Source organism: Chenopodium quinoa, unplaced genomic scaffold (genome assembly GCF_001683475.1).
Source record: "Chenopodium quinoa cultivar QQ74 unplaced genomic scaffold, ASM168347v1, whole genome shotgun sequence".
Lineage (NCBI taxonomy): Eukaryota > Viridiplantae > Streptophyta > Magnoliopsida > Caryophyllales > Amaranthaceae > Chenopodium > Chenopodium quinoa.
In genome coordinates, this window is record NW_018744693.1 from 4,480,102 (window position 1) to 4,552,190 (window position 72,089).

General features: G+C 35.4%; 1 protein-coding gene and 1 long non-coding RNA gene across 3 annotated transcripts; one reads left to right on the forward strand and one right to left on the reverse strand.

The window, feature by feature from the left end:
• Positions 1–9,232: 9,232 nt before the first annotated feature.
• Positions 9,233–27,910, forward strand: LOC110702633. 2 transcript variants are annotated; one of them, XM_021880372.1, is made up of 15 exons: positions 9,233–9,784; positions 11,157–11,251; positions 11,347–11,460; positions 11,612–11,716; positions 11,844–11,915; positions 13,799–13,911; positions 17,572–17,706; positions 22,668–22,736; positions 23,286–23,373; positions 23,475–23,546; positions 23,639–23,736; positions 26,683–26,800; positions 26,871–26,930; positions 27,021–27,131; positions 27,342–27,910. In XM_021880372.1, the coding sequence occupies exons 2-15, from the start codon at positions 11,249–11,251 to the stop codon at positions 27,447–27,449; spliced, it is 1,266 nt and encodes a 421-aa protein (XP_021736064.1). In that variant the 5' UTR covers positions 9,233–9,784; positions 11,157–11,248; the 3' UTR covers positions 27,450–27,910. The 2 variants fall into 2 exon arrangements, with proteins under 2 accessions (XP_021736064.1, XP_021736062.1); XM_021880370.1 differs by having other exon boundaries at positions 9,250–9,836.
• Positions 27,911–63,006: 35,096 nt separating this feature from the next.
• On the reverse strand, positions 63,007–68,468 carry LOC110702634. Its single transcript, XR_002507513.1, has 3 exons — positions 67,992–68,468; positions 66,214–66,308; positions 63,007–65,117 (listed from the first exon to the last, which is right to left on the reverse strand). It is a non-coding gene; the product is annotated as an uncharacterized LOC110702634 (long non-coding RNA).
• Positions 68,469–72,089: the final 3,621 nt, after the last annotated feature.

Sequence of the window (72,089 nt, forward strand, 5' to 3'; positions counted from 1 at the left end):
CCATGGTCCTTGGGTAAGCACATAGTTGTAATCGTCGACATTATTGAACCTAGCTATAAAATATTTGCAGCCAATGTCAGTGAGAATTAATTACCCTTCAACTGCCATTTTTGTTTCAATCTTTTCACAAGGCCCATGTAGCCAAGGCTGTCATCGAACATGCGTATAATTAGAGTATTCCTCCAAGGTTTCCTCATAGCACGCTTCTCCTCCTTTGTAAGAAAAATGACAGGGCATTTGTCATTGTCCTCAACCCCTCCGACATCTCATCATCATCCGAGACATCTTCTTCTTCTTCAAAATTGAATTGCTTGTCCATATCAGCTTGGGATGCCAACTGAGTATCTCTGATCAGGTCCCTCAAAGGCTGTAGTCCCTTGGATTGGTAGGTTAATCTAATGCAACTCTTGATTTAAGGCAGGAATTTGCCTTAATTGACCATTCGACAACCTCACATTTTCCATCACCATTGTAGAGTTATTCATGGTTGATTCTGGATTCTCCTCCCAGTTAAAGATTATATGAGTGATTTTCCTTTTAGGTTTCATATTCGATCTAGCAAGTTGATCAAGCATTCCAGAGGGATGGGGTTGAAGCTGGTTATTGCTCATTGAGAGAGAATTTCTCATGCTATTATAGAGTGTACCCGATATAACAAAAATATATTTCAAATACCTAAAGTTAAACCCCACAATCTTCTAAAGACACGATTTCACTCAATATTTCAAAGGTAATCTAGGAATTTGAAGCCAAACAGCAGGCACCTTAGCCAATTAACTTTAATTTATTACGTTTTTACACCTTCAATTCCACATTTTTAGTTATTGTTAGTTTTTAAGATTCTACTTTACTCTTGTTCAACATTTAAGCTTTAATTAATCGCAATTCAAAATTTCTGTAAATTCTTAGTATTTTATTTCTCACTATTTTTTGCTTTAGTTATTATTATTGATTTTAGTATGTTTATTTTAATTTATTTGTGTTGTTTGATTTATAGCATGAGTTAAGTATTCTACTTTACTCTTGCTAAGCATTTAAGCTTTAATAAATCATATTGCAATTCAAAATTTCCGTGTAATCTCACTATATTGTTTCTCACTTTTATTTGCTCTAGTTAATATATTGATAAATTGTTTATTTTAATTTATTTGTGTTGTTTGATTTATAGCATAAGCTGCACCTAATGCTTCGTCAGTCAAGATTCGAGAAGGTATCAGGTCATCGTCATCTTCTTGCAATGAAGAACAAGTTTCCACCAGATGACAAGTTGGTGGTGGTTATGGAAAAGGAGTAGAGCGAGGTCATCCATGGTGGAAGAGGGAGAAAGTTTAATTGTTTGAGATTCTCGGATTTTTCGAAAAATGCCCAAAAAATCGAATTGGGGCATTATTATGTGATGTAATAATTGTTGAAATTGATTGTCTCATATGATTGTATGTTGAATTGTGAGCATTTTGATAACATATGCATGTATTTTGGTTGAGAAATGAGCAATTTATGTTATACCCATGATCTTTAGTACGAGCACTTCAATGGAGGTTTCACCATTGTTATACATATTATCAAACAAATTATACATATCCTCAAACAAGCTATACATATCCTCTATTGACCATATGATATTCTTTTATTATTGGCTGGATAATATCCTCTATTGTCTATATGATATCATCCAACCATGATATCATATAGCCAATAGAGGATATCATCCAGCCAATAGAGGATATTATCCAGCTAATAAAGGATATCACCCAATTAGTAGAGGATATTATCCAGCCGATAGAGGATATCATCCAGCCAATAGAAATATCATGCAGCCAATAAAGTTGTAACACCCTAATAATTCTCTCTTAAAAACCTGTGAGAAACCTGTATATAACCTGAACAATTTCAAGAGAATTACTGGCGTGCTACCGCCACGTGTTCAAACGTTAAGGCTATCTCAGAAATTAGCAGCGGAAAACCAAAACAGTTATAAATAAACTTCAAAACAAAAGAATTAAATCAAAATAAGTGTTACAAGTTGGAACCATTAAGGCCCTTATTCAAAACCCAATAAAAGTAGTAAGTGATTAAATCCAGTGTTCGAATAAATTCAAACCCAAAAGAATTAATGTCAAATAAAATCGAATTAAAATAAATTCAAACTTGCAAAAGAAATAAAATGCAACAACCAACTCTGTACTCAAGATCCCACAACCCTGATGAATGCTGCATGTGTAAGAACCTGTAGTTATTCTGCTCCCCAATATTACAAGTGTAAAAATTGGATCGTCACAGGGTCATTGAAAGGCAAAGGCCATGACCAAATAAAGACACACACAAAAGCACGCATTCAGCAAAGCTGAGTACATACAAGTTGCAAAATAAATTAAGAAAATATCTAAAACGCTACTAATAATCAAGCACAAGCATCATTAAATACAGACTCAATATATGACTCGATTATCAAGACCTCACTAATTAATATTAATCGACTCATTTATTTATTTCATTGGATTTAGCAATAGACAAGGTTGTCCAACCCATGTCCCATTTGGAACATCAATAAAAGAAAAACCCCATGCCTCCTTTCGGAAACATCAATAAACATCCAACGACCACGGGCGCGACTCTGTGACCGTAGTTAGTATGAGATCTCACCTAACTCCTAGTTTTAGAAAAATAATATTTGAAATAGAAGACTCGTAGATCAGGCGGCCTCGATAAAAGTACACGGCTAATACCCCATGTACCCCAACCCCTGATTGTTATTACTCCAGATGTGCACCATTCCAGAGTTTTATTGCTCATCCATCTTACACTTTACGTGATTGACAGGTTTAAACTTGGTGATGACTCATATACATTACAATACAAACATCCCAAACACAATTCAATCAAACATGGCAAATTCTCAATTTAAATTCTTGATTTATTAGTGACAAACAACATTTATTAATTATTCCTTTACTACCTCGGTGTATAAACACCTTGAGTGCATAAGGCACCCCAAAACCTTAACCTCGTATTACAACACTTGAATTTCTCCTTTACTCATCCTGTTTGCATAATCATGAATGAGTAATAATTTAATCATTACACCAATCACATACCTTTGTCTTTAAGCACACCTTGCATAATTAGAGCACAAATAATGCTTGCATTATAAACTAGTGCACATCATTTGAAATTCACAATGTATAACCAAACAATTTAACCCAGTCAATCCTATACATGATACTAAGTTCTCGATCCGTTCTTAAACATGCACCTAAAAGCAAGGTTTCGTAACTTGTACGTACCTTGTGTAAACAATCTGGTTGGCCACTTTAAAACTAGAAGTCGCCTTCTACAAAGTCCTCTCCTAAACCAAACAATTAGAAATAAATCAATACCAAAGCAAATAAATTTACAGCAATACTAAACTACTTTAAAACCTCTTAAATCATCAAAATAAAGCCTTTAAATTGTCCCCAATAATGAAAGTTAATAATATAACATCCCAACTTTAAGTTTATATGTTAGAATTATGAAAATATAGTGTTTTATATCAAATTACAGCAACTTTAAAGTAAGTAAATAAATCTGAAAATTTGTTTTAAGTATATAAAATAACCCCATAAGCATAATTACTTGAAATAATCATTATATAGCAAGTTAGTGTGTTAAAAACCCAAGAATGTACCAATTCAATGCAATTAGAGGCTTTAAAATAAAAAGTATGAAATTTGAAAAAAAAAAAAATTAAAGTAGAATTTAAAGTTCAAAGCTTTTTCAATCACAAAATACTCACAATAATTATTTTATAGGTTTAGAAGCATAAAAACATGAGATTAACACAACTTGTTCATAAAAATTGAAACTTTAATAAATCTGCAAATTTATATATGATTAAAATAATTATACTTTAACATAATTTAAACATAGTATGATTAGATAACTTGATTAACACGTTATCAAGCCCTAAAACATGAAAAATCAATGCTTTAAACCCTAAATTCATACATATACAAAATCTGAAATTTTCTATAATAAATTAAACATGTCAAAACTCATAAATTCATAATCTTTTGCAACCCAAGTATAATATCAAACCATACTAACAATCATTTAGAATAAAAATTAAACAAAGATTACAACTTAAATCAATTTAATAAAATTAAAAAAAATAAAGAAAAGGGAAGAAGAAGGGTTGAACTGTAGGGGAGACGCGGCTGTGCAGGCGGTGGTGGCCGGAGGTGCGGCTGTGCAGGCGACCGGTGGTTTGGGTGGCTGGTGCGGCGGCAGAAGCTTCAAGGGTTTTTTTTTTTTTTTTTTTTTTTTTGCTGCTCGTGAATGCAGGGAGAAGAAGAAGAAGAGTGTTCTCTCTTTTTTTTTTGTTTACGTGTGAAGGAGGAGAAGTGTGAGGGTTTTTGAGGGTTTTATTTGGGCCTTGGGTTTCCTAATTAGATTAATAGTAAAATTTGAGGTTTTGGGCTATTAAGTTAAAATTGTTTGTAAATTAGTCAAAAACATATTAGTTTACTTAAATCTTTTCATAAAAATAATTTATTCAATGAAATTGACATAAAAAAATATTTGTAAGACTAATATATAAATAAATTATAATTAAATTAAAAATATGGGGGATTACAAAAGTATATCATATAGCCACTAGAGGATATCATTCAATCAATTGAGGATATCATCCAACCAATAGAGAATATTATATAGCCAATAAAGGATATCATCCAGCCAATAGAAATATCATTTAGCCAATAAAGGATATCATCCAGCTAATAGTGGATATCATCTAGCCAATAGAGGATATCATCCAGCTAATAGTGGATATCATCCCGATGATTGAGGATATAAAAAATCCGCATTTTGTCAGTCCGGACTAACGAATCATTTCATTAGTTCGGATTGACCCAATACCTTCTCTTGTGGTTATTGATTGTTTGATAATGCATGATGATTCCTATTGATTGTTTTATTGGTTTTCAATTAGATTTGGACATGTCTGACTAAATTAGGCCCTGTTTTTTAGAGCTGCTCTGCTATGCTGAAATCTGCTCTACTCTGCTCCGCTCTGCTTAAAAATAATACTTAATAATGAATTATTATAATAATAATTATTATTATTATTATTTAATAATAATAATAATAATAATAAATAATAATAATATTTAATAATAATAATGATAATAATTAATATTGAATTATTATTATAATAATAATTAATAATTAATATTTAATGATAATAATATTAAAAATTAATATTTAATAATAAAAATAATAAATAATTAATATTTAATAGTAATAATATTATTAAAAATTAATATTTAATAATAATAAATTAATTAATATTTAATATTTATAATATTAATATCAATAATTAATATTTAATAATTATAATATTTATGATAATAATTAATATTTAATAATAATAATAATGATAATAATATTTTCTAAAAAAATAACGATAATAATAGTAATAATAATAATTATTAATAATAATAATTTTTTTATAATAAAAATTAATATTTAAAGATAATAACTAATATTTAAAGATAATACTATCTAATTATTAATTTTTAATATATATATCTTTAATAAATATTATAATAATAAAAAGAATCATTAAATAATATTTAATAATTATTATAATAATAATTAATATTAAATAATACTTCGTAATATTTAATGATTATAATAGTAATGCGATAATATTAATAATAGTAGTAATGTTATTCGGGATACCCTTGTTCGGCATAATGTTTGTTGATGTTATTCGACATAATGTTGTTCGAGATACCCTTGTTGATATTTGCTATCGGTCAGGGATTTCAGCTAGAAAGGAGGTGAACATTGGGTTATCTGGAGGGAACGATGGGGCTCTCAGACCTGCAGATGTGTTACTTTATTCATGAGATCATGGTCGCGATGTTTGTGTTGACTTGACAAGGTCTTCTCTATTGTAGGCTTTCTGACTTTGTTCCTGGACGGGTCGTGATTGATGCGGCCAATTGGAAGCGGGTCAAGTACGAATCCATTTGTCGAGCAATTCGATAGATATGACTTCCCTCCCTTCTCTTTCTCCTCTCTTGGGGAGTTAGAAAAGGAGGTTGTTGCATTGGTGAAGCGGATCCAGAAGTTCTCGAAGAAGGATATTGGGGCACGTGCTGCAGCTCATATCTTTACTAGGATCGGCTTTTCTATAGCTAGAGGAGTGGGGGCCCAGATTGTATCTTGGCTTCCCACTAATTTTCTATAGGTTGTACAACCTTATCTGTTTCTGAGATATAATAAGTATTAATAATAATAATAATAATAATAATAATAATAATAATAATAACAACAACAACAACAACAACAACAACAACAACAACAACAACAACAATAATAATAATAATAATAATAATAATGAAATCTGCTTGGCTCGGCTCGACTCTACTTCAATCTGCTCTCCTCTACTGAAATTTGCTATGCTCTGCTGAAATATGCTCGGCTATACTCTGCTCTGCCCAAAAGCTCAAAAGAACAGGGCCTTAGCTTTGCAATATTAAGTTATGCATGCATTGATAAGTACAATATAATTTTATATTAAGGCTAGTCTCAATAGGTAGGCTCCGCTCGTTTAGCTTGAGCTCGTGCCTTGTCAACCCTTAAAAATTGAGCTCAGCTTGAGCTTGTTATTGGCTCAAGTTCAAAATTCGGCTCGTTATAAGCTCGATTTTGAAATTAGTCTCATTTGAGTGCATCTAGACGCATAGAGATTATGTGTTTCATAAACATATAATAGGGCTTTTTGGGAATTTTATTATTTTTTTTCTCTCCCTTAATGGTATAGTGGTACATTTAATGTACCGTTATGCATGTAGTGGTATTTTTTGCCATCAATTTTGCACTACTGTTTTTTCTCTTGTTCCCATTATTTACAAAAATACCATCCTATTTGTTTCATTTTCACATAGGCCCTATGCGCCAATATTTCTCCTTGTTATTTTGCTTATATGAACTTTATTTAAATGTAAAAAAACATATAATATTTATTTTAAGAAAATAATTCGAGTTGCTCGCGAGCTTTTCGAGTCGAGCTTAGCATGACTCGTGTATCGTCTCGTTTAGTCTTGAGCCGAGACCGAACAGTTCATGAGAAGGTTCGGCTCATTAACAACCCTTTTAGACCTGGATTTAATTAATATCAAAAGCATGTCAAATTTGTGCCATGATTAATATCAATTCAAGAGAACATATTAACCTTGTTAATTGCATTGTTGATTGTGAAGATTGATTAATAATCCCGAAATATTAATGTTTTTGGTGAACCTATACCCTATACCTTAAACTTTATAATATTGATTTAATCATTCTTCGTTATTAATATTGTTTCTATATAATCTTATATTAGCATTCGACCTCAATAGTCTAGGTTTGATTGATAAATACGAGTAGGAAGTAAAAGTATTTCCCTACTTGTATAATTCTATACCCTACTTCTCTTACTACTTGATTGAGGACATTAAGATATCTTTAATTAGGTGATGCGACTTTAGTTTGACCTTTTACTAATGAAATTTTTATTTTATTTTTAATTTTACAATAATGCATAATTCAAATCATTAATGGTTAAAGATACATCTTAAAGACCATAAAAATTAAAATAGACACATCACGATAAAGGGAGTATTGTGATTAAATATCCCAACAACTATTTTTACTCTACACCACCACTATCAACAACTAATTTAAAAGCTAATCTATACACGCTATTAATCAATCGCTTTAATATCTAACATTTATAATTTTTACATATTGATAATTAAAGATATAAACGATTGAAAAAATACATCGGCAAACGTGAAAAGAAAAATGTTGCAAGTAAATAAAAACAGAGGAAGTATAAATTAGTTATAAGAGTCATTAGGTGAGCTTCATGACCTTGGTCAATATGGAACATAGGGACATTAAAATCGAGGGTGTTGTTGGTAAAGAGTAAAGACTGGCAATAGCGAGTAGCTAAGGAGTAAAAAAAGGCAAATAAGATATTAAAATAGTACTACCTCCGTTAACGGTTATTTGCAACATTTGCCAAAAATAGGTGCTATATATTATGTGCAACAAACTGATTTTTTTCCTCTTTTGGTAAGTTTTTTTGTTTGAAATGACCAAACTGTCCTCACTTAACCAACTTACTCCTTTAATTATTTCACTAACTATACTCTATTATAACCCAAACTTAACTCATCTAATCTTCTAAAGAAAAAAAAATCAAATCTGTAAAAAAACCAAACCTCTCAACATTCATCTAGTTCATCACATTTCTCACTCCTCATTCATCATCATATTCATCAAAATCTCACTCCCTCTTCGTGGTTCATCAACAAAATTTCTCTTTCCTCCTTCATCATCAAAATCTCTCTCCTCCACCATCAAAATCTCACTCCTCCTTCATCATCCCCAATTCCCCATCTTCCATGGAGATCTAAAATTGGAGGTGGTTTTGTGCGGCACGAGTATCGTGGATATGGTGGTCAAGGTTTTGTGGGTTTCGTGGGTGGATCTAAGTGTCGGGGGGTCTAGGTGGTGTTCAAGGTTTCGTAGATGTTGTGGGTGGTCTAGGTGGTGTTGGGTTTTATGGTGGTAGTTGGGATTAATTCAATTCGTGGTGGTGGTGGTTGGGATTAATTCAATTCGGGGGGGGGGGGGAAGGGGGTGGTTTGATTGGGGATTTCGTGGTTTTAGTGGTTGTTTTCAGTGGGTTTGGTGGTTGTTTTCGATAGGTTATGGTGGTGGTTTTCAGTGGTGGTATTTAGTGGATTTTGGTGGTTTTCAATGGGTTTTGATGGTGGTTTTCTGGGTGTTGGTGGTATTCAGTGGTGGTGGTTTCAGTAGGTTTGTTGGTGGTGGTTTTCGGTGGGTTCTGGGTGTCGGTGGTGGTGGTTTTCGGCGGGTTCTGGGTTTCGATGGTGGTGGTTTTTGGTGGGTTCTGGGTTTCGATGGTGGTGGTTTTTGGTGGGTTCTGGGTTTCAGTGGTGGTGGTGAATTTGGGTTCTGAGTTTGGTGGTTTATTGATTTTAGTTAATTGTGGTTTTTTAAAAATTAGATTAATACTTAAGTACTACCCTTATATTTCAATAATCATGTTTTAAAACTTTCGCCTAGGAGTCCGCACATGTCCCTTTCGTTGCAAATAACTGTTAACGGAGGTAGTATAAACTGAGACGAATCTAACAAGATCTCACATGACTATATTTATTCTTAGCTATAAATCGTCAAAACTAGTCGAGATGGAGTACATAAATAGTGTAAAAGTCAAATTGTTGCAAGTATAAGAAAACGGAGGAATTAAATTATAGCAACCGTTGTATCACACCTTAGGATAGTTAAAATGTTCTATTCAATCAAATATTCAATTTTCATGTGACTTCATCTTCCTCCAATGATCAATCCCACCAAAGAAACAGTATCATATCATAACTGACATGAAAATAACCGCAATTTTCATCGCCGGCAACAGAAAGAGTGTGAGGCACTGATTCACAACAGTATCTTTGCCGACACACAAACCCTTTTCTTTTTTGTCTGGGAATAATTTTTTTCTTTGCCAACCACAATTTTGGTCTTTTCAAGTTTCCTTTTTTATTCTCAATAATTATTCAAACTCCCTTGTTTTTCTTTCTCTTTGTTTCCCAAAAAAATCCCACAAAAGAACCCCCTTTTGATTTGATTTTAAATGGCTATGGCAAATACTAGCGAGAGCGAGAAGACGGGGAAGGAGAAGAAGAACAAGGAAGTAATTCGATTGGAACGTGAATCTGTAATTCCTATTTTAAAACCTAAATTGGTTATGTCTTTGGCTAATCTTATTGGTAATTTTTGTTCCTTAACTTTTTACTACCTCCCTTTCATATTATTTGCAAAGATTTGACAACGATTTGACATAAAATAGAGAGGAAAAATGTCTAATCGTTGCAAATAATATGTAATAGAGGAAGTATTTGTAATATCTTCATTTGGTTAATGCTATAGAACAGTTACTGGACTAATTTATCTTGATTTTTTTTAAATATTTTAATTAGTTTTTTAAAAAAATTTCTTTTCTGGTTTTTTTTTTTTTTTTTTTTTTTTTTTTTTTTTTTTTTTTTGCAAAATTGAAATGGGTTTCTTTGCCATTTGACAATATTGTTGGAAAATTTAAGGTGTTAGTTGAATTGGGGTTAGCTCAATTTTTGTTGTTGTACACATTTCTGTTTTTGGTATTGTATGTTTTTGTTAAATCAGAAGTGGGTTGCTTGATTTTGAAGAATCATCTTGTTTATGAGATAGATTTTGAGTTGAAACTTAGTTTGGGGTTTACTCACTTGGTTTCACTGCTATTTGAATTGGGTTAAAGTAATCTTTTATTGCACAATTTTGCTGTCTTGGGTCATGCTTATTTTTAGGAAATATTAAATGGGTTGCTTTTTTTTTTTTTCTTTTGACATTGTGATGCGTGTTCCTGAGACAAAAGGTTGTGTTTAAGCTTCTTGGTTTAATTCATATGGTTTCACTGTTATTTGAATTGGGGATAGATTGATTTTTGCTGTACAATTTTCTGTTTTATATTATGTTTAAATTGTGCATTCATGCAAAATTTGAAATGGGTTGCTTGCTTTGACAATATATGGAAGGTTCTAAGTTAGGTGTGTTTAAGCTTCTTGGGTCAGCAAATTTTTTATTGTGTGTTTCAAGTTGGGGTTAGTAGTCTTAGCACATTTGGTTACATTATAATTTCAAATTCTGTGTGTTGTGGCTTGCAGTTTTTTTTGGGATAAAGTGATGCAAGCTTTTCAATTTTTCGAGTATATATAAGTTGCAAAATACGTGGAAATTGTCTCAAACTCTATGACATTATGAATTTGCCATTGAATTTGGTTCAAATTCAAATAATTCAAATTTGTGAGGCATTAATGGTACCTATCTGGGAGTATGGCAGATTACTGGCACTGTCAGTTGAGTCTTGACGATTTTGTTTTTCTTTTTTATTTTTTTGAGTCTTGACGTTAAATGGAACAGTTTTTATCTGTTATTTTTTTATGCATATATATAGTGACATGTTTTTTTTTTACCCTTGAAAGCCTTTTAAAACTGTAATTTTATATATCTATTCTGGTGTGATATGCTTTAATCTGTTCAATTATATCTTGCAGAACATAGTTCCGACAGAGCAGAGTTTTTGAAGTTTTGTAAGAGAGTTGAATATACCATTCGGGCCTGGTATCTCTTACAGTTTGAAGATTTGATGGTACTGTGATGGTATTTTTTCGTTAAGTAAATTTTTGTTTCTGTTGAATGCCTTGTTATTTTTCATCATTGAAGTCATTTGTGTGATTGCTACAGCAATTATATGCCCTCTTTGACCCTGTTAATGGAGCTCAAAAGCTGGAGCAACAGCATCTATCTCCTGAAGAAATAGACATTCTTGAAGAAAACTTCCTGAGCTATATGATACAGGTGATGTGTGGTTTACTTGTTTCTGGTGACCATTTATGATGGCAGGTGTTTGGTTTTGTGCAGCTAACCATTTTAATTAAATGAAAAAGTAAAAAGTTTGGTGGCAATTTGCAATTTGTCTGTCGTGTTTGATGTGCTTTATTTCTACCAGGTTATGGATAAGAGTAATTTCAAGATTGTGAGTGATGAAGAGTTTGAAGTTGCTCAAACTGGCCAGTATCTTTTAAATCTTCCTATCTCCGTGGATGAAAAGAAGGTCTCTTTCCAGTTCTTTATTTTTGGTGTTTGTGCTAATGACTTTTTATTTCACATTTGTTAAGCTTTAACTTCTGTCTGATGCTGTCCTTTCCACTGGCATGTATTTGTTGCTGTGTTGAATTTAGCTTGACAAAAAGCTTTTGAAGAGGTACTGGTCGAAGCATCCCCAAGAAAATCTTCCGGAATTTGTTGATAAGGTAAAAACTGTAACATTAAAAATTGGTTTAGTGGTTGTTTGGTTGGCAATGAATAATGGAGGAATTGGAATTTCACTTTTCTTTTACATCTTCCATCCTAGTAAAATTTAATTGATTGATTTTGCACACATATTGAGAATCATCACATGGACTTTTTTACGTGTAAGACCAAAAGTATCCCCCTTTAGTTTAAAATTTATTGGCTGTATAGGTTGGTTCAGGGCTTTAGGTGTGGATAGACATCATCTCCCTTTAGTTGGTAACATTAAAGTAGGGAGGGTGGGGGTTATTGTTTCTCATATGCATTTATATGAATATTACTCCCTCCGTTTCAATTTGTTAGTCCCATATACTATTTTGGGCGTTTCTAAAAGATCTACCCATATTGAATGTATTCTACTTTTAACTTAGTTTTTATTATTTTATAAATATTAAATTATGATTGGTTAAATTAATGATTGTGCATTGATGACATGAGTCTAAGTAAAGAAATTATTCCCTTGAATTATGTAGTTATACTTGACGGTTTCCTAAAAAACACAAAAAAGTTTAAATAAGGAAAAACTATTTATGAATTGTTTTTGACTTTAGTGTTAGATTCCAAATATTCTTCTTTTCTTATTTTATGTGATAGATTCCGTATGGGACTATCATATTGAAACGGAGGGAGTATTATTTTCTTCTGGATGATGTTATTAAGTTAAAATATGTACTAATTCTGATTTAAGTGTTTCACCGCGATTCTGGTCTTAAGATTGATATTAGTAGTTCTTTTGTCTATTATCTTTAGCTTAACCTGGATTACTTTTCCTGGCCATCTTTGTTGGCAGGAATACATAAAGTTTGGATTACTGTCTTTGTATTAAGGAAATGTTTTTAATATACCTATGGTATTTAAAATACACCAGTGTATATGTATACAAATTCATCTACTACCGCTAAAATTGATGAACATAAAATTTCCTTAATATCTTTATAACATATTTTGAAAAGTTAACATCATTGTGCAACATGAACTTTTAGAAAGTCTGGTCAGTGTGCGTTGGACTGTTGGGCTATTAGATGTTATAGGCTTTCTGATTTTGAAAGGGAAATTTTGAATGTATTTGATTTCGTTGTTGAGACTTTTGTAGCTGTGCTAGATTGTTGTTGTGACTTGGGGGGAGAACACATAGGACGATGCTTTGGAGGTGTGCACATATGGTTATGATTGTGATTCTTTAATGATGTCTATATATATATATTTATATGAGGTCAAATGAGAAGATCCTTAAAATGAGAGGGATGAAAAGGATTTTATGCGCATAATTTTTGTATTGAATGTGCATAATTTTCGAACTAAATATACAAAAAAAATAAATAAATCGAGAGACATTCAATGTGCATAAATTTTGAACATAATATGCAAAAATTTTTATTAGTTCGAAAATTAGTTTTGCACATTTCTTCCTTCTCGTTCTTTCATTTTAAGAAATTTCTCATTGGACCCCAACCCTATATATATATATATATATTTGTGTGGGTAGAGGTGTTTGGAGTCTAGTAAGCTTCTTGGTGGTATGTGATAATTGCTGCCTTTTCTAATTTAATGCTTTCCGTCGTCCAGTACAAATGACTTACGCTACAATTTTTAGAGGATGCCTTGTCCTTGTATTTTATACCGTGGTTCTTTGTTTGTATATATCTCTTAAATAATTTTATTGTTGCTTGGGGATGGTTATATTGAAGATAGATGGATGTAAACTTGTACAGTGAGTGAATCATATCAGCATTTGAGATTTGTTTTTCATGTCTTATATTATTGTGATAAGGTTACCTTTTTCCTTTGGTTGTCTTGGATTTGATGCTTATATTTTTATATCATTTTTTTTTTCTCTTCTCAGTATGTAATATTTCGACGTGGCATTGGTGTTGACCGCACTGCTGACTATTTTTTCATGGAAAAAGTGGATATGATCATTTCACGCATATGGGCAAAGCTTTTGAGAGTGACTGGGTGAGTAATAACCTGACACTATAGAACTTGTATCTTTTCATAACTACTACTTCTAGAAGTGTTTAGAGACAAAACATAGTTTGCATATTGATTGGGGTGAAATGTTATCTGGCTATCTGCGACTTGCTGCAATATTAGAAGGATCAGGCACAGAACTTCTACAAAATTTGGTACATATGATTAAAAATGTATGATGCTAATAGTTCAGGGAAAATAGATACGTGACGTTGAGCTACCAGTTTATTTTTAAAATTTTTTTTTATTATTTATTTTAAAAGTTAGATCGTGTATAAATTGACTACTATATTCAAGTTTATAAAATTTTGGCAAGTGGAGTTGATAAAGGGATGTTTTCGAATTATTCTAAAATTCTACGCGAAGTGCTTGTTTACTTTCTTATGTAACTGTTATTGATTCCAACTTTTTTAATTGTAGTGAGAACCCATTCTAACATTTTATCTTTATTGAAAGAAATACTGAAATACTATCAGAAGAAAATTATGGGGAATCTGCATAAGTATAAGTTGTGTAGACCTTTCGCGTGCTCTTAATAACTATGATAACGAGTTCTGTTATCTTGGTGAATTTTGTTTTCATTTTTTTGCTGTAAAGATTTCTTTATAAATTAACCGTTAGATTGATTGACAGATAATGCTGTGTTACTAATATATCAGACTAATATGACAATTAGTAAATGATAGAGCTGAGTGGCTTAAATTTAAACATTGGATAAAAGCAGGGATTTGTTTTTTATAAATATATATAGAAAACAGGGGAATAATCTTGGAGGCTTTGGAGCTGATGCTCTGTAAAGGGATGATGTGATTAAAGTGAAGCTGTGAAGGGGCAGTGTAATTGGGGGGATTTTTGTATTTTATTTTATTTTTTATATGGATATAATCATAGTTTAGATGCAAATTTGCAGCATACAAAGTGTATAGATAGAAATGTGTTTTAGAGTTCGGCTGAAAATAGCTATAACTAACAAGGTCGTTTGGGCTTTCTAGATCTTATTATTATAGAAATGTGCCAGTTTTATTTAAATTTAAAACATTCAATTCAGAGAATGCCTATTAATTACATCTTATCTATAAGCTAAATTTAGGGGAAATAATATATTTTTTTTTCTGAAACATAAACTAATTACTCCCTCCATGTTTTAACATTTGCATCACTTTGACTGACACATTTGTCGAGACATAACTTTGATCATTAATATATTAATTGTCTATTAGTAAAAATTGTAAAAAAATTTGACATGTAAATAGACATGGTAACTAATCCAATGATATATTAAGAGAGTATGTGAATAGTGTATAAGTCAAAGTGATGCAAATATTTAAAAATAGAGGGAGTAATATTACTTAACTATGTAAAAAGACCAATATTAATGCCTATTCTTACTATGCCAATTATAGTTGCTATAGGAAAAAGATGATGAAATATGTCCTTGGGCCCATAATCCACTACTAAAAAGACTTCATACAAAGGCTTATATGGTCGGGTGAGATATATTTTTATTAGACATGTATGAGCTATTAGTTCTTCACTATGTATTAACTACATTATTAGTATGGGAAGGTATTGTTTTAGCCTTTTAGGTTGTTATGTTCTCTTAGACTATGTGTTGGGTCCAAGATTGTGGGTTTAGAAATTTTAGTCGACGAGGACATTATCCTAATATTGGACACGAGTGCAGGGACCTGAGCGGAACATATTTTTATTTTGGCAAATTTGTCAAAAAAAAAATCTATTAAATGCCACATTTTGCGATAAAAACCTTTTAAAAGTTTTATTGTAAAAGAAAACCCGAAGTTAAAATATTAGACGACGAGGACATTATCCTAATATTGGACACGAGTGCAGGGACTGAGTGGAACATATTTTTATTTTGGCAAATTTGTCAAAAAAAAAAACCTATTAAATGCCACATTTTGCGAAAAAAAACCTTTTAAAAGTTTTATTGTAAAAGAAAACCCGAAGTTAAATTTTTTTTGTTCAAGACAACTTGTGCCTCTAATTCACTTAATTTAACTCTAATTTCTTCTAATTACCCTCTAACTCTCACTTAACCATATCATAATAAAATTAATATATAAAAAAATTAAAAACCGCCGACTCCACCACCAGCAAGCCACCATCGCCCTTTCCCCCTCCCCTGGCTGCAGCCCCCTCATCAACTGAGCCGTGCCGCCATAAATCACCCCAATCCCGGCAACTCACCTCTTCTGCTGGCCGAGACCTCCATCAAATGGCGTTTAATTAGCTTCCATCAACATTTTCCCTCACCTCATTCTTGAGCTCAACCATTTCCGACGAAACTATTAACGCTGCCGCTGAAATCCTCTCAAACTCCGGCCTCAATTCCATGTCATTCACCCTCCCTTTCATCTCTCAACCCCTCATCTTTCGTCTCTTCCACCACCCTCTTCACTCCATCCGACTACTCCTTCTCACCCTCTAATTCGTCCAAGCAACCCCCTCTCTCCTCCAATTCCATTTTTATTTTAAACTTTAATCCCTCTTATGGCACCCAACTTCGATCCCTGCTCTCCCCTCCCTTACAATTCTCTCTCCATTACTTCCTCCAATTTCAGATGACAATGTCGCCATTAATGGCGTCAAGTTCCACCGCTCCCCTGTTTTTGACGATGGGAAAGGGATGAAGTTTGGTCAGCAATGGAGGTGCGTCGCCGGAGTGAGGGTACAAAGCGGCAGATTAGATGGGGAGGGGGGCTGTTGCCAAGGGATGGGGAAAGGGAGGAGGTGGCTGCCGGGTGAAAGGGGTGGTGTTTTTGGTTTTTTATTTTATTTTATTTTATTTATAAATTAATTTAATTATTAAGGGTTAAGTGAGAGTTAGGAGTTAATTATAAGAAATTAGAGGTTAATTAAGTTAATTAGTGGTACTTGGTTGTTTTAAACAAAAAAAATTTCACAATCCGGTTTTCTTTTGCCAAAATGATTAAAATCGGGTTTTCTTTTGCCATAAAGCTTTTAAAAGGTTTTATTTTTTATTTTTTATTTTTTATTTTATAATTTTTTTCTTTTCGCAAAATGGTGCATTTAAAAGGTATTTTTTTTTGACAAATTTGCCTCCTATTTTTAACAGACTTTTTGCATGAATTCTTCCATAGAAATACATATACACACATTTTAGGCTGACTTGATTGCTAATTTTTGTTGAAATGCATATCTGAAGCCTATTTGTGAGCACATAGTGCAACTAGTCTTCTTTATTTTTCCTTATTTTTCTACATTTCTTCTATGATTATGTGGTTCAAGATGATTGAATTGTATAAGTGAGCATTGAAGGGTAGGGTAAGAATTCGTTATACCATCGTACAATGTCAAGTGTATGACATGGATATGGAAGACTAATTGAAGAGCCGAATGACATAGCTCACAGAAATGATCAATAATTATTTTCAAACGGCCCAAGGGGAAGGTCAAGCTTTCCAAAATTCTTGTATATCAACTTAGGACACTTAAGGGTAGAATGTGATCCCAAGAATATATAAGTGGTACTTGGTCTTAAGGGTCTGTGAAGATAATATGGTGTTTTTTTTCTCATTGTTTTATCATTCTCATCTTTCTTGTGTCTCATGATGGTTATAATGCTTTGTAACTTCATATGTTTCCGGGACTGTTTTTTTCCAGGATACAAAGACTTCGGTCCCTGTTCTCAAAGCCACGTCAGTCTTCTATCAAAGATAGAAAGAAAGACGATGAATATGAGTCTGATCAAGATGATCTCTATGTTGAGCGGATCAGAATCCAGAATTTGGAGTTCAGGTTTGATAACTGAATAACCCTGACTCTCCATATATGTGGTATGTCCATTGCAATAGGCAATATTGTTTTAAAGTAACTATATTTCATAATCTCTGCATTATCTGACTTTTTCTCAATGGAAGCAGAGTCTGGAATATTTTGCACATGAACTGCTAATTGTTCCAGAGTGTATGCTATTGTATATTGTACGTTATGATGTATGCATTAAGCTGCATAGTATGTGTCAAAAGTTATAAAGAACTGTATGCGTAGGATACCATGGAGTGACACTATAGGAAGACTATTATACCCTTGAGCTATCATGAAGTAATTTTATCTATAGAGTATAAATTCAAGAAAAGCCAAGTAATGTTTTGAAGCACCAAGGGTTAGCTCAAGTGGTAAGCAACTTGATGTCGCTTAAGGGGAGGTCTCGGATTTAAGCCTCACCGAAGAAAACTCTTGTTGGGAGACTCACCCGCCATAAGCTAGGTGTGTGACTCGAGTCGGATCTGGATGTAGATGTAGTAGGAGCTTAGCTCTGGTGAATCGGGTGGGCATCCTTTCTTCAACATTGCCCATCTACCTCGTGGGATACCTTTCTTTAACATTGCCTATCTACCTCTTTTGTCACCTTGTCATAGGCGTTCTCTAAATCAATAAAAAACCATATAGAGGTCCTTTTCCCTATAAAACTCCATCATTTGCCTTATCAATTGGATTGCTTCCATAGTAGATCTCTCAGGCATAAATCAAATTGGTCATTTGAAATCTTGTGCATGCCCTCCACCTATTTCTATCACCCTTTCGAACAACTTCATAGTGTGGCTCATAGTTAGAGAACAATCTTGTGTGTCTCCTTTGTTTTTATACACCAAGACCAAGGTGCACTTCCTTCAATCTTGTAGGATCCTTGTAGCCCTCTATATCTCGGTAAAGAGATCCGTTGACCCAATCAATACCAATACACCTCTACACAACTCAACCACTTTCTTAGGCTAGTGTCCTTGATGTCCTAATCTTGTACTAAAACAATTTTAACAGGTACCCATATGAGATAGAGAGGAAGGTCATTTGTTGCAATATTATTGGAGCGGAGCAAATATAAAATAAAAAAAATGATATTCGAAATGTATACATTGAGATGCTTTTAAATGGTACCCATATGACTTTATATTTTATCTTATTTATAAAGCACAACCAGAGGTCAAAGTGGTGTATGTGAAATTGTGATTAGTACAAAACTCAAAGTGGGACATATTTTGTAAAGCATTTATTTTGGAATGAAGGGAGTTCATAGTAACACACTCAATTGAGGAATAACAGGGATGTAGATTAGGCCTGTACAAAACTATCTGATAATCCGAAAATCTGCAACCGATCCGAATTTTAGGATATCCGATCCGAGTTTTCATTTCGGATGGATATCGGATATGGATTCGGATAATGGTTTTCAAATTTTCGGATATCCGAAAAAAGTCGGATGTCGGATATCGGATATCCGATCCGATATCCGGAAAAATTACTTGCATTATTATTTCATTTTAATTTTACGATTTCAAACTTTCATTATTTCCTAACCCAGCCTCACAGCTTCTCTATGTTCTCTCTACTTCTCCCTCTCAAACCTCCCTTCACCGCCCTTTCTCTCTCCTCTCTCCTTTATCTCCTCCTCACTGCCTCTCAGATCTCCGTCATCTCACAGTCATGGCTTCCTTCTCCTTCACACGGTGGCTTCCCGTCTTCCCTCATCTCTCTCACTCTCGCGGCTGCTCCGATCCTACTCCACCAGTGGCTACTAGTCACACCTCACACCCCCCTGCCCCAGATCTTCTTCTTCGTTCGTTGGCCTAATCTTCTTTTTTATTTTCGATCTTCTTTGTTCAGTCGTCGCTAATTTGCCGGTTTGTTCAGCTCACCGAATCGCCATTCATCGATCTTCTCTGATAAAGGTTATTAAAAGGATTTTGTTATTAGGAATTTTGATTTTCCATGTGTGTTTGTGTGATGTGTCTCCTCTGTTGTTGGTTTTGCTTGCCAATTTCGGCAATTTGTGGGTATTTCTGCCAAACGAAGAAGCTGCTAGTTTACAGCAGTTATAGTTTTTTGTATTTGTGACAATTAAATGATGAATATACTTTATTAGTTTACTATGTATATCAATTAAATAATAAATAGTCTTTTTTTTTTTAACAAATTAAATTAAATGCTCTTTAAAAGACTACTACCTTGTTAAAATTTGAAGTACATTGTGCTGCTTAACGATAAATAAGCAATAATATTAATGAGATTTATAAACTTGTCTTAATCAATTTCATTAATGTTGGATAATGGATATCCGAAACATCCGATCCGAATGATTTCAAATATCGGATATCCGAAATTTTCGGATCGGATTCGGATATCAATTTATGATATCCGAAGATTCGGATCGGATATCCAATCCGTGAACAGGCCTAATTGTAGATCACATAACTAAATACTGATGGGGCCTCAATTTACTTACAGCTACTGTTATTTGATATTTTACAATTACTATATATAAAGGGGTTTTTTCACCTTTTTCAAACCTTATCTTGGGCAACTTTTGACATACCTGACGTCAAGTGAATGGACCTTGGACTTGGCTGCTTGAATTGTGAGAGAAGGGAAGGACAATGCATGGTTCCTTCACCCAAGTGTACCATGCTTGGTGCACCTACATATGCAAAATGAAAAGAATGCATTATTTATACAGGTTCAAATATAGTAAACATAACTACTGAATATTTTTTTATTCTAAAATTAATGAGTAGATTTTAAAAATATTTACTTTCATCCCAATCATTTCTTTTCTTTCCTGAAAAAAAAAAAAAGAAAAAATTTGTTCCTCATTAAAATAATTATCACTCCCTAAAATTATTTTCTCTTAAATATAATTTAAGATTTCATTTTGAAAATTCAAAATTATAATTCAAAATATAAAATTTAAAATTTTATTTTTAAAATTTTATTGTGATGTATATTATTACTTGTGATGTTCTTTATATAATTTAATATTGTTTTTTATCTGAAAACATGATGTACTTTACATTTGTTTGTAATGTATAATTACTTATTAACGTTATGTTAGTTCATATGTTTATTTTGATATTATAATGATATTTATTATATATTTGTAATAAATTATTTTATATGTTCATGTTCTTTATAGTCACATGTTCATTGCTTACAGTGAAATGTTCTTTGAATTTTGTGTCCGTATCATGTTCAACTTTCATGATGTACTTTTTTTGTCACATAACGTTTATTATTTATTGTGAAATGTTCTTTAAATTTTGTCTTTGAATCAAGATTGGTAAATATACATAATTTTAATTACATAATATAATCATGTTCTTCATTAATATTACAAATGTTCTTTGTCACTACAAGAGGTCCTAAAATAATATCGTTTTCAACCTTCATGATCCTGATTTAAAAAAAATAAAAAAACAATTGAATGATAATAAATATACAAAATAATACATAATTAATATATGACATTAAAAATAAATATCATAAAAATAAAATTTCATCTAAATTATACGAATATAAAGGTCAAGTTCAAATAACATAAGAGATAAATTCCTAAAAAAAAAACATAAGAGATAAATTCAAAGAACGTAGGCCTTAAAGCACATAAAAGTTTAACATTATGAAAGTGAGCATAATATGAAATTATTGAACATTATGAAAATCAGCAATGGAAGCATATATCGTACTTATCTTAATTTAAAATGTACATTATATTATAATAGAAAGATCATAAAATCATATACAATGTACCTGACGTGTTATAAAAAGTACATGACGTAATTGAAATATTGTGCAATTAATATAATATATTTTTTTACTAATAACTTTAATTTCATAATCTAAATAATTACAAATGTAATCAAACAAAATTATAAATCAAATCACATCGACATTCATTTCAGTGACAAATTAAAATTACTAATAATTTTACAATGAATTTTGAATCACATTGTCAAAGAACATAAAATAATGCAATAAAAAACATCATCTTCATCCTCTAATTAGAATGTCATAATTAAAAAAAAAAAAATTACAGAAATCCGAAACAATTATTAATCATCATATTTCATATCAATATTGTTTTTAAATGATGTAAACAACATTAATTTTAATTAAATATGTAAATATAACATAAATTACCTTCTTCTTTTTGGATTCAAATTCAACAAATTCACCATCACCATCAAAATTATCTTCATTGTGATCATCCTTAAAAAATCGCCAATCGAAATCATGACAAAATTCATCCTGTTTTACTATTTTTGTTGTTAACCTTCAACTCTAAAATTTGAAATTCTCTCTCTAAAAATTATTCTTTCTGTTTTGAAAATTCAGAAATGAATAAATGTGGAATATATCTAATTTAGAAAGTAATAACTTTGGAATGAATAACAGAATTCCTATAATTAACCAAGCAAAATCTTTCTTTCTTTCTTTTTTTTTTTTTAAATAAAATGTACAACTAACGCTGTACATTTTCAGCATGGTGTACCATGTTTGGTACACTTGGGTGTACTTTAAAATTTTCAAGGGAAGGTAGGAAAGAAGAATTTTTTAAATTGTAAGAATTTTTTCTACTTTTGTTGGGGAAAGACACCTTTACTTTTTAGCTTGGAATTGAGATTCCTTTAATTTTGGAGTAACATCCTAGCTGGCCATTTTCATGTAGAGATCTTTTTGTTGTTTTTTCTTTTTGGTTCCAACTTCTCTTACTGAGGATTTTAACAGCATTTATGTGGATTTCTTTTATGAGTTTGAATATAGAGAGTAAGAGACATTGGTGAATCTTGTTTTAAGTTGATTTTGTTCCTTTGTGAAGTTTGATGCAAAATAGAATGTTAATGCTTCATCATACAATTCAATCACTCTCTTGTTTTTGATGTATATAACTATTGGACAGTGTCTTACATTGCTTTTTCCTTCAGTATGCGCAATCTGCTGAGCAAGATTACCATCCAGGAACCTACTTTTGATAGAATGATTGTTGTTTACAGGTATCAGCTTCTTGAGCTCATGTTCTCTGTTTTAATTTGTTATATTTTGGATAATTTTTATTGGCAGTGAAAGTAGTTACCAGCACTTATCTATGTCATATACTTCATATAGTTTATCAGTAGCAAAATTGCTGATGCTAACTAGTATATTTGTCCAGCATATGATATACCTTTAACTGTTGAAGGGCACCTATGTGATAGGGTATTTAGAGGTTCAAAGATTAAAATGATGCGTTTGTTTTATATAGTAGCACTCCAGATTATCTCACGCATTATATTTGACTGTAGAACTGTATTTATCACTGCTTTGGTTCAGTAGTCAGTTTTGGTTTTCATATTTAAGAAATTTCCTTCATTGGAAGAACAGAAAGCAGTGTGTGTTTTCCAATAAAAATAAATGCTCTCCGTGCAGTGTCTTGCTTGTCAAATTGTTTTATATTGATGCATGATTACATTAAACAATACTTGTTCATATCTTGGGAATGTTGAAGTTGAACTTTCTGGATTATTTTTTTTCACAAATAGCTAATAGCTTGTTTGATTTGATAGGAAAGCAAGTCCTAAAGGAAAATCTGACAGAGGGATATATGTGAAACATTTTAAAAATATTCCAATGGCTGACATGGAAATCGTTCTTGTAAGTGTTTCTTATTATGGCTGTGTGAAGCTTTTATAATTATACATTTTTTAAGTCACCTTTGAATCTTGTTCATGTGTATGTGTTTTTTCTATTTAAAGCCGGAGAAGAAGAATCCAAGTCTTACGCCAATGGACTGGGTCAAGTTTCTTGGAACTGCAATTGTTGGGCTGGTTAGTTTTTCAAGTTAAGAATCCTGATGGCTTGATTCTTGTAATTTTTCACTCACCATTTTAATGTTTTCTTGAGTTGTCTATTATTGCAGGTTGCTATTGTAAGTTCACTTGAGATCAAGGCTGATCCTTGGGTTATCATAGCCGTCCTATCCACATTAATTGGTTATTGTGCAAAGACATATTTTGCGTATGTATTGTCATGATTTCACCTTTCTTTCCCTTATGCTTGTATATTGCTGAAATTTTTTTCTTTAATCTAGCTTGAAGATGTACAGGCTTTTATGCTACAAATATCATATTATATTGAATTCCAAAACCTTATTAAGGCCCCGTTCATTTCACCTTAATAAAATAATATTAAGTAAAAATAATTTCAGGTTCAGTAAAAATAAGGTCAGTTATCTTAAAAGAAGAATTATAATAGAAAATCAGTAAAAATAATTTTAGTTCAGCAAATATAATTTTGTTTCAGACATTTCAGTAAAAATAATTTCAGTTCAGCAAAAATAAGGTGAAGTGAATGGGGCCTAAAACTATTTTTACTAAACTGAAATTATTTTTACCGAATTGGAGTTATTTTTGCTGAACTAAAATTAAATTTGCTGAATTGAAATTATTCTGACCGATTCTCTATTATATTTCTTCATTAAAGTTATCGATTTTTACAGAAGTGAAATTAATTTCACTTAAATGAACTTATTTTTACTAAACTGAAATTATTTTTTGCTGAACTTACCATTTCTCTCCTGTACACATCCACAACGCCACGACTTTGCTCAGCCACCATAACAACCCACCTTCCAAACTTTCCACTTAAATTACCTATTGTCTAGCACTCCAACCTCTTACCATCATAGCCTTACCAACTACCACAAAACCACCTACCCTCCACATAATCCATACGACCACCATGCATAACCTATTAAACTGCTTCAAATTCCACTAATAACCCACCAAAATCTCCCTCCCCCCCCCCCCTTTCCCGAAACACCTTAAATTCCATGAAATCAGCCAACTACCCACCTTAAAAACCCACCACCCACACAAAAATCACCCAACCACGAATGTAACCAAGACTGAGGATGAGAAATACCTCTTTTATTAATAATCATGGCTTTAAATGGTCAAATTCAACCATGAAAAATTGAAAATTCTGGATCTCAAGTTTTATGGTCAAATTTGGCAATTAAAACCTTAGTGATTGGCTACGTAGGAGCAACAGGTCGACACATGTTGGCGGCGGGTCACTGGTGGCCTATTGCCAGTGGGATGTTAGTCAAAAGGAAGGATAAGCAGGTCAGCTGTGGTATTCGGAGGGGGCCAGAGGTGGAGGTTGTAGAGTAGAGAGATGGTTGAGCAGTGGTGAGCGAAGGGAGAGATGGAGTTTAAAAATGTCAACCTGAAAACCTTGAATCAAATTTCTTTCTCCTTTCCCTTTCTTAACTTTATTCTGCTTACCCCCTAATTTTTCTTATGTTACCCCTGTTTGGCTGTTTTGGACTCTAGACAGTTTGAATTGAAGTTCAAAGATAACAGTAATAAAACATCCCTCCTTTTTCTCTCTTAATCTATATTACGCTGACATTGTCCTCCTAAACATGTCATCTCAGCCTGTTTGGTAGTTGATCAACAATTGCTCATCAACCATTAGTGCTATTATCTGATCACCAGTAATCCCCATTGGCCTGTTTTACTCTGTCGTTTCCTTTTCTCCCAGTTTCATTACCCACTACCATAGAAAGGTTGCCAGTACATCACTTACCACACCTTCATGATTCCAGCCCCCTTACTCTTTAGTTTTCCTCCGTTTCATCTTTGATCTCATAAATAACAAGTTTGCCTGTACATTACTGACCACACCTTCACATTTCCATGCACACACACACATGTTACTTTTCTTGTAACTTGTGTGCTTCTTTGTCTTGTTTTCTGGATCATCAGTTATTGCAACCCCATTATTCTTGGTATGTTATACAAATTTGACAAGATTCATATATTTGCAAATTGTAAGGAGTTGTCAACTTGTCATAGTACCTCTAATATCTGATATCCGGACTGGGACTAGAAGTCAAAACGTAACTATCAGCTTATCTAAGCAAGAGGATTAAAGGATGAAATATTTATTTACCATTAAAAATTTTCATTTTTTTTTAAAATCAAACAATACAAACTGATCAGCTTATGACATTTAGGGGTGTTTTTGGCCTTGTTTGGCAAATGGCTGTTGGCGGTTGGCTGGTTCACTTGGCTTGTTTGACCAGCTGGTATGTTTGGCTGTTTATAATGACTTTTGAAATTGGCGGTTAAAGCTGGTTGTTTATAAAAGTGTGGTAAATTAATTGTTGGTAGTTGGTTGTTTATTAGATAATTTTTGGGGGCCAACAAGCCAAAAGCCAACAAAAAAGCTACTCAAAGCAGCTTTTTCATTTTGGCTTAAAAGCCAGCTTTTTCACTGGCTAAAAAGTCAATTACCAAACACATTTTTTGGCTGTTTGACCTCATAAAAAAGCCAAAAGCCAAAAGCTAACCAAAAAGCCATTTACCAAACATGGCCTTTATCTTTGTTGTGTAAGACCACTTTTCTTCTTGGACTCTTTGTGCAAACCTTACTCTGTTGCTTATAGGTGTTTTCTAAGCTCTTTTTTGTTTTTTTTTGTTTTTTTAAATATAAATGTAGCTTGTTTGAAAGAATGACATTAGAAAAGAGGAGTGGGTAAGGGGGGTGTTTGGTTTTCCATAATCCTCTTTAAGTGCTGGCCTTCTGAGTAGAAGCCCTACTTATCGTGTATGTATGGCTATTAGTCATATTAAGTACCTAAAATCATGCATGATACTTGATGTTTCAATGCAAAAAGTTTTTTGTTTTTTTTTGTTTTTTGTTTTTTGTTTTTTGTTTTTTTTTTAAATATAAATGTAGGTTGTTTGAAAGAATGACATTAGAAAAGAGGAGTGGGTAAGGGGGGTGTTTGGTTTTCCATAATCCTCTTTAAGTGCTGGCCTTCTGAGTAGAAGCCCTACTTATCGTGTATGTATGGCTATTAGTCATATTAAGTACCTAAAATCATGCATGATACTTGATGTTTCAATGCAAAAAGTTGATGTGTGTTCTTCATATTTATGGCCCTTAATGCAGCTTTCAGCAAAACATGGCTATGTATCAGAACTTAGTAACTCAGTCAATGTATGACAAACAACTCGACAGTGGAAAGGGAACTCTTCTTCACTTATGTGATGACGTGATACAACAAGAAGTAAGTCTTTGCATTCTTCATCTTGATGGATCTGCTAACTGCAGTTTCTAACCATGTCTTTGTTCTGCAGGTCAAGGAAGTAATTCTCTCGTTTTTCATACTGATGGAACAGGGTAAATGTACTACAGAGGTAATTCAGTACTCCAAATGAAATCAAACCTCTGTAATTTGCTTCTGCCTTTTTGACAACCAAACATCTGAAATTTAATGACTTGCTTAGGATCTTGATCTACACTGTGAAGAATTAATCAAGGAAGAGTTTGGTCAGAGCTGCAACTTCGATGTAGATGACGCAGTTCAGAAGTTAGAGAAGTTGGGTGTTGTTTCTAGGGTGAGATTCCTTTCCCACCTTCATTACTAGTTGTCTTTTCTGATCAAGCTTCAGAGATCTTGTCATGGTTTAAGCCTCTCCTGCATTGTATTTGTGATTGAATAGCAGAGTAGTTTTGTCAAATTCTGTATAAATCATCTATAAAAACTTTGTCAAAACTTTCTTTTCAACTTGAGCTTCCTTATTCTAATGCGAGGTTTAAACTTCCAGGATTCAATTGGCAGGCATTTTGCCGTGAGCCTTAAGCGAGCTAATGAGATAATTGGGACAACTACAGAGGAGCTTGTTTTGAAGGCGAGACAAACTGGCCTTCAGTAATTCTTGATGCTCTTTTCGCAAGGGAAGGACTTATACACTGTCTTTAATGGTTCGATTTAAATGTAAATACAGTAGGGAAGTTTGCGTGCACTTGCCTGTTCGCCCTTTTGTATGTAACCAAGGTGAGAAAACTGGATAATTCATTTATTGGTGTTCTTATGAATATGATTATGCTCTATGCAGTGCATAATCCACAGATAGGCCATATGCATCCTTCGCTGGACCTGGCAAAAATTTGCTGAATATTGTAGAGTGGTATTGTCTCCTTGTTGCACTTGTAATTTTTTTTTAAAAAAAAGTAAACAATCTCGAGATGCAAATTATAGCTTGACACAAAACTGTGGAGGAACATGATTTCTTTGCTTCTATCTTGCTCAGAAATTATGACTTTTTTTTTGTTGTTGCTGGGAGATGCAACACGCGTCAGGGCTTCAATTCGATATCTGGTGCTTTGAGGATTAGCTTGGCTTTGAGATTGCTGGAATTTGCCATTCTCTATTTATAATGGTGTATGTTTTATACATTTTAAGCATACAAAGCCTTATTTGTGGCATTCAATCTTTGGATAAGGGTGGGATTGACAATTTTTGGGCATTCATGAAAACCAATAAAGTACATTATGAGAATTCATAAGGAGGATTTAGCTCTTAATGAATTCTCATAATGTACTTTATTGGTTTTCATGAATGAGAGCTAGAATATTATTTGGAGTTCGACTATCTTGGTCATATTTTTTCTATGTTATATAATACAGAGTTAGGTGATGATAGAATTTCTAGTTATCAATTAGGAGAGTTTTCTTTGTTACTCGTATCAACTAGGAGAGATTAGGCAATTTTTGGTGAGCTATTACATTAAATATTGATTTCTGAAAAGATGGCGAATTATTAAAGGTGTGATGGGGTCAAAATCACTTCAAAGCAGCTTAACAACGATGTGTTTTGTGACAAAAAGTTTGCATATATGAGTCAACGGCAAGCTACTATAAAGTTTCCATCTGGCAACCCCACAGGATAATGGCTCACATTTGTCACATTAGTCAAAAGAGAAAGGTCACAACTTACATGATTCGAAGCCCCTGTGTCAAAAATCCAACCCAAATCGTGCTTACCATGAACCTTGGGCTTAATTGAGTTTAGATGATCAAGTAACTGTTGTCTTTGAGAGGGTGTGATCCCCGCAAGGGATGCCCCATTGGAGGTAGTAGCCGCAGCCCTTTGCGAGGCTTGAGAGCTGCTTTGTCCACCTGTTTTGTGAGCTCGGCCTGAAGGAGCTGCATCACCCCTTCCTCGACCGCCTCCACGGCCTGCGCCCTTACTTGCAGTCGCACCACCACGGCCTGGACCTCAGCCAACCTGAGGGCAATTCCCCAACCACTCGGGGAAACCATGAAGTTGAAAACACATCGATTCATCATGCCCTTTTATGGTTACAATGTGCACATAAAACATACACCATTATAAATAGAGAATGGTTCATACTGAAGTTGAAAACACATCGATTCATCATGCCTTCGGTTCATACTGAAGTTTGAAGGCCACAGCTTGTTCACGAGTGTGAGTCGAGGAACACTCCCCCCACGCGACTGCTCGGCTTGGATGAGTTGTTGGTATGCTTTGTCGACCCTTGGCAGAGGGTCTTGCGCCAATAGTTGGCCTCAAGTTGATGTATATGCATCGTCCAACCCAATAAAAAAATGGTGCACATAGTCCGCTTCTCGTATCTTCTCAACCCGTGCCACGATATTGCACTTGCACTGACCACACGAGCAAATTGGGACCGTAACATAAGCCGTCAATTCATCCCAAATTTTAGACGATCGTCCAAAATACACAGCCACTGCTCGGTTGACCCTTGCCTGCACTCACCCAACGACCTCTTCAATTGACACACACGTGTGCCACTAACCACTCAAAACCGATTCTTCAAATTATTCCACAGCAAGCAAGCATAATCATAATCCCCAATTGTCAACCGCACAATTGGATCCAAGGTATTTTACAACCAAGAAACCAACATAGAATGAATGGCCACCCAATTCTCAAGCTTCCCAAAGTCTATCGGTTTCACAACTGTACCATCAATAAAGCCAAACTTACGCTTAGCTTTTAGAGCCTTCCTCACAGCCCTAGCCCATTCATCATAGTTATCACCCCTTAGTGGAATAGGAGTAATCACATTGCTTGGCCCGCCACTCGAACCTAGGTGAAAGGTCAAGTCAACCTTCGATTTTCCTCCATCTCCCCCTGTCATCTCTCAAGCAGGGAACTCACTCAAAGAATTCACACGAACGGTGTTTATGAAAAACAACGTTCAAGAAATTTTTTTGGATCTCACAAGGCTCTTGATACCATGCTAAAATATATTGAATAATATTCTTTGTAATTCACCTTCAATATGAAAGTATTTCCTACAAGATGGACTAGAGGATAGTACCTTGGGCTGAGAGAGACTTTTTAGGCGAGTAAACCAAGAAGAAAGTAAGTAGGAATAGGACCAGAGACAGGGAATTCCCTAGGAGAAGGTCGTTCAGTCACTTTCCGGGCTCTCCTGACTCTTGGAAAGGTAGCTTTTCGATAATTAATAATTAAGACGATTCTATAGCTGTAGAGAAAGACCCCGGCCATGTACAATAATATAGAGTAGGGAATTTGAAGGGCAAGGCAAAATATTCCCAAGATAAACACAAAATATCCTAAGATATCTATTCACAATATTTCCACAATATTCACAAATATTATCTTTCCTAATTCTTTTTTTTATTAGAGATTGAGAGATGTTTTGCTTGATTTTATTGCGAACATGAACAAAGGAAATCAATACATATAATGGTAGTTAAGGTATTTTCTAAAAGAAAACCATTATATAGAAAGTTCTAATAGAAAATTTTTAACTTTAGTGGTATTTATAATATCCATTCAACTTTAGTGGTATTTATAATATCCATATCAAGCAAGTTTTTAATTTTGTACAAGTATTATATTTGTATAGTAATGAGCTAATCACATACATAAATCGACCATAGGATTATCATCATATCATTTGATGATCTCTAATAAAAATTTGTTAAGGATTAGAGAGCACAATAATGGGTATATAGAGTATATGTTATTTTTTGGACTAGATATAAAGACACAAAAAAGAGGGAGCCCAATATCTTAACTTGATATACAAGAATTGTATTTCAAAATGGCAATTTACACTATGTAAATACAAGGAACATTTTTTTTTTTTTACAAGAAAAACTAACAACTAAAACAAGGAAGAGAACAAAAGAAACAAACTAAAAGGACCAAAAAAGGAACTATCGACGACGAGCTTAAACTGCTAGCCAATGAGCAGAAGCAGCCCATTAACGAGGAACTTTTCGAAGTTTGCAAAGTTCAAAGTTTTGAAGAGCAGACCGAATATCCCATAGCAACCATACACAAGAAATATCCCGCTCATCACCATTCCGGAGGAGAGAAAATAAGGTCAAGCACTCTGTGTAGACCAACAAGTTCCTAAAACCACGTCTAAGAGCTGCCCGAAGGGCCCAAAGGCAAGTCTGCAACCCTGAATGAATAATTACTTATGCCTACACCCTAGTGTAGGTAAATATACCTACACCCCCTCCCCCACCACTACAACCTATTTAACTCCCTCCCAAATTAATACAGATTATATGTATATCACCATTGTTATCTTCTTAAAAGCTTCATTTTATGATTTCTCTCTCCAAATACCATCATCCTTTATTTTATTTCTCCAAAAAAATTCATCATGTCCATTTTCTCCCTCCAAAACATTCATCCTTAATTTTCTCTCTCGAAAAACTTTCATATTTTTCATCATACAAATTTAATCATCATCTATTCATGTCACTTCTTATTGGAGCTTCATTGTTAACGCAAATTATTGATGAGGTACTAATTTATCTCTCCTTTTTTCATTTCATTGATTTGATATAATTGTTAAATATTGATTTGATTACTCTAATTTTTTTCCCCCAAATTGATTGTCAAATATTAGAAAAAAATTAATATATTGATTGAATCATATCAATATTTGATGTACTCTTGTGTTGAATTAGTTTAAGGTGTGTTATTATATTATATAATTATTAGACATAAAAAATTGAAAACAGAGTATTGTTGTCCTAATTTTCCGGATAGTTTGATCTATTTCGTCAGATTATTGAGATGTAAATTTAGTTAAGAGTGGAAATTAATTGTTGAAGAATGTTCACTTTCGTTATGATAGAATGTTCATTAGTGTATTAGTAACTGATCATTTGCATATTAATATACGAGCATTAAATTTCTGATATATGTTCATATTATTGTCATCTCCATCAAATTTTTTTATCTGAAAATAAAGATTTTGAGTAAGAAGTTGTGACTTCTTATACTTTTTTGTGGAAGTAAGTGAGTCTTATATTGAATTATGTTATTGTTTGATATTCTCTAATTTTTTGTTAAGGTATGATTTATATTATTAATTGTTGGCCTAAAATTTTAAAAATTGTGTGCAACTTGTTCTAGTTCTTATGATTGATATGACTAATTATGGAAATTTCTTTTTTATTTATAGCATTCATTCTCATATTGATAAATGCTCATCATGTCCTTTATATAAATGTCCATTCACATATTAATGGTTTTTAACACCCCCCAAAAAAAAACTTTTATTTTAACACCTCCCAAAAATATAAAAGTTGGAAGTTAACACCAGTTAACGATTTCCGTCACGGAAATTTAACGTGGGTCCCATAAATTGGCTTCAACTCTCCTTCGTTTTCAATTTTTTACGAAACCCACCTTCGTGGCTGCCATCCCATTTTTTCTTCTTATTCCTCCCTTCATCTTTTCTTCGTCTTCTTCCTCCCTTCATCTTCATGGCTGCCATCCCAAACTCTTTCCTTCGTTCTTGCCCACCCTCCCCTCAACTGCCACCCCTTCCCTCCCCCCTCCCTTTCCCCCACCCCTACGCTGCCAACCGAACCCACCCCCCTTCCCTTTCCCCGTTCTCGCAACCAAATCAGCTCCTCTCCAAATACCAGCCCACAATCGCAACCCCTGCAGCCACCTCCTCACTCAAACCGCAAAAAATCAATTCCCAACATCAATTCCCGAAATCAGAGCAAATCGCAGATCCATCGAACCTCGTCTAGAAATCAATTTAAGTTTGCCGAAAAAAGTTACGGTGTGGTGGTTTAGGGGTTAGGGTGGCCGAAAAGGTTAAGGCGGGTCGATTCGTTAGGGTTTGGAGCAAAGTGTTGCAGAAGAGTGGTGGTAGTGGTGGTGGTTGCGGCGATTCAGATCTTTGATTGTGGTTTCGGTGTGGTGGCTTGGGTCGGGGCAGCAGGGGAAAAGGGAGAGGGTTGGGTTGCGTTTGTGGGGAAAAGGGGTGGGATGGGTTCGCCGGTCGTCGGTCGGGGGAGGGAGCTGGGTGGCTAACGGGATGGGGCAAGGTTGGTTTCTTGGGTGGTTGATTTAATTTTGGTGGCCGGTCCCCAGTTAACATGTTTGCTGGCTGCGAAGGCTTGGTCAGTAGCCGTACAGGGCCCTTTATGGGCGGCGGAATTGGTGGTAAAAAAAATGGAAGTTCTCAGTCGCTTTGTTCTCCAACGAAGGAGAAGATGAACCGGTGTTGAATTTTTATTTATTTTTTGTATGGTTTGATTTATGAGCACCAAAAATCTGTAAATCTGTAAATTATGAGCACCAAAAATCTGTAATGGATAAAATCAATGAAATGAAGGTTCAGAGAGGAAGTTTCGTGTTTTGCTGGGTGAAAATTGAAGTTGAAGCCAATTTGTGGGACCCACGTTAAATTTCCGTGACGGAAATCGTTAACTGGTGTTAACTTCCAACTTTTATATTTTTGGGAGGTGTTAAAATAAAAGTTTTTTTTTGGGGGGTGTTAAAAACCATTTTCAGCCTTTTGTCAGGTGTTAAAATCCAAAATATCCGAATTTTTATATATGTTCAATTGGATATATATATATATATATATGTGTGTACATTCTCATATTGAAAAATAGTCACTTAGATTTAAATTCACATTCATTTCATTCTCTTATTTAGAAATGCTCATGAGTCTTATTTGGATATTGATACTACATGCATGAAATTGTTTATTGATATATGTTTATTCAAATATTAATACATAAATTGTTCATCATTGCTTGCATATATGTATATTCACATATTTATATAATGCTCATATGTAAAAATCATAAGGAATAATGAAATTATTTTCCATTGAAATATAGAGTATAATTGTACTAATTTTCAAAATTAGTTGAGCTTTCGTAGAATAATTGAAATTAAAATTAGTTTATAATGAAAATGATTTTTTGGATAAATGTTCATTTTCATTTTGATAGATGTTCATTATGATATTAGTATATGATCATTCGCATTCTTACCTTAGATAAGATCAACTAGGGTCCAGTCGTGAGAGAACACTACCCTAGTTTTGTTTATGATAATTCAGATATTAATGAATGTATAATGGGATATAAACAATTTTTCATTTAGATTTAAATACGTACATGTCCATTCTCATATTGAAAATAGTCACATAAACTATGATAATACATGTTCAACTTCATATTAAATTAATACATACATACATTTTAACTCTAATACTGAAAATGTTTATTCGAATATTGATACATAGATGTTCATTTGGATATGTGTATATTCACACATATATTAATGTATATTTACCCATATATTAATGTATGTTCATTCACATATCATAAAATGTTCAAAAATCATCACATGTTGTTCATTCATCGTAGAAAATGTATTATTAATTTATTACTTTAAAGTGTGTTTATTTTCGAATTCGTTATTCTTATTCATTCGTTAATATTCAGTTTTGAATCCTTACTCGTACTTTTGTTTGGAATGTGTGTATGGTAATTATTATCATTTTTTTAAAACGTGATATTTTATTGTACAAGATAATCAAGCAAGGAAGTTGAAGGTGGCAAATATATTGTGCTCATTGTCTTATATTTTTCATGAAAAACACACAAATTTCATATGATTAGAGGTGCAACAGGGAGGATATATCTATATAGCACTTTATTATACCAAATGTAACAATTAATAATGCTCATTTAACAAGACACATATGTACAGTTAGGATTGAATTGTTCACTTTCATGTTTATGAAGTAATTACATGAAATAGAATAGAAATGTGTTATTATTGTAATTAAATTAAATTTATTTTATATTAGATATTATTTTTTAACAACATTTTATTTAAGTAAATAGAATTCTTAGATGTATGTATTTGCATACAACTTATTATATTACCTATTTAGTTACAAATAGCTCTTGAAATGAATATTTGATGATATAAAAAAGAACATATGTTGAAACATAAAAAAAAAATTGAACGTTTGATGATGTAATACTTCTTATAATAAAAATGATTTGAGTGCATTAATCCTTATGAATAAACTTGTTCTCAGGTTTATCTATAATAAATTCTAAACATACAATTCAGAGAATATACGAAGTATTAATTAGAATTAAAAAACTCCTTGCTATAAAATGAACATTTAATAATACAAAAATGAACATTTACCAATACAGAAATGAACATGTTATAAAAATTTAAAGGAAATTAATAAATGAAAAGGGAAGGGCGGGACACGTGCGAAGGATGTGGGGGGGGGGGGTAGGCAGTGTTCCCTACCCCGGGGTGTAGGTAAAAATTTGTACTGAATGAAGAGCCGAACTAAAGAAAAAGGCCCTAGAACTGCCACCTAAGACCTGAGCAGATTTTGGACAACGAAAAACCTAACCAACCCCAGCAACATGATCCTGAACCTTATAAGCACCATCAAACACAAGGCATGCATCGAACGAGCTCGAGGCAGAGCAGCGGAGGAAACAGGAAACAACTCCCTCACCCGACCTAGAGAAGGGATGGCGAACGGCAGAGTGAATAAAAGTTCGATACTCTCCTTGAAACACAATCCTGCATTATGTGTAAAACGTATAAGAGCTGGAGATAAAACAGACTGCAGGAAAACCATATGATTACGAGCCAACCAGATAGCCCTGAAAAAAGGAACTAGTGAAAGTAGACTCTCCCAATATAAGGAACTTTATGAATATTACTCTGTATATAATTTTCGATGTCCTAAATTTTTGAGTTGGGTCTTCTTCTTCTTCAACCGATAATCTACTCCAATTTCATTCCCCCTCCATTTTCAATTTCTTTCTTCCTCCTCATTCTCCCTTTTCCCAATAATTTTGCTTTATCTCGTAAACCACCAATGTTCATCGTCATATTAAGCCGCCAAATCAAACGAAAAGCCTAAGGAAAAAGGGAGAAAAAGAGTATGACTGTTATTTTTCTCCATTGATGATCACTTGAATTATAATTAAATTCACCCTAAACAAGATTATTAATTATCTTATTAAGCGTGATTACAAGTACAAATTCCCTTTAAACATACATAAAATGTGTGATCAAGCAATAACAATAAATATAATTAAACAACATAATAATAATAATCATTATAACAATAATCATAATTATAAAAATAATCATAATAATCATGTTAAAGCATAATAATAGCAAGATCCTAGGCATGATACTAAAAAGATAAATAACAAACCATAGCATGTCACTAAATAATAAAAATTAAAGCTTTAGCACTAACATGATACTAACATGATTTAAGAAAGAAAATAGGAAGGATCATAGAAATCATAATTGATATAAGGAACTTATTCTTTACCATAAACGTCATACTAAGAAAAGCGTCCTAACATGATAATAGGAATCAAAATAACAACCTAAACATGATTTCTATATCATAATATCAATTAAACAATTAAAACACTTGGATGTCTCGTATCTCTTTCTAATAACAAAATACACACGTTAGTAACTTCAAGGAAAATATAAAATCTAACAATTAAATTAAATAATTGAAATATAGATTTGGGACCAAACCCTTAGAAATATCAAACCTTTCACGTTTAGGGCGAAGGCAAATTCGAAATTGGCTAAGTGTATCTAGTGCTAATGTATGAGGAATTTTGTTTGTAAAAAGGCTAGGCTAGAAAGAGGGGGAGAGAGTAAAAGCTTTAGCTTAGAGAGAGAGAGAGAGAGAGAGAGAGAGAGAAGAATTAGAGAATTCTAGTTAAGATTTGATGATTGAAAACGGAGGTCTAAGGACGCTATTTATATAAAATAGTCCGAAGTCGATAGAAACGAATCAGAATTTGAAAAGGAATAAAACACGCCTCTATCGCCAGGCGACAGGGTCTGTCATTTGGCGCTGCAAGACAGTTTTTGTGGATTTTGTTTTTATCATATCTTTTGTTCCAGAAGTCCAATAAGTCATATAATATGTCGTAGGAAAGCTCTTGAAGTCTACTATACAACCCAATGTAATCAGATTAAAATCATTTATAGATAAAAAGATATGTCCGAAATAGTGAAAGGGTGGATAGAGTTTCATATTCAATTCATATATAGCTCGGATTTAATATTATAATATATCATTGGGAGGAAGTACTAATGTAGGTTTGATATGTATTTGCAAATACATATCAAACCTTAAAATATTGAAAAGTATTGTAAAGCACATGAGGGTGAGAGAAAAGGAGGAGAGAGATGGGCACGTGAGACCAGTTTTAAATGTACCACTGAAAGCTTATATAATATCATTGGCTATGTAGTGATACTATTTCTACACGTAGTTAGTACCACTGAATGAATATAAAATACTATTGAATGAATATATAGTACCACTGAATGTTCAATGAATCTATTTGATCATCTAGTTATACTATTAATCACCCAGTGGTACACTTAAATTCATCACATGGGGGTGAGAGAAAGGAGGAGAGAGATGGGTAAATTTCATGCGAAATGTCTCTTATGCCCCTTGATATGTATTTCCAGGTTCCTATCAAACCTCCCTTTGGAAGGCCTCATGTCATTGGAATGATAATTTCAAGATATATCCAACTATATAAGATTTGGATAAAGATTACTAGGCACGAAAATAATATCTGAATATATTCCATTTTGTACAAAACAAGGATTCTCAAAAGGAGTAGTTTTATTCAATTTCAAACTCATTGATTTTATATTTTCAAAAAGGATAATTAAGATCTTTTAGAAACTTATGGAAGTTTCTAATAAATCCTAATTATTTAAGGAATAGGATTAAACCTTCGGACCCTCCACAGATCATTGGGCCGTAGGTAAAATCCGGTTTGAGCCCAGTTTAGTATTTTGGCCATAACTTCCTCATTATTCATCGGAATTGGGCTTATAATATATCGTTGGAAATGTCTTTTCAAGCCCCGTCAAACTACACTATTATTGGACCCTTATCATGGACCAAAATAAACTTGAATGCACGTTTTTCACAAATAGGTCAAGAAAAGAAATATTTTCAAAAACAGAAAGAAGAGATATTTTAATAAAAACATCCTCATCACTAGACCTTTTAAACTTTTTCTATGTTTGATAATCAAATGACATGAAAGGTATTCATCACTGGGTTTGGTTTTGGGGAGACACATTTGTGTTTCTACAGAAGCCCCCACTTTGACTGAGTTTGGAAAAACGCAAGTTTCGAAAACAAAAGTCAAAGTAGCGATAGGGACGGAGAATGATTCAGAACGTTCTGCGATCCTAAATCATTCTTGTAACGCCGATGCCTGCAAACTAGCGTTAGTTAAAAACGATAAAAGAGTTAAGAAACGCGTATCTTGCATCGTCGAGCACACGTCTCTTGAGGTAACCGATTTGTTGCTGCATTTGCTGTCGTGACAACCTTCCACAAGCTAGGAAACACCATCTTGCTGTTTTAATGTTCACTCGTGTAGACACCCAAATGTGTCTCCCCAAAACCAAACCTAGTGATAAATACCTTTCATGTCATTTGATTATCGAACGAGGTGAAAGTGTGAAAAGTCTAGTGATGAGGATGTTTTTATTAAAATATCTTTTCTTTTTGTTTTTAAAAACACTTCTTTTCTTACCCTATTTATGAAAAACGTGTATTCCAGTTTAGTTTGGTCCATGATAAGGGTCAAATAATAGTATAGTTGATGGGGCTTGAAAAGACCTTTCCAACGATATATTATAAGCCCAATTCCGATGAATAATGAGGAAGTTATGGCCAAAATACTAAACTAGGCCCGGTTTGGTTATTATATGCGGCCCAATGATCTAGAGGAGGGCCTATTATTAATTATCATTCTAAAGATATTAGGATTGATTATAGTCTTCTAGAATACTCTAGAAGGTTCTTTTAAATCCTAATGGAGTTAGGATTGATAATTATGTTTCAAAGAGTTTGAAATTGAATAAAACTACTCCTTTTAAGAATCCTTGTTTTGTACGAGATGGAATATGTTCAGATATTATTTTCGTGCCTCATAATATTTATCCAAATCTTATATGGTTGGATATATCTTGAAATTATCTTTCCAATGATATGTTATAATATTAATTTCGAGCTATAACAAAAAAATTTTGAATGAGATATGAAACTCTATCCAAAACTGACACCCTTCTATTATTTTGGCCATATCTTTTTATCTACAAAATATTTTAATCTGATTCTAATAGTGTTTGAAATAAGACTTCAAGATCTTTCCAATGACATATTATATGCCTTATTTGGACTTCTGGATCAAAAGATATGATAAAACAAAATCCGCAAAAACTGTCTTGCAAAGCCGGACGACAGGCCTGTCTCGCGACAACGTCGTGTTTTATTCCTTTTCGAACTCCGATTCTTTTTTTTTACCTAAAACGGATTGTTTTCGTTATAAATAGCGTCCCTAGACCTCCATTTTTAATCATCAATTCTCCAATCAATTCTCACCAACTCTCATTAAGAAATTCTTGATATTCTCTCTCTCTTTCTAAACCAACCCTTTTACAAACAAAATTTCCCATTCACAAGATCTAGACACACCTAGTCAATTTCGAAGTTTCCTTCGCCATAGACGTGAAAGATTTGATAGTTCTGATGGTTTGGTCCCAAATCTAGTCTAACTTAAAACTTTTTTTCAATTATTTAATTTAATTGTTTGTTTTATTATTTTCCTTGAAGTTACTAACTTGTGTATTTTGTTATTAGAAGAGATTTGAGGCATCCAAGTAAGTGCTTTAATTGTTTTTATTGATATTATGATATAGAAATCATGTTTAGATTATTATTTTGATTCTTAGTATCATGTTAGGTTGTCTATTGCTTCCTAGTATCATATTTAGGGTGATTTGCTTATATCAATTATGAATTCTATGATGCTTCCTATTTTCTTTCCTAATATCATGTTAGGGCTAAAGCTTTGATCTTTGATGTTTAGTGACATGCATGCTAGGGTTTGTTATTAATCTTGTTAGAATCATGCCTAGGATCTTGTTATTATTATGCTTTAGCGTTGATATGATTATTTTAATAATGATTATAATTGTTATAATTTATGATGATTATTGTTTCTTGATTATATTTATTGTTATTGCTTGATCACGTCTTTTACACATGTTTAAAGGGAATTTGTACTTGTAATCACGCTTAATAAGATAATTAATAATCTTGTTTAGGGTTAATTTGATTATAATTCAAGTGATCGCCAATAATAGATTTATTTGTGCATTAATATTCAACCAACATAGATAAACAGGTTTAGGGTAAACCTATTGATTGCATGTTAGTCAGAAAGAGCACATGAATACGAGAAGAATAAAGTAGAGGCCTATTATTAGGGCAGGTTCTTTGTCTTTTAGATTGGATTTGTACCTTCATCCCGAACGTCCAGTCTTGGTTCCAGACCTATTGGAGTTGACGATCTCATGGATCGTTAAGGGGTGTAACCTTCACCCTGTGAACGGTTTACAAGTTCCTATAACTTTTTGGCGACTCTTTTGCTCTATCTTCCTTCCCTTTGGACGTCACTGTAATTTAGTGTATGATCACAGTGGGATTCAAGTTTGGGGTAATGCTTGAAATATTCCCTACAGTTTTTTTGCAAATCCACTGGGGAGGATTTGTATTTCAATTCGTAAAATTTATTTTGGCAATTATTTAGAATTAGTGGATGAGACTCGAAAAGTTCTAAGTATTTCATGTGCGTAATTTTGATTAACATTATTGTCATATGCATAAAAAAGGTTCTTATTGGAAAGACCATCCGTAATGAGTAAAAAACATAGGATTTTTTTTACACGTAGGAAATTTGAGGAATATCTTTCACATCTAGGATCGAAATAATGCTGCAAAAAACTGGAAAATTTAAGAATACAGAAAGCTGCTGAGGCATATAGGAATTGACGTCTAGAGAACAAAACCTGTCGCCGAAGATATGGCTCTGTTGCCGAGCGACAATTCTATCGCTAGGCAACAGGGCTATATCGCGGCGACAATCCTTGTTGGCTAGCGATGCGTTCTTCCAATTCCGAGCCAGAAATATGCGTTCTTGTTTTGACCAGTTCTAGCACTGTTGGCTTGATTCAACTTCCCGATTGAGTTTTTCTCACTTTTTTGTAACCCATATGTGTTCTACATATGAACATAACTGTTGAAGCTTAAGGTTTTGATGATGATGAACTTAAACTAAAGCAAACTCTACTAATAAAGGTTTTTAAGTGTTGGATTAGTTTAGGTGAAATTGATCTTGGTGATGGAAGAAGTAACTTAAGCTAAGAAGACTAAAGGAGCCTTTAAACAGAAAGTTAAATAAAGTTGAAGAAGAGTTCTCTAATAAGAACTAAGTTCCCTAACGGGAACGTTCCCTAACAAGAACTTGAAGACAGTAAGCTGAGGTGTCAGCCTGGACTGCGAGTGAAGACAGTAAGTTCCTTTAGGAACTTAGCATGTGTGACGCCCAAGTAATCTTCCGTACAGAATGTGGCGCAGCAATATTATTTAGCTAAGATTTTATCTTCTAGATTTATTGTTAAATGTGTTAAGTAGGTTATGCATAAGATTTATTAGAAGTGTGACAAGTTGCTTGGTAAATAAAGATAAAATTGAAAAAGATAAAAAGATAGATTTTATGAAAAGATTTTATTTAAAATTGGTTTCTTAAAATTGATTTTAAAAGATTTTATTCTATATTTTGTTATCTTATTTTCCGGAAAAGATTATCTTCTAAATATGATTTACTTAAAACCATGTCTTGAAGATAAGTTAAGTTAACTTATTTATCTTTTAGAAAACCTACTTTCTATACAAGTCATAGTATAAATAGTAGAGGTTGAAATGGTTTAGGTTTTTGTGAGTTTTATGCGTGAAGAAAATCACAGAGCATCAATTGAGTAAGTTTACCAAGCTTCTAATCTTATCATATTAGCTTCGGATTTTGTGCATAAGCTTACCTATCATATACTAGGTTCCATACACTTGTATTGGTTGGGGTTATTTGGGTGAGTTTGTTATTTTTACATCGCATACAATTTATGTAAGCTTCTAGTGTGAAGCTGAGAGTTTTGTACTTTGGTAGTACGAGAGAATCTAAGTTTGGGACTTAGATTGGGTAGGATAGGGTCCTATCGAGTAGCAAGTTTCCGAGTAGGAACTTGTAAGTAAAGGTCTGTGCGTAATAGGTTGTAACTTGGTGTTTTCCCTATTATAGTGAAGGTGTTTGTGTTTGAAATCCATAAGGTAGGGTCGAGGTTTTACTTCCAGTTGAGCCCTGGAAGGTTTCCTCGTAAAATCTGTGTGTCTTTGCAAGTTCCTATTTGTTTGTTTTATTATTCTGCAAAAGTAGTCATTAGAAACTCAATACAATTCACCCCCCCTCTTGTATTAATCGTCTCAACTAACAATAACCCTCTAGGAATTCATGCTCCATTTACCTGATTGAACGCTCTGAGAAACAAAGGGTACATCCAAGAATGTTGAATTCACCAAACCATGGAAGCGAGTTTAACTTGCGGGGTCCCATCCACGCGCGCCAACCCTTCCAAAGGTAAGGCTTCCGCGCGGTGCATCGGACTCATATCCATGGACCCTCTTTGACTAACCCATATCCCTAACTTTAGAGAACTAGAGCCATAATTAGGTTGCAAAATCATTGCATCACATTGTGAATACTTGACTACTTGTGCATCTCTTACTTGTGCATACTTATTATGTGACTAAACTAACCGTTTGGTTTGACTTGTGTTTGTAAATAAGTCTTAATAAACTAACCAATGACTAAAGGGCTTTTCTTGATTAATTGATTAATTAATTTGAGTTAAAAAATATACCTTAAATCGAGTCATAGTTCCTTTAAGTCAACCCGGATTTTTATTCCCGTATACTGCACAAGCGTCAACCTGTTTTGGTAATATAATATCCGGAGTTCTAGGAAGAGCTACGAGTCGTAAAACCTATGGATTTGTAGCCCCAAGTTTTATATTTAATTTGGCGTTGGTTTCATCCAAATCAGAGTCACATATCAAAAGTTATGACTAAAATACCACAGTCTGTCCAGTTTAATACATATACATGAAGTCTTAACTTAGTCTTTGCTTGAGTCTAGTCACATAGTCTAGCCACATGGTCATGACACGAGTCTTAAAATGTCACCTACACTCACTAGTCTTAGCACACACTTTGTATATGTCACCATGACCATGTCTTAGGTTCATGCATGAGTCGGTTTTTTCCTTCATTTGAGTTGGGGGTACATTCTATTCCTAATTTTTTCATATATCTCCATCTACATCATCATCGTCATTTGAGTTGAGGGTCCATTCCATTTCTATTCTCTCCCATATCATCTTTCAATCTATTGCATGTTCAATTGAGCTTGAGCCAAAAATAATAAAAAGCTTATCCCTAATTTCCCTTTCCACAGTATTTGGTCAAGGAGAGAAGGGCGATTAATCAAAGACAACACCTTTATTCAAGTTTAACTTTTTGATAAACCGATTCATTAAAAGAGAAAAGCTAAGTAGACAATGGTAAGTCAAGAAGAAGTCAATCAGCTTAAGAAACAAATGGCAGACATGACTGAGTTGCTAAAGACCTTAACCCCCCAAATCAATGACCCTGTGAAGCAACAACAAATGGAGCTCATGCAAGAAAGCTTGAGAAAAATATCTAATGACTATAGATTCCAGGGCATTAGCTCACAAGGGGTCTCGGTGGACAAGGAGCTTCTTCCGCAGAAGTTCAATGCCAACGACATCCCAAAGTTCAAGGTAACTAACAACCCTTATTTTCATTTAAAAGCCTTTGAAAAGCTAATGAACATTAAAGGGATTGATAAGAATATTTCTCACTCTTTGTTCTCGCTATCTCTTGAAACCATTTGTCAACATTTGTTCTTCTCCCTTGATAAAGAGAAAACCTCTACCTAGGATGGAATAAAAAATGCTTTCATTGATATATATAAGTGTAATATCCAAATTGAAACTGACCATAGGAAACTTGAGATGCTAAAACAAAAAGAAAATGAAGGGTTCACCTCCTTCTTCAACAAGTAGAGGGAAACTTCCGGTAACATGATTGAAGTCCCTACTGAAAAAGAATCCGTGAGGATGTTCATCAAAAATTTACAAGAAAAGTATTCAAAGCACTTGAAATATCAACACAACTTGAATACTTTCAAGGCCGTCTATGACATAAGCATCGAGATTGAGGATGACCTCCTAAAGCAAAAAACTACTAACAATAATAACCACAGTGGCTGGAAAGGAAAGAAGAACGACAATCCCTCTTCTTCCGAAAACGCCCACTCTAGTAACAATGATAGTACCTTTGATCTCAGTGAAGTTTTAGCCATGGATAACTAAGGATCTAAGAAGCAAATAAGGAAAGACTTCACCCCCATTGGGATGAGCTACGATACTGTCTTCGATCGACTCCATATTAAGGGACTCATTACTCCCATTGGACCTATTCAAGATCCCGCACCTGAAAAGAGATTGCCTAGTTAGAATCCACATGCACATTGCAAATACCATCAAGGCAGGGTCATACTACTGAGAGCTGTTGGAAGCTAAAAGAGGCTATCCAACATTTGATCGATAATAACAAGCTTCCCATATCTCCAGCTAGTAAGAAGAGCGAGTGATGATAAAGCAAACGACACAAGAAAAGAGGCGAGCTTCAACGACGAGATTTCGTGACCTCCTTTTATCTATTTCATTTATTTATCCCTTACCCAATAAGTCTAGCATATGCACCCTTTTTTTTATTCCCCCTAGATTTATTTTGTAGGATCATTCTTTATTTTCCTATAATAAAATGAGCATTTATTTTCTTGCATATGATCATTTCTTTACATCGCATTGAAAAAAAAAATCATTGTCGAACTAAGCACAAGGTATACCAATGATTTGAGGTGCTCCTTGTAGCCACATCATATCACCTTTCACCCTTCAAATATACAATCCTTTTTGATAAACCACTTTGAACCTCGTCTAACGATAAACCTTTCTTTCTTCAACCCACAACTACCTAACCTCGGGATGGGACAGTGTGCAACTTATGCAATTTTTTTTAAAAAAGCTTGAGTGATTTCAAAAGATCAAAATAAATAAAAAAAGAAATTATAAAAGTACAAAAGGGCAAGTGTTCCAATGTCTTTGATATGAAAATGTCTTCGATATGAACACGTCTCAGATTGCGTCTCTTATCGAGTGCTCGGTACCGTGACTGAGAAACATGAATTCCAAGTGAGTGATAGACCGCAAGATCGGGATTTCCCACACTTATAAAAAAAAAGCAAAAGCAAAAAAAAAAAAAAAAGAAAGAAAGAACTCAAAAGTGAGAAAACTCAAGAATACAAAGATTCAAAGGCAAGGTTGCACACCTTGGGGGCTTATCTAGGGTCTTGAGCCGTTATCCCCTTCTTCTTCAATCTTTAGTCTAACCACGTTACAACCCTTAAAAAAGACCTCTTTGAGGAATACACACACTTGTGTGAGGTTCGGCTAGAGCTACGTTTGGCCTGATTCCTAACGGATATGTAGGCAACCTCACATCGAGGTGCGCCCGTAATAAAAATTCATTCATATCTACTTTCATAAATGATCATATCAAGGGATCCCCTACACATCCCTATCTACTTAGAGCTAGACTTTGGGGCTTGATCCCTACATTGTTAGCCTACCCAGCCCGAGAGTCACCACCATTTGACTTTTTTCAATATAATATCTTCCACACACTTAGCTCTTGCGGCCTAACTTTAGTGTCACTATCACACACTGCACAGATACATGACCAAATAGTCCTTCCCTCAGGAACCCTTTGTCATGAAATCTTAACACAACATTGAAGCATACTTTGTCATAACAAAATCACTCATCATTGCATCACAAAGTATGAAGTATCTAGCCTCTGTGCCTAAGTTACCCAAATACTTTCATCATGGAGTAAACAATTGAGATAGCCTAGGATGAATTAATCCTTGCACAACATTTGACTAAGCTCATTCAACATGCTCCATAAAAAAAAAACTTCTGTCTTTTTGTGTCTTTCTTTTTTGGGAGAAATTCGATACCCTCCATAAAAAATGATGGACATTTTTTGTTTTTTTTGCATTTTTTGAGTCACACAATCACACTATAATGCACACACGAGTCATGAACATTGAGTCATGTCGTGTTATATCATCTTGAATTGAGTTAAGTTACATGTGTCAAACACTTTGAGTCAAGTCATAGCAAGTCATATATGTTGAAACACATTAAATCTTAATGAATTAAGTTACATTAAGCCTTAGGTCAACCCTAAGATAATTAAAGAGATGAGAAAAATCCTATAGTAAAAAAATATAAATACAGGTGCATCCCCGCAAGCGAGAACATTCCCGGATTTTTTCGAAAAACCACAAATATGACACATGAGATTCTTCCAAGATGAGAGGAGTTACATAGATTGGTAAATCAGAGATGAAGAGCTTTAATTTACAAAATATCTGAGCGGATTTGGTTGAAAGGAAACGACCAAGTTCAAAGTGCGAAGCGAAACCGAGCAACGAACAGCAGCAACAAGGGTAAAATAGGGAAGACCCGACTCCAGCGCCAGACGACAAGGTTTTCTCCTGGCGACAGAAGAAAAGCCCGGTGCCAGATAGTTCCAGCGAGCGCTAGTGCAGCGACACAACGCGTGTCCCCATATTAGATTATGCGGACCTAGTGCAGCAATTTCCGGGTTCCTTGGTACGCCAGTTAGCCCCTATAAGCAATTTGACATGATTTAGTAATTGGCTTGACCTGATAAAAGATTGTCTCACTTAGCTTAAAGCGCCTAAACATTGGCTCATAGCAAAGGCACTGACATAATGGTTCATAAGCAGTAAAAGCACCGACATAATGGTTCACAAGTAGTAAAAAGATCAACGTAGTGGTTCACAAACAGCAAAAATGCGCCGACGTATTGGCACCGCGGAAATTACAGCAAAAAAATTGCAACAACAAAGTTCAAGCGAGCTTTAAAGATCGACAAGCGTTGGTATTCGGTAATTTTCTTTGGAACATTATCGTAATAACTAAGGATGACTTCAAGAAGTTATCTTCGACAGTGTTCCCTAGGATATGGAAGGTTGTCAGAAAGATGAAGATGGTTTCAAGAGAAGTTTTCTTCGACAACATTCGCTAAGATTGTGGAGGTTGTCACCAAGATTTGAGAAGATAGCACGAGATTGGCGGTCTTCGACAGCGTTCGCTAAGATTGTGGAGGTTGTCACCAAGATTTGAGAAGATAGCACGAGATGGGCGGTCTTCGACAGCATTCGCTAAGATTGTGGAGGTTGTCACCAAGATTTGAGAAGAGCGGTTCGTGATGAGGCGGTCTTCGACGACTTTTGCTATGATTAGAAAGGTTGTCACTATGATTCAAGAAAAGGCTCGAGATGTAGCAGCATTGATCAACGACGTTCCCTAGCATGTGGAGGTTTGTCATAAACAACTGGAGGTGATTTCAAGAGAAGTTATCTACGATGGCATTCCCTAGCTTGTGGAAGGTTGTCACAACAGCAAACACAACAAATCGGTTACTGTAGGCGTCGTTCGAAGTGCGCCTACGTTAAAGCATGTTGTGAATATGCTTGGCACTCATAGGAAGTGGGAATTGACATTACGATTAGGGACAACGATTAGGGACAAATAAAGTAGGGAGCCGCCAATAAGTTTTTAAGGAACTTGTAAACCGTTCACGGATCATAAAAAGCAACCACGAATAAGGGACAACGATAGGCAACAACGATTGACCCGTGAAGGTTACACCCCACTCATAATCCATGAGATTACTAACTCCATATGGTTCGGAACCACGAAAGGAGGATCGGGGATGATGGTACGAAGTGAGTCATGGAGTCACATTCGCCCGTATTGGCCTCTACTCGATTCTTATAGTGAAAAGTGATTCCTGCGATCTCAAAGGCATACAAACAAAATAATCAATTCGCCCCAAACTATTATTAAGCTAATTTGGTTGAATATTAATGCAACATATTATTCTAAAATATTAGTGATCACTTGATTAAACAACAAGATTAAAAAGGAACCTAAACCGGTTGTCCAAATTATCTTATTAGTCGTGGTTTTCAATTACATATTCCCTTTAACATGCAATGTGGTGATCAATAAATAATAATAGAACAAACATTAATATTGGAAGCAATTTAGCCATAATTCCAACAATATAAAATCGTTAGAAAAATAATAGAAATAAAAGGAACATAATTCTTACTTGTTTGTTTGCAAATAAAAAATAATAAACGAGTTAGTAACTTCAAGGAAATAATAATAAAACAACAATTAAATTAAATTAAATAAAGTAGAGTTGATTTGGGGCCAAACTCTCAAACAGTTCTACCTTTCACGCCTTGGCTTAAGGACAGAACCACGAGTAAAGTATGGACTCCTTGTAGTACTTGAAGAAGGAATTTTAAAAGAAATAGGGTAGGCTAGTGTTTAGGCTAGAGCATAGAAGAGAGAAAAATAAAGAATTAATTGGTGCCCCGTACATCAGAAATGATGGGGTATTTATAGAGAAAATGTGCCGAGGGAGCACACGGAACCCTAAAATGATAAAAACCCTAAAAAACGTATCCCGCGACACGGAAAATTGTACCGTGACACGGGAAGTCCCACCGTCAGACGGGAAACATTCCCGTGACACGGTGCATTTTTAGTGTGACGCGAGAAATTTTCAGTAAACGGGGAAGAAAACGCGTTAAGGATTTACGCGAAAAAGACACGAAATTTCCCGTGTCACGGGAAATCCCACCGTCAGACGGGAATGATTCCTGTGACACGGTGGGTGCCTGCCGTGGCGCGGGAATTCCTTGCCCGCTTTTCCGTCTAAATACATTTTTAACCCTAATTTCATTCAGCATTTTAAGTGTCGATTGACAATTTCGGGCCTTTTCTGATTTATTATCATTTGGGCTAAAATAAGAAAATAATTAAATAAAATAAATAAAAGGTTTGGGCCAAAAATAAATAATAAATTAAAAAGGTTTGGGCTAAAATTAAATAATAAATTAAAAAGGTTTGGGCTAAAATTAAATAATAAATTTGGGCTAAAATTAAAACTATGCTTTTACCAAACATCAAGACTAATCCATGGACTGTTCAAAAATATGAATTTAATCAAATACGATTTTTAAAGCACTCCCGAGATTAAATTATGAACCCGACCAATAGTGGCGGTGAAAGGTTGTTCATCATCGGGTTTGGTTTTGGGGAAACATTTTTAGGTGTCTACAGAAGCCCCCACTTTGACTGAGTTTGTAGAAACATCAGTTTCGAAAACGATAGTCAAAGTAGTCGATAGGGACAGAGAATGATTTAAGACGTTCTGCGATCCTAAATCACTCTGTATACGCCGATACCTACAGAAAAATGTTAGTTTTACAGATAAAAGAGTAAAGGGATAGAACGCTTATCTGACACCAATGTATCGGTGACAAATGAGTTTGGTATTTTCCTATGCTTGAAGGAATCCACCGGATGACGTTTGTTGAAATGCTTTCCATGCTTGAGGAAAGCTGACAGATGAGTTTGGTAGCTTTCTAAGCCTGAAGAAACCTACCGGATGACTCTTTCCATACTTGAGGAAAGTCGACATATGGTTTTGACGTTTTTCTATGCTTGAAGAAATCCACCGATAATGCTTTCCATGCTTGAGGAAAGCCGACAAAGGAATTTGGCGGTTTTCTATGTTTGAAGAAATCCACCGGATAATACTTTCCATGCCTGAGGAAAGTCGACAGATGTTGAAATTGCAAGTCTCTGTGTATCGAGAACCTTGCGTCATAAAATGATGGTGGTTCGATTGTCCCCGAACGTGTGCTGTAGATGGTCCGCTTATCCCCGAACTTGGGCTGTAGATGGTCCGCTTGTCCCAGGACGTGGGATGTAGATGGTCCTCTTGTCCCCGGACGTGGGCTGTAGATGACCCGGTTGTCCCCGGACGTGGGCTGTAGATGGTCCGCTTGTCCCCGGACGTGGGCTAGTTGTAAATGGTCTGCTTGTCCCCGGACGTGGGATGTAGATGGTCCGCTTGTCCCCGGACGTGGGCTGTAGATGGTCTGCTTGTCCCCGGACGTGGGCTGTAGATGGTCCGCTTGTCCCCGGACGTGGGCTGTAGATGGTCCGCTTATCCCCGGACGTGGGCTAGTTGTAAATGGTCCGCTTGTCCCCGGACGTGGGAAGTAAATGGTCCGCTTGTCCCCGGACGTGGGCTGTAAATGGTTCGGTTGTCCCCGGACGTGGGCTGTAGATAGTCCGCTTGTCCCCGGACGTGGGCTGTAATTGAGACCTGCAAAATAAAATTTGCCAGGGGACTCGTATAGACTATGGTTGACTTGACCAACTGACTTGACCAAGTTTGACTTGAGACGACATGACATGACATGAGTATGACTTGTGATTGTGTGTGTATAGTTTGAGTGTGTGTGTGCAGACACAAGCAACCAAAAATGCAAAAGCAAAAATTTTCCGTCAATTTTTGTCATGAGTGGAGGGTACCGACTTTCTCCCGAAAAAGAAAGACATGAAAAATGAAATTTTATTTTCGAACTTCCCTCGATAAAAAATTTGAAAAAGTTTTTGAACTTCCCCAAAATAAAATAATGAAAAAGGGAAGAAGTTTTGAACTTTCTCCTTGAGCAAGACGAAATGAATTGTATGGATTCAATTGCTTGTCCTGAAAATAATGTATGCATGACGCATGTTCTTAAGCCAGGAGGCTAAGGACAATTACATCATGTGACACGATAGATGAATGAACTTAAGTCATGGAGCTAAGCATCATATATGGTGTAAAGAAGCGATCTTGAACGTCACTTAGGTCTGGAAGCTAAGCACGTATATAGATGAAGTGATTATGAACGTTGCTTAGGTCAAGGATCTAAGCACGATATGTTTTGTATGATTAAAAATCATTGATATATAAATGTTTCTCAGCACATTATGCGATGCATGAAACAATGAATATTGCTCAGGTCAGTAAGCTAAGCAAGTATACAATGTTTCTTCTAATGAATGTTGCCTTTAAATATGATGAAACATGCACAGTGTTGAAACAAGATTTCATGATAAAGGCCTCTTAAAGGGAAGGATGATTGATATGGATATGTATGTGTGAGTGAAGTGTGTGAATGTGATACTAAGGTGAGGCTGCAAAGGTTATGGTGATGGAAATATATGTGTGAAGAGTCAAAGATGATGACTCTTTAGGCTGGGTAAGCTAATGTGATGTGGGTTCAAGCCCCCAAGTCTAGCTCTAAATGGGTAGGGATATAGAGATAAGCATTGGATATTCTTTGACTCGATCATGCATAGATATGAATATGAATGTGGCCGCACCTCAATGTGAGGTTGCCTACGTATCCGTTAGGAATCAGGCCGAACGTAGCTCTAATCGAACTTTGCACAAGTGTGTGTACACCTCAAAGAGGTCTTTCAAGGGTTGTAAGGTGGTTAAGCTAAAGGATTAAGGAAGAAAGGGGTAAAAGGCTCAAGACCCGAGAGAAGCCCCTAAGATATGCAAATGTGTATTAGTCTTTGCAAGTTTTATTTTTCATATATTTTTTTTTTGAAATATTTTTTTTTCTTTTTTCCATTCTTGTGAATCAATGTAGGCAATCTCAAATCATGCGGTCTATCACTCACTTGGCATTCATGTTTCTCAGGCACGGTACCAAGCACTCGATGAGAGACGCAATTTGAGACGTGTTCATATCAAAGACATTGGAACACTTGCCTTTAGACATTGTTTTATTGTTGCTTTGCTGCTTTTTTTTTTACTTGCTTTTTGAATGTTATACAATTACACATCTTCTAATCCCAGGGTTAAGTGAATTGGGTTGAAGAAATGAAGGTCAAACGTTAGACGAGGCTCAAAATGGTTGATGAAGAAATGGAATGTGATTGAACGGTTAACAGGGAATGACATGGTTGCAAAGGTGCCTCAAGTCATTGATGTACCTTGGGTTTGGTTTGGTAATTGATTTTTTTTTTTTATTTTTTTTATTTTTTATTGAGAATGAATGAATGAATGAAAAATTCTATGATCGAGATGTAAAGGAAATTTGCTCATTTTTTTAATGGAAAAGGTGAACGAAACACATGAAACATATAAAAATTCAAAATGGAAAACCTATGCTAGACATGAATGGGGAATGGAGATGAATGATAAAGAAAGAAATCATGAAATATTGCACGAAGGATCTGCTGTGCGCCTTGTGTTCATTACTTCTTGCCGCTTGGAGGGACAGGAAGTTTGTTTGCATCCACCAAGTCTTGAATGACGTCCTTCAAATTCCAACATTGCTCCGTAGTGTGGCCCCTTCCTTGATGGTACTTGCAATGGGCATTGGGATTCCATTTGGCACTCCTTTCTTCAGGTTTTGGCTCTGGAAATGGCCCAATAGGTGTGATCAAGCCTTGACTGTAAAGGCGATCAAAGGCTGCATCATAAGTCGTTCCTAAAGGAGTGTAAGTTCTTTTCTTCTTGGGCAATGGAGTATCAAGAGCTAACACTTCACTGAGATCAACTTGGCTTATATTGTTGGTAGTATTTTCGTGCTTAGAAGACGAAGAAGAAGGATGGTCGTTCTTCTTGTTTTTCCAAGTGTTATTATTGTTACTACCAGCAGTCTTTATTAGCTTATCCTCGATATTGATGCCGATGTCGTATACAGCTTCGAAAGTGTTCAGTGGAAGAAATTTGAAATGTTCCCTATATTTATGAGTCAGATTTTGAATAAAGAGGTGAACCATCTCTCTTTCTTTGGGGGGATCTACCAAGAGTGAAGCTGTTTCCCTCCACCTGTTCAGGTAAGCGGTGAAGCCTTCATTCTCTTTTTGTTTGAGAATGGAGAGTTCACGTTCAGAAGTTTTAGTTTGAATGTTACACTTGTAACGATTCATGAAACTGTCAGTGACATCTTGCCAAGTCGCAGTATGCTTGGCATCTAAGGAATAAAACCATTGTTGGCAAGCATGTTCTAAGGAGAGAGGGAACACCGTAGGGAATAGTGTTACGTCCAATCCCTTAAGAGCCATGGTTGCAGAGAACGCCTTCAAATGGAATATTGGATTGTCAGTAGGCTTGAACTTTGGAATATCAGAAGTGGAGAACTTTTCAGGGAGTCTGTCCTTCACATCCAAAGGAGTGGGAGGCCGTTCCACATAAGTGAAATCCTCAAAAATCTTACTCATTTGTTCCTTCAGTTTGTCAAGGGTGGAAAAAGTGACCTTGTTTTGTTCCATGGTAGTGACCCTAGTGGTAAGGGTTTGCATCATGGCAGACAGTGCCTCGATTGATTTGTTGATGTTCTCAATATCTTCTTTAGTGGCCATTGAAAGGTGATGAGTAATGGAGATGGCAAAGTTCTCTTTGAACGCCTATTAGATCTGAGAGATTGTTGCAGTAATGACTCGAACCGTATTAATCTATCCCTGTTCCTTGACCAAGTACTGTAAAATAAAATAATTCACTTAATTGTTTGACTCATTGCTCAAGATAGGAAAGGAAGGAAAAAATAGACATTTGAAAACATGTGAGAAAACTCCACTCATTTTTTTATTATGACGAAAAAAAAGGTGCATGAAGCTAATATACGATCATAAACGACCTGGTGCACGACTCGAGTCGGAACATAAAAAAAGTGTGTAGACTATACTTAACTCGTGAGTGACTAAGTGATGTCATAAGACTCGTGGTATGATCGTATGGTTAGACATGTGAACAATAATCAAAATGACTGACGCGAGGACCAAATTAACACGAAAGACTTAAAAAAAGCTGATTGGACTTATTTCAAGGGCACCGTGACACGAAAAACTGTGTCGTGTCACGTCACAAGCTGCCGTGACGCGGTGTTTTTTTTTTGGGAAATCCATCGTGCCACGGTGGAAATTGCCGTGACACGGTGAACTTTCCCGTGCCACGTGGGATTTTTTTTTTTTTTGGAAATCCACTGTGCTGCGGTAAAAATTTGCCGTGACACGGAGTCACATGGTAGAGTTTCCCGTGGCGCGGTAAAATTTTTTTTTTTTTTTTTTGCTACAGGTCCACCGCGCCACGGTGGACTGTGCCGTGGCACGGGAATGTTTACCGCGCCACGGGAAACTCCACCGTGCCACTGTGGATGCTGACGTGGCATGGGTTTTTTTTTTTACTGGAAATCCACCGTGTCACGGTGAAAATTTTCCGTGACACGGTAGAGTTTCCCGTGGCGCGGCAGACTTTTTTTTTTTTTTTTTTTTTTGCTGCAGATCCACCGCGCCACGGTGGACTGTGCCGTGACACGTTGGACAGTCCCGTGTCGCGGTAACCCTTCCCCCCCTCCTTTTTTTTTTTTGCTAATTACTAAGTGAGTACGATCCATTGGCAATCGTTAGTCATAAAATAATCCACCATAGACAAAGAAAGATCGTTAAGGTTAGGATCAAAACGACCAAACATAAAATACGTAGGCATAATGATGCAAAGAATAGTTCGCAACCTAAGGTCAAGTTCTATGTTCGACTATGGTCAAATTTATTTGGTGTCAATAGGGTACCATGGTTAAGAGATTGGATGCGTTAGCAAGGCAGCCTCCCTTGAGGGTGTATGCCAACGGGCGGCTCCGCGAGTTCATGATGAAATCGAACTCAACTCCATGGTTTGGGTGGATTTAATAACTCGGATGAACCCTTATTGGCATGAGTGTTTTTGGGTTGATAAAGCTTAAATCCCCCGGGGCTAAGACGTATGTAGAACACATACGTGTTTTCAGAAAAATTAAAGGAAGTTGACTGCGAGAAGAGAAAATAAGCCACCGGACTGATTTTAGGACTGCCGTGACATGGCAAAAATTCCCGTGCCACGGTACTGTGCACCGTCAGACGGTGCACTGTACCGTGACACGGCAGATTTTGCCGTGGCACGACAGTCAGAAGATCTGACTGGTGCCCTGTTTTCCTTCGTGCGCAACCAAGTTATTCAATTTTTCCTACGGGACAGACCTAAATGCGACGTTAAAACGTCTATGCATATGCAAAAATGCCAAATTAATCACAAGAATATTTTTTCAAGAATCTTTCAAATCTCATCCACTCATCTTAATTAAATACCGATCACTCAAATCGATAAATAACCAAGAATCCTCCCCAGTGAAGTCGCCAAATTGTAGGCGTCGTTCGAAGTGCGCCTACGTTAAAGCATGTTGTGAATATGCTTGGCACTCATAGGAAGTGGGAATTGACATTACAATTAGGGACAACGATTAGGGACAAATAAAGTAGGGAGCCGCCAACAAGTTTTTAAGGAACTTGTAAACCGTTCACGGATCATAAAAGGCAACCACGAATAAGGGACAACGATAGGCAACAACGATTGACCCGTGAAGATTACACTCCATTCATAATCCATGAGATTACTAACTCCATATGGTTCGGAACCACGAAAGGAGGATCGGGGATGATGGTACGAAGTGAGTCATGGAGTCACATTCGCCCGTATTGGCCTCTACTCGATTCTTATAGTGAAAAGTGATTCCTGCGATCTCAAAGGCATATAAACAAAATATTCAATTTGCCCCAGACTAATATTAAGCTAAATTGGTTGAATATTAATGCAACATATTATTTTAAAATATTGGTGATCACTTGATTAAACAACAAGATTAAAAAGGAACCTAACCCGGTTGTCCAAATTATCTTATTAGTCGTGGTTTTCAATTACATATTCCCTTTAACATGCAATGTGGTGATCAATAAATAATAATAGAACAAACATTAATATTGGAAGCAATTTAGCCATAATTCCAACAATATAAAATCGTTAGAAAAATAATAGAAATAAAAAGAACATAATTCTTACTTTGATTCTGTTTGTTTGCAACTACAAAATAATAAACGAGTTAGTAACTTCAAGGAAATAATAATAAAACAACAATTAAATTAAATTAAATAAAGTAGAGTTGATTTGGGGCCAAAACCTCAAACAGTTCTACCTTTCACGCCTTGGCTTAAGGACAAAACCACGAGTAAAGTATGGACTCCTTGGAGTACTTGAAGAAGGAATTTTGAAAGAAATAGGATAGGCTAGTGTTTAGGCTAGAGCATAGAAGAGAGAAAAATAAAGAATTAATTGGTGCCCCGTACATCAGAAATGAGGGGGTATTTATAGAGAAAATGGGCTGAGGGAGCACACGGAACCCTAAATGATAAAAACCCTAAAAAAAAGTATCCCGCGACACAACAAACTGTACCGTGACACAGGAAGTCCCACCGTCAGACAGGAAACATTCGCGTGACACAGTGCATTTTTAGTGTGACGCGGGAAATTTTCAGTAAACGGGGAAGAAAACGCGTTAAGGGTTTACGTGAAAAAAACACGGAATTTCCCGTGTCACGGGAAATCCCACCGTCAGACGAGAATGATTCTCGTGACATGGTGGGTACCTGCCGTGGCGCGTGAATTCCCAGCCCACTTTTCCATCTAAATACATTTTTAACCCTAATTTCATTCAGCATTTTAAGTGCCGATTGACAATTTCGGGCCTTTTCTGATTTATTATCATTTGGGCTAAAATAAGAAAATAATTAAATAAAATAAATAAAAGGTTTGGGCCAAAAATAAATAATAAATTAAAAAGGTTTGGGCTAAAATTAAATAATAAATTAAAAAGGTTTGGGCTAAAATTAAATAATAAATTTGGGCTGAAATTAAAACTATGCTTTTACCAAACATCAAGACTAATCCATGGACTGTTCAAAAATATGAATTTAATCAAATACGATTTTTAAAGCACTCCCGAGATTAAATTATGAACCCGACCAATAGTGGCGGTGAAAGGTTGTTCATCATTGGGTTTCTGCAGTTACCCCTAGAGTCGTGTGCTCGATAGTGCAAGATACACGTTTCTTATCTCTCTTATCTGTTTTAAACTAACGCTAGTTTGCAAGTATCGGCGTTACAAGAATGATTTAGGATCGCAGAACATTCTGAGTCATTCTTCGTCCCTATCAATACTTTGACTTTTGTTTTCGAAACTTGCGTTTCTCCAAACTCAGTCAAAGTGGCGACTTCTGTAGACACCCAAATGTGTCTCCCAAAAACCCAATTATGAATACCTTTCATGTCATTTGATTATCGAACATAGAGAAAGTGTGAAAAGTCTAGTGATGAGGATGTTTTTATTAAAATCTCTTCTTTCTTTTTTTGAAAATATTTCTTTTCTTACCCAATTTATGAAAAATGTGCATTCCAGTTTAGTTTGGTCCATGATAAGGGTAAAATAATAGTTTAGTTAGATTGGGATTGAAAAGACCTTTCCAACGATATATTATAAGCCCAATTCCGATGAATAATGAGGAAGTTATGGCCTTTCCAACGATATATTATAATCCTAATTAGTTTAGGAATAGGATTAGACATTTGGACCCTCAACATGATCATTGGGCCGTAGGTAAAAACCGGTTTGAGTCCACTATAGTATTTTGGCCATAACATCCTCATTATTCATCAGAATTGGGCTTATAATATATCATTGGAAAGGTCTTTTCAAGCCCCATCCAACCACACTATTATTGGACCCATATCATGGATCATACTAAACTTGAATGCACGTTTTTCATAAATAGGGTAAGAAAAGAAATATTTTCAAAAACAGAAAGTAGAGATATTTTAATAAAAACATCCTCATCACTAGAATTTTCACACTTTTGCTTTGTTCGATAATCAAATGACGTGAAAGGTATTCATCACTGGATTTGGTTTTGGGGATACACATTTGGGTGTCTACAGAAGCCCCCACTTTGACTGAGTTTGGAGAAACACAAGTTTCGAAAATAAAAGTCAAAGTATCGATAGGGACGGAGAATGATTCAGAACGTCTTGCGATCCTAAAACATTCTTGTAACGCTGATACCTACAAACTAGCGTTATTTAAACAGATAAGAGAGTTAAAAAACCGCACATCTTGCACCGTCGAGCACACGTCTCTGGAGGTAACCGATTTGTTGCTATTGTTGTGACAACCTTCCGTAAGCTAGGGAATGCCATCCTGATGTTTGTTTTGACGATCTTCTGCAAGCTAGAGAATACTGCCTAAAGACTGCTACGCCTGTAACTGCCTCCATTCCGCTGTGATAGTCTTCAAAAAGACCACTGCTTGTTGATACTTAATGCTGTTTGAATTTTGTTGTTGATGCTTTGGGTGATGACAATCCTCTTTTCTTTTGGAATAATTGCCATGACAACTCTTGTATGATGTATGACAATCCGATTTTGTCAATGCTACGTAACAATCCGTCGTTGGAAATGTTGCTATGAAGAAGCGACAATCCGTATCTCTGAAAATTTGCCAAAATCCAATTTTGGGAAAAGTTGCCAATGGTTCATAACAATCTGTCATAAGAACTTTGCTACGATCGACAATCCACATCTTGGAATATAACTCTTGAAAGCAATCCACCTTGGAAATTTGCCAATGCTATATGACAATCCTTTTAGGAAAATATTGCCACAATTGACAATCCGTGTCTTGGAACATTTGCCAAAAAAGAGTCGATCGACAATCCACTTCGGGAAAATTTGCCACTTGCTGAAATGAATGACAATCCACGTTGAGGAACTTTTGCCGAAATTTATGATGAATAGAGACCTACGACAATCCTTTGGGAATTTTTTCCATAGGGAACAGGGTGTATGATAATCCAATCTCGGAAAACTTGCCAAAGATCCATGATTGTATGACAATCCGAACTTGGAAAAACTTACCAAACAAAGAAGGAGCACGACAATCCACGCTTGGAAACTCTGCCATGGATGACAATCCAATATTGGAAAAATTGCCTTTTGAAGAAGATGCGCGACAATCCATATTTTGGAAATATTGTCAGTTGGAGATGACAATCTAATTTTGGAAAAATTGTTGTATAAGTGATGCGCTTGCTTTTGAACCGATGCCTTGGTGTTTGTAATGAGCCAATGCTTAGGCGCTTAAGCTTAGTGAGACGCTTTTTTGTCAGGTCAATCACTTACTACGATTGTAATCGAGCCGACTACTAACCATGTCAATTTGCTTAAAGGGGCTAACAAGCGTACCAAGGAACCTGAAATTGTTGTATGAGGTCAAAATAACCATTCTGAGAGGCTTCGAGCTCTGTCGCTACTGAAATATCGCTGGTGCCAAGAATTGGCTCTGTCGCCAGACGCTGGGATCTAGCGCCAGGCGCTAAACTTTGTCACTAGACGATAGATGTTGTCGCCAGGCACAACCTTGTCGTCTGGCGTTGGAGTCGGGTCTTCCCTATTCTGCTCTTGCTGCCGCTGTTGCTTGGTTTTGCTCCAAACTTTGAGCTTGGTCGTTTCCTTTTAACCAAATCCGCTCAATTTTTTTGTAAATTAAAGCTCTTCGTCTCTAATATACTGATCTATGTAACTCCTCTTATCTTAGAGGAATCTCTTGTGTCATATTCGCGGTTTTTTTCGAAAAAAAATCCGGGAATGTCCACACTTACTGGGATGCACCTGCATTTATATCTTTGACTATAGGACTTTTCTTATCTTTCTTTAGGGTTTACCTAAGACTTAGTGTTGCTTGACTCATTGACTTGACATGCCTCAAGGTATAAACTTGACTCACTATGATTGACTGACTCGAGGTTGACTCGACTTGATGTGACTCGTGTGTGCGTAGTGTTGACTCATGAAACTCGATATGCACATGACTCAAAATGCAGATAAACAAAAATTTTCGTCATTTTTGTGGAGGGTATCCACTTTCTCCTGAAAAAGAAAGACGTAAAAAAAAAAAAAAAAAAAAAAAAAAGAAAGAAGAGAAGTTTTTGAAGGTGCATGTTGAATGAGCTTAATCGGTTAATGTTGTCTCTCATAGTACAAGGATTGTAACATCTTAGACTATCCTAGTTGACTCGATAATGAAAGTATCTAGGTAACTTAGGCACAGAGGCTAAGCACTTCATACTTCGTGATGCGATAACGATTACAAGTGATGAGATATTTTGATATGACAAGGCATGCTTCAATGTCGTGTTAAGATCTCATGACAAAGGGTTCTTAAGGGGAGGACTATTTGGGCATGTATCTGTGCAGTGTGTGAAAGTGACACTAAGGTTAGGCTGCAGGGGCTAAGTGTGGAAAATATATTGAAAAGAGTCAAATGATGGTGACTCTTAGGCTAGGTAAGCTAATGATATAAGGATCAAGCCCCAAGTCTAGCTCTAAGTAGATAGGGATGAGCATAGGGGATCTCTTGATATGATCAATTATGAATGTAAATATGAATGCATGTTTATTACGGCCGCACCCCTTTCTGAGGTTGCCTACGTATCCGTTAGGAATCAGGCCGAACGTAGCTCAGGCCGAACGTAGCTCTAGCCGAATCTCGCACAAGTGTGTGTATACCTCAAAAAGGTCTTTTTAAGGGTTGTAACGTGGTTAGGCTAAAGGTTAAAGAAGAAGGGGATAAAGGCTCAAGACCCTCGATAAGCCCCCAAGGTGTGCAACCTTACTTTTGGATCCTTGTATTTTTATTCTTGAGGCTTACTACTCGTTTTTAGCTCTTTTTTTGCTTTTTTTTTTTCTTTAGCATTAATTTTATTTTTATAAGTGTGGGAAATCACGATCATGCGGTCTATCGCTCACTTCGCATTCATGTTTCTCAGGCACGCTACCGAGCACTCGATAAGAGACGCAATTTGAGGTGTTCATATCAAAGACATTGGAACACTTGCCCTTTTGTACACTTTTATTTATTTTTTTGCTTATTTTTTGCTATTTTAATATTTTGAATCACTCAAGCTTTTGTTCTTTGAAAATTACATAAGTTACACACCATCCCATCCCAAGGTTAGGTAGATATGGGTTGAAAAATAAAAGGTCTATCGTTAGACGAGGCACAAAGTGGTTTATCAAACAAGGATTGCATATTTGAAGGGTGAAAGGTGATATGATGTGGCTACAAGGGGTGCCTCAAATAATTGGTATACCTTGTGCTAAGTTTGACATTTTTTTTTTGGTAATGCAATGCAATGATCATATGCAAGAAAGTAAATGCTCATTTTATTAAAAGGGAAAAAAGAAAGAATCTACAAAATTAATCTAAGGGAAAAGAAAGGTGTCTATGCTAGACTTATTTGGAAGAGGAAAAAATGAAAAAGAAATAGAAAAAGAGGTCATGAAATCTTGTCGTTGCAACTCGCCTCTTGTCTTGTGTTGTTTGCTTCATCATCACCCAGTCTTCTCGTTAGCTAGAGGCAATGGGATCTTATTTGCATCTATGAGATCTTGAATGAGATTTTGAAACCTATAACATTCATCAGTGGTATGACCGCGTCCTCGATGGTACTTGCAATAAGAGTTGGGATTCCATCTCGAAGATCGATTTTCTGGTGTTGGATCCTTAGTAGGGCCAATAGGTTTGATTAATCCTCGATCATAGAGACGATCGAAAGCAGCATCGTAGATCATTCCAATGGGTGTGAACTCTCTCCTGGGTTTCCTTTTGGATCCTTGATTGTCCATGGCTAAGACACCATTATAGTCAAAGGTACTAACATTACTACTAGAGTGGGCGTTTTCGAAAGAAGAAGGTTTGTCGTTCTTCTTTCCTTTCCAGCCACGGTGGTTATTATTATTAGTAGCTTTTTGTTTTGCGAGGTCATCTTCGATTTCAATTCTGATGTCATAAACGGCCTTGAAAGTATTCAGATTGTGTTGATATTTTAAATGCTTTGAATACTTTTCTTGGAGATTCTTGATAAACATCCTCACAGGCTCTTTTTCAGTGGGCATCTCAATCATCATAGCGGAAGTTTCCCTCCACTTATTGAAGAAGGAAGTAAAGCCTTCGTTCTCTTTTTTTCTTAGCATCTCGAGTTGTCTATAATCGGTTTCGACATACCATGGTTCTTCCTCTTCCTCTTCTTGGACTACTTTCTCATCTTTGATAGCTTGAATATAAGCTGGTTTATGCCTTTTCTTTATTGTCAAAGGCATTTGTTCAATTTTCTTAGGAATTCTAATCATTAAAGCTGGTCTTGCCAAGGCATCAGCAAACTGATTCTCTTCTCTTAGTAAGTAGGTGTACTCTAATTTCTTGAGTTGATTAATAAGTGTTTCTATATATGTTTAGTAAGGAGCTAAACTTTCACTTCTTACTTTCCATGTTTTGGAGATTTGGTTAATAATGAGGGAAGAATCTCCAAATATTCGATGTTTCTTCACTCCCAATCTCAAGAAGTTTCGAGGCCTACCACACATGCTTCATATTTCGCAGCATTATTGGTAACGTCGAAATCTAACTTGATTGAGATTGGGACATGCTCTTCTTTAGGTGATACTAATAGAACTCCTACACCACATCCTTTCTAGTTTGATTCTCCATCAAAGTATAGTGTCCAAGTATCATCTTCTGGAGCATTAAGTCTTCATTTGGAAAGTCATTTTCATGTATTGGCGTTGAGTCTTCGATCGAGAAGTCTGCTAAGAAATCTAAAACCACAGATCCTTTAATGGCTTTTTAAGGCATGAATCTTACATAAAATTAGGCTTGTTTGACTATCCATCTAGGTATTCACCCGTCGAGTGTAGATTTCTCAAAAAGGCACTTAAGGGGATCCATTTGTGATACTACATATACCGTATGGACAAGCATTGTAGTGTCTTAGCTTGGTTGTGGCCCACACGAGTGCGAGGCACAACTTTTCTAGAGGTGTGTAGCGTGCTTCATACTCAAGCATCTTCTTACTTAGGTAGTAGATGGTGTTTTCCTTGCCTTCTACTTCTTGTGCGAGCATATCTCCCATTGTTTCTTTAATAACTTTGAGGTATAGGCAAAGATGAATTTCTGGGAGTGCAGGTGCTAATACAAGAGGATTAGTGAGGTAGTCTTTGATCTTATCAAAGGCTTTTTGACATTCTTTATCCCATATTAATGGCACATTCTTTTTGAGCTTCTTAAATATTGGTTCACATATCGTGGTAAGTTTGGATATGAACCTACTTATGTATTTGCAACCGGCCAATGAATCCTCGAATTTGTTTCTCAATCTTGGGCGGTGGCATTGACATGATTGCCTTGATCTTGGTTGGATCTATTTCTATTCCTCTAGAGCTAATAACATAGCCTAAGAGTTTTCCTAAGGTGACTTCAGAAGCACACTTCGCTGGGTTTAGCCTCATGTTGTATTTTCTTAATCTTTTAAAGAACCTTCTCAAGGCTATTTGATGTTCGGGACGATCTTTCAATATTATAATCATATCGTTCACACATAATTCAACCTTTTTATGCATCATGTCATGGATCAAGGCAGTCACTGCTCTTTGGTAAGTGGCACCCGCATATAATTTTTTAACCCAAATGACATCATTGTGTAATATTAAGTGCCCTAAGGTGTTATAAAGGTGGTATTTTCCATGTCTTCTTCGACCACGACGGTTATAACCTGCGTACCCATCCATGAATGAGAGAAGTGCATGATTAGCTGTATTATCTACCAGAATATCGATGTGTGGTAAAGGGAAATCTTCCTTTAGACTTGGCTTATTTAGATCTCTGTAGTCGACACACATTCTTACCCTACCATCTTTCTTAGGAACTGGTACCACGTTAGCAACCCATTCAAGGTATTTGGATACTTTGATAAAACCTGCAGTTATTTGTTTTTGAACCTCTTCTTTTATTTTAAGAGCTAAATCGGGTTTCAATCAACGTAACTTTTGTTTTACAGGTTTCATTCCTAAAATTAATGGTATAGTATGTTGAGAAATTTCTCTATTTATTCATGGCATATCTTCATATGACCAGACAAAAACATCGATATATTCTTTTAATAGATCAATTAAATAGATTCTTTCTTCTTTATTAAGAGTTAAACCAATCTTAACTTCTCTTTTAATAGTTAGATCTTTTGAGATACTAACTATTTTGGTATCCACTACTACAAAAAGTAGCAAAGAGACCCGTTGAAATATCCTTTACAAACCACCTATCAACGGGTCTCTATCTAAGGGGTATAAACAGATTGCCTCTATGGGTGGGGTCTCTTTTTAAAAGAGAAAAGACCCGTTATGCAAAACGCCAGGTTTGTTATATTACCTCTTTTAGAATAAATTAATAAGGATAAGAGACCCATTGTAAAAGAAATAGGGTATGTTTGATGGATAAAACATACCCGTTACAAGAGAAATAAGGTCCTTTTGAAAAATTAAATTCAGACCGTATATGAAAGATATGGGGTCTCTTTGATTTTTTTTTATTTATTCAATTCATTAACCTGAAAAATCTGTTCTTAACCTAACAGGTCTGTTAGCAAACCTTTATGTTTTTTTTTCAAATCATTAAAATATCTAAATTGTTTTTTTTCCCAGCAATTTTTTCAATAATTACCTGGTAATTTCCTTGTAAAACTAACCTGCATAATATGTAATTCAATAAAATTTCTTGACAAATAAATTTTTAAACCTACTTCATATATAATTCAATCAATTCCATTACAAAAAACTCATCCATAAAATTTTGTGCCACCCACAATTACACCATTACACAAAAAAAATCTAACCCTTAGCTTTCTCCCATTCTACCATGTACACCATAAATTCATTAAAAAAAAAAAAAAAACCATGACACTATAAATCAACCATTGTTTCCAAAAACATCAGCACAACATATGTTCCAAAAGTGTGTGTTGTGAACCAAAACGAAACAATTACCATACTACCATCTTTTGATTTCAACTTCAACGTTTCCAAGACCTAAAGGTGTTGCCATATATGAGCAGCGCAGTCAAATGTTGGCTACTAACTGCTCCTGAGAGCTTGACTTGCATAGAATATTTTTACAAAAAGGCATAAATTAAATGAAAAATAGGGTTTTTCACATTACAAAATGAAATCCATAGCAATTAGCAGTAAAAATATATATATAACCAAAAGGCACAGTATGCAAAAGACCTCAGGAATAGGCTAACATACAATAACAAATCAGCATTATAGTTAGGAAGTATTGCTGAGAAATCAAAAGACCCATCATCAACTCAGTTACTTTTACAAATAAAATAAGATAAAAAATGATTTTAAAAAAGTATTGATTACCTTTCCTCCTATGACTTCTTCATTAGCTTAAATTAGTTGCTTAAGAAAATATTAAACCCAAATATCTCGTATCTCATCAATTTGTTCTGATGAATAAGCTTCTTGAGTAAAGAACTGCAACGTAAATAGAAAAAGTAAAGCTCATAACTGAATTTGAAAACTGAATTTTTCTACTTCAGTGTAAAATCTCAGTTGAAAATTGAGTATGTGAACCAAAGGTCATAACTGAATTTAAGAACCAAAACAAAATTGAATCTCAAAACTTATTTTCAGTTCCAAATTTTAGAACTAAATTCAGAACTGAATTTAGATCTAAATTTCGAGACTGATTTCAGGTAAGGGCAAGGCAGGGAAAGGGGTGTGCAGGGTTGGGGAGTGTGCGTAGGGGGTGAGGGTGCAACACATTATTAACCTTAAGGTCAGCTATTTGAGAGATTTAAAGCCTCAACCTATTATTATACCCCATTAGTGTAATAAACCGAACCAGACCGCCTATTTTACACACATATCACAGACGAAAGCAGCAGCAACAGGAGGTACAAACACCCCTTGCAACCCACAAGACACACAACAGCAACAACTATGATGGACTCGGGTCAACCGACTATATCAATTACAATATGCCGTTTTCTTCCTATTTTCTTGTAGTTGAGAATCATTCAGAGGCTCCATCATCAAGCTTTCCTTCTTAAATTATGCAAAATAATTACATTATTGTTGAGTGCAAACCGAGTACATAACAACTTGCTGCCTTATTTGCTCTAGTTTCATTGTATTCTCCCTATTTCGTGAGTCTTGGTGTAAGTGGGGGTTGATTCTCTCACACAAGGCTACAGCTGCTGCCCTGCCAAGGCAAGGCGGCAGCCGTTGCCCTGCCAAGGCAAGGCAACAGCCGCTGTGCAATGCACCAACACCGTCCACCAGTCACTATCGTGTACAAAAGAAGACAAAAGACAACAGCAGCAGACAACCACCCTACTACCAACACAGCAGCAGTAGAACACCCTCCCACTACCAACATAAGCTCATAACTGAATTTGAAAATTGAATTTTTCTACTACAATGTCAAATCTCAGCTGAAAATGGAATATGTGAACCAAAGCTCATAACTGAATTTCAGAAACAAACCAAATTGAATTTCAGAACTTATTTTCAGAATTTCAAAACTAATTCACATACAGTAAAAATTCAATTTTGAATCACCTCTAACCTTCCTGTATGCGGAAATAAAACCTTTGGCTATAGTTTTTCTTGTTGCCGATACACTGCAATGGATCGAGTGGATCCATCTCCAACAATCCGAGTCTATACAAGAAGGAGAAAGAGGCAAAACAAGGAAAACAACAAGAAACAACAATCAAATTTGGACAGCAGCAAGTAAAGACAAAATCAATTAATTCTCCACTAAGGAGTGTGGCAAAGGAATGTTGTGAGGGCACACTGCCAGTACATGACAGCTCCTAATTCCTAGGTCACATGAGAAGAGAGGATGCTTGATATTTGAGGGAAGGGGGGAAAGAAAATGTTATGCATGTTTTTTGTTATCTCAATAGACTAGTAGTAGTAATAGAAGTGAGCTCCAAGACTCCATTTTTATGTTACAGTAGCTGTAGTAGTAGATTGTAACCGTTGCCTTAATCTTCCTTCTTTAATAAAAAAATCTCCAAGCTTCCCCTGGCTATTCTGGTTGTTCCTCTGTTGGTTGTTTATCATAGTTGTTGTCATTTACTTGAGTGGCTAGTCTATTGCATACGCCCTGTAGGCTGTAGATGCTTGTGCAATAGGCTCTAGTTTAGATTTATGATGAAGAAATTACATGAACATGTTTTGATATTGACATTCTCTTATGTCATGTTTGGATTTCTTAACCTGAGTGGATAGTTACATTCATGATGCTCAGGGCGCCTATTGGACAAGGATATGGTTTGACAGAGACTTGGGCTGGTGCAACTTTCTCTAATTGGGATGACACTACTATAGAAGGCGAAAACTTAATTTGCAACTCTGAGCATAAGCAGAATGAAAATCTAGTCTTTTGACTGTTCTCGAATGACCTTTAAACCTTAATGCAGACACTTACAATAGGACATCAGTACATTATACTTGGACACATGACACTGAAATTTGACACAGACTAATTTTTTCAGAGCTTAGCTTCCTCGTGTTGGTTCTAATGCACAAGTAAACCCACTCATGAAAGACCATCATACATCTAAAGCTATATTGTAAGCCACTTGACATATAACAGCACATAAACAAATCAAACCACAACATTAAAAAAAAGGGTGAAAACCAGAAAGTAACCAAAAAAATTACAATGACAAAATGTCCAATCTAAGCTCAACTACACCCGTCCCCAAAGTGCATCATACCCCTGGGTTGGCAACATTGCAATTTCAGTTTAACAAGCTTTAGCATCAAAACACAACATTGCAAGTTTTGCAACAACACAGGGAAATTAAATCAAAATTCACCAATGTCTTGGTACTAAAATACATGACAGAGATTTATGCCTAATCAAGGCTCAACTAAACTTATTCTTCCAGGGTTAAGTACACCTTTAACCTATATTATATACATTGCAATCTTAAATTTATAAACAAACTTTTATGCACACTCTACCATTTCTAGCTTCTTTCCATTATCCCCAGGAACTATAGCCTATTTTGGAATGGATTATGGATATAAACACCCCCAAACCGCTCAAGAATCTTCCAACTCGAGTTCGCAACTAGGTAGCCATTGTAATGTCTTAACAAATCCCACAATGATATATAATAACCAAACTTAGCTCAAACTAACACACATTGCTTCCTTGCCAAGGCAAGGCTGCAGCTGCTGCCCTGCTAAGGCAAGGCTGCAGCTGCCCTGCCAAGGCTGGTGCTTAATATTTCAAATGAAAATATTTAAAATCAGGATTGAGATTGCCGACATTCAAAATCTCAATGACCTAAAAGCGGTATGCATCAATTAAGCAAAAATTCTAACCTTTAACTTTGCGGTGAATGAAAGTTGGGGTACGGTGGAGCCATGGAGGTGGGAAATCCGAATATACGTGGAGGAGCTGCTCGTTCTTTGCTCATGCGAAATCCGATTATACGATGACGGCTGTCCACTATACTGGCCGCAGCTAACAAAAACAAGTTCGGGACTTTGGAATTTTGGAGATGAAATCCAACAGAGGAATTGAAATTGCAACAATATAAAATTGAAGAGGGTTAATTGAAGAAAGGGTTTATTTTGGGAGGGAAATGGAAAATAAGAGGCAGCATGCAAAACAGAAAAATGGAACTCGATAAAAATTGATCGCACTCATTTTTTTAACTCATTTTTTTTAATTTATATGTATGAGACCCGTTGTACCTAACAACATGTTTCTTACCTAAGAGATCCATTGTACTACGGGTCTTTTATATTAATTCTTATTTAAAACCGCAAAATATAATGTTGGCGCCTACTTTTATAGACTCGTTACGTATAATGTAGGGTCTTTTATATAAAATAGACCCGTTAAATTGTACAACGGGTCTCTTAAAAGGGGTCCCTTTGCCACTTTTTGTAGTAGTGATCCTCAATTATCGGTGATTTATTTTCAAGTGTTTCCACTGCTTTAATTATTTCTTTGTCATTTTTGTTGTTAGCAAAGTAATTCTCGTTATCTTGGGTAAGAGAGTGACACGAGGAGTAAGCGAAAGAAGACATATTATTGAATTCTGAAACCGTTACATCAAAAAGAGAAACATCAGTTGGGACTTGACTACTAACTATCCTAGGAGTAGGTTCTAAACTAGGAGTAATAGAAGGAGATGCAACTATGGGAAATTTAGAAGACTCAATAATAGAAGACTCGAATCCAGACTCAAACTCAGACTCATTGAACATTGGTCCTTGTCCTGTAGTGATGGAGTTTTTTCTTCCACTTAGTGTAGTCACCTTCACGGTCTTTCGCCATCCTTGAACTATTCCTTCTTCTGGAGTAATGAGATTTGAGGGGTCAAAGTTTTCACTTTGCAACACCGTTTGGATAAGCGTAAAGTTGTCATTAACACGCTTAGTGTAGACACCTAAAAATGTCTCCCCAAAACCAAACCCGGTGATGAACAACCTTCACCGCCACTATTGATCGGGTTCAGTATTTAATCTTGAGAGTGCTTAAAAAATCGTATTTGATTAAATTCATATTTTTGAACAGTCCATGGATTAGTCTTGATGTTTGGTAAAAGCATAGTTTTAATTTCAGCCCAAATTTATTATTTATTTTTGGCCCAAACCTTTTTTTTATTTTATTTAATTATTTTCTTATTTTAGCCCAAATAATAATAAATCAAAAAAAGGCCCGAAATTATCAATCGGCACTTAAAAATGCTGAACGAAATTAGGGTTAAAAATGTATTTAGACGGAAAAGGGGGCTGGGAATTCCCGCGCCACGGCAGGTACCCACCGTGTCACGGGAATCATTCCCGTCTGACGGTGAGATTTCTCGTGACACGGGAAATCTGTCGTGACACGGGAATTTCCGTGTCTTTTCCGCGTAAACCCTTAACGCGTTTTCTTCCCCGTTTACTAAAAAATTCCCGCGTCACGCTAAAAATGCACCGTGTCACGGGAATGTTTCCCGTATGACGGTGGGACTTCTCGTGTCACGGTACAGTTTGCCATGTCGCGGGATACTTTTTTAGGGTTTTTATCATTTCAGGGTTCCGTGTGCTCCCTCGGCACATTTTCTCTATAAATACCCCCTCATTTCTGATGTACGGGGCATCAATTAACTCTCTAGTTTATTTTTCTCTCTTCTATGCTTTAGCCTAAACACTAGCCTACCCTTCTTATTTCAAAATTCCTTCTTTAAGTACTCCAAGGAGTCCATACTTTACTTGTGGTTCTGTCCTTAAGCCAAGGCGTGAAAAGTAGAACTGTTTGAGGGTTTGACCCCAAATCAACTCTACTTTGTTTAATTTAATTTAATTGTTGTTTTATTATTATTTCCTTGAAGTTACTAACTCGTTTATTATTTTGTAGTTGCAAACAAACAGAATCAAAGTAAGAATTATGTTCCTCTTATTTCTATTATTTTTCTAACGATTTTATATTGTTGGAATTATTGCTAAATTGCTTCCAATATTAATGTTTATTCTATTATTATTTATGATCACCATATTGCATGTTTAAAGGGAATATGTAATTGAAAATCACGCCTAATAAGATAATTTGGACAACCGGTTTAGGTTCCTTTTTAATCTTGTTTATTAATTCAAGTGATCACGATATTTTAGAATAATGTGTTGCATTAATATTCAACCAATTTAGCATAATAATAGTTTAGAGCGAATTGAATATTTGTTTGCATGCCTTTGAGATCGCAAGAATCATTTTTCACTATAAGAATCGAGTAGAGGCCAATACGGGCGAATGTGACTCCATGACTCACTTCGTACCATCATCCCCGATCCTCCTTTCGTGGTTCCGAACCATATGGAGTTAGTAATCTCATGGATTATGAATGGGGTGTAACCTTCACGGGTCAATCGTTGTTGCCTTCGTTGTCCCTTAATCGTGGTTGCCTTTTATGATCCGTGAACGGTTTACAAGTTCCTTAAAAACTTGTTGGCGGCTCCCTACTTTCCTTGTCCATAGTCGTATTATGTCAATTCCTACTTCCTATCAGTGCCAAGCATATTCACACATGCTTTTAACGTAGGCGCACTTCGAGCGACGCCTACAATTTGGCGACTCCACTGGGGAGGATTCTTGGTTATTTATCGATTTGAGTGATCGGTATTTAATTGAGATGAGTGGATGAGACTTGAAAGATTCTTGAAAAAATATTCCTGTGATTAATTTGGAATTTTTGCATATGCATAGACGTTTTAACGTTGCATTTAGGTCTGTCCCGTAGGAAAAATTGAATAACTTGATTGCGTACGAAGGAAAACAGGGCACCAGTTAGATTTTCTGACTACCGTGCCACGGCAAAATCTTCCGTATCACGGTACAGTGCACCGTCTAACGGTGTGCAGTACCGTGGCACGGGAATTTTTGCCGTGTCACGGCAGTCCTAAAATCAGTCCGGTTGCTTATTTTCTCTTCTCACAGTCAACTTCCTTCGGTTTTTCTAAAAAAACGTATGTGTTCTACATACGTCTTAGCCCTGGGGGATTTAAGCTCTATCAACCCAAAAACGCTCATGGCAATAAGGGTTCATCCGAGTTATTAAATCCACCCAAACCATGGAGTCGAGTTCGATTTCATCACGAACTCGCGGAGCCGCCTGTTGGCATACACCCTCAAGGGAGGCTGCCTTGCTAACGCGTCCAAACTCTTAACCATGGTACCCTATTGACACCAAATAAACTTGACCATAGTCGAACATAGAACTTGACCTTAGGTTGCGAACTATTCTTTGCATCATTGTGCCTACGTGTTTTATGTTTGGTCGTTTTGATCCTAACCTTAACGATCTTTCCTTGTCTATGGTGGATTATTTTATGACTAACGATTGCCAATGGACCGTACTCACTTAGTAATTAGCAAAAAAAAAAAAAAAAAAAAAGTCTGCCGCGCCACGGTGGATTTCCAAAAAAACAAAAAAAAAAAATTCCCCGTGCCACGTCAGCATCCACCGTGGCACGGGAATGTTTACCGCGCCACGGGAAACTCCATCGTGTCACAACACAGTCCACCGTGACGCGGTGGACCTGCAGCAAAAAAAAAAAATAAAAAAGTCTGCCGCACCACGGGAAACTCTATCGTGTCACGGCAAATTTTCACCGTGACACGGTGGATTTGCAAAAAAAAACAAAAAATCCCCGTGCCACGTCAGCATCCATCGTGGCGCGGGAATGTTTACCGCGCCACGGGAAACTCCATCGTGTCACGGCACAGTCCACCGTGGCGCGGTGGACCTACAGCAAAAAAAAAAAAAAGTATGCCGCTCCACGGGAAACTCTACCGTGTCACGACAAATTTTTACCGTGACGCAGTGGATTTCCAAAAAAAAAAAAAAAATTCCCTGTGGCACGGGAAAGTTCATCGTGTCACGGAAATTTCCACCGTGGCACGGTGGATTTCCCAAAAAAAAAAAAAAA

Coding starts and splice junctions, on each gene's coding strand:
- LOC110702633 (XM_021880370.1), top strand. CDS start 9,701: ATGGCTATGGCAAATACTAGCGAGAGCGAGAAGACGGGGAAGGAGAAG. Junction 11,461..11,611: donor TCCTGAGCTATATGATACAG/GTGATGTGTGGT, acceptor TATTTCTACCAG/GTTATGGATAAGAGTAATTT. Junction 26,931..27,020: donor AGGGTAAATGTACTACAGAG/GTAATTCAGTAC, acceptor TGACTTGCTTAG/GATCTTGATCTACACTGTGA.